At 39.7% G+C, this 51,390-nt stretch overlaps 3 protein-coding genes across 5 annotated transcripts; 2 read left to right on the top strand and 1 right to left on the bottom strand.

The window, feature by feature from the left end:
* Positions 1-354: 354 nt before the first annotated feature.
* Positions 355-20,282, bottom strand: med23 (mediator complex subunit 23). Of its 2 annotated transcripts, XM_003440769.4 has the most exons (31): positions 20,080-20,282; positions 19,809-19,840; positions 17,651-17,738; positions 17,438-17,562; positions 17,155-17,266; positions 16,818-16,916; positions 16,621-16,722; positions 16,452-16,521; positions 16,139-16,251; positions 15,961-16,056; positions 15,061-15,078; positions 10,556-10,762; positions 10,046-10,189; positions 9,739-9,884; positions 9,326-9,571; positions 9,102-9,244; positions 8,256-8,430; positions 7,664-7,827; positions 7,375-7,499; positions 7,048-7,253; positions 6,474-6,654; positions 6,189-6,359; positions 5,851-6,067; positions 5,474-5,583; positions 5,260-5,386; positions 4,731-4,896; positions 4,504-4,576; positions 4,201-4,415; positions 4,002-4,122; positions 3,768-3,899; positions 355-1,150 (listed from the first exon to the last, which is right to left on the bottom strand). In XM_003440769.4, the coding sequence occupies exons 1-31, from the start codon at positions 20,128-20,130 to the stop codon at positions 929-931; spliced, it is 4,197 nt and encodes a 1,398-aa protein (XP_003440817.2). In that variant the 5' UTR covers positions 20,131-20,282; the 3' UTR covers positions 355-928. The 2 variants fall into 2 exon arrangements, with proteins under 2 accessions (XP_003440817.2, XP_005449718.1); XM_005449661.3 differs by lacking the exon at positions 15,061-15,078.
* A 792-nt stretch (positions 20,283-21,074) lies between these two features.
* On the top strand, positions 21,075-26,552 carry il20ra (interleukin 20 receptor, alpha). 2 transcript variants are annotated; one of them, XM_005449662.4, is made up of 7 exons: positions 21,075-21,439; positions 22,129-22,255; positions 22,507-22,715; positions 22,796-22,971; positions 23,352-23,496; positions 23,785-23,921; positions 24,206-26,552. In XM_005449662.4, the coding sequence occupies exons 1-7, from the start codon at positions 21,391-21,393 to the stop codon at positions 25,034-25,036; spliced, it is 1,674 nt and encodes a 557-aa protein (XP_005449719.1). In that variant the 5' UTR covers positions 21,075-21,390; the 3' UTR covers positions 25,037-26,552. The 2 variants fall into 2 exon arrangements, with proteins under 2 accessions (XP_005449719.1, XP_019201819.1); XM_019346274.2 differs by lacking the exon at positions 22,129-22,255.
* A 4,718-nt stretch (positions 26,553-31,270) lies between these two features.
* Positions 31,271-50,142, top strand: ehd3 (EH-domain containing 3). Its single transcript, XM_003440627.5, has 8 exons — positions 31,271-32,544; positions 37,875-38,051; positions 38,589-38,686; positions 43,694-43,835; positions 43,961-44,060; positions 44,781-44,951; positions 46,331-46,495; positions 47,742-50,142. The coding sequence occupies exons 1-8, from the start codon at positions 32,318-32,320 to the stop codon at positions 48,267-48,269; spliced, it is 1,608 nt and encodes a 535-aa protein (XP_003440675.1). The 5' UTR covers positions 31,271-32,317; the 3' UTR covers positions 48,270-50,142.
* The last annotated feature ends 1,248 nt before the right edge of the window (positions 50,143-51,390 follow it).

The raw sequence follows: 51,390 nt of genomic DNA, 5'->3' as shown, positions 1-51,390 counted from the left end.
TGTGCTTTTTTCATATCCTCTGGCATAGAGAAAGGGAACCAATCAAAAGGGGCAAGGTAAGGTAAGGTTCCTAATGTAGGACTCTCTCCATCCTTCATTAATAAGTTCCATCTGTGAGGAAAATGACTGATGTCAGCTGTTAATGCTGGGCTCCCCCTGCTGGTTGTTACGATATTGCATCAGACAGAACCTGTATTAAGTGTTCTGGGTTGTGCAGATGCTCATCTACGTGGGTGTGACTCGCCTACTAAAGAGGTGTTTGTCCACAGTAAGAGTAAGGGGCGAGCTGACCTGTCAGAATCAGTCTGGTATTTCTAGCCTGCCCAGGAGCAAATGAAAAACATGAGAGGAACATCAAGAAACACAATATTTTAGTTTGACTGAATAATTCTTAGAAAAACCTTAATATGCATGGTTATTATATTTACAGTAACATAGTGGATCTATGTGTAGGTGAAGTGGTTGACACATGAACACATGAAAGATCACTGGTTTGAGACCATGAGGATACAGTCTATAAAGAAATACACAGTTGTTTTTTTTGTTTTTTTACAAAGACCCATTATTTTAAAAAAACAACTTGCTTTTAATGAAGTAATAATGTACAACATAAAAAATGTCTACAAAAAATACGTTAAAATAAAGCCACAAAAAATCTTCTGTTTTCTTGTGACCCTTTTTGTCTGTTATGACAAAGCTTAAATATTTTGTCAAACTCAGTCTATGGAGTTTGCTGGACAAAAAAACTTAAGAAGAAAAAAATTCTTTGTCATAAGTTGAGATTTTGAAAATAATTTGCACAAAATTCTTGCAGGAGGCCTTCTTTATAAAGACTGGAGACACAAAACATCCAAATTAAGAAGAAAACAAACAAAATGTAAGTTCACAGTTGTGATCGCTATTGTGCGTTTGTGTTTGGCAAGGCCACCTACAAAGGTGTGTGTGTGTGCTGTGAGGGCGAGGGTGAGGCGGCAGCGGTGGAGGATGAGAGTGTGGACGGAGGGGGCTGAGGGGTGGCCGAGGAGGAAGAGGTGGAGGAAGCGGAGGCAGCGCTGGCAGCTGAGGATGAAGTCTCTATCTTGCTGCTGTGCGTGATGAAGCGCAGACGCAGCTTCATGGCAGGACGCAGAGTCATGATGATTTTCTCCACCTAGACAAAGCACAAAAAAGGTGAATGGATAAAGGATGAGAAGTGAATACACTGATGTAGACAGAGCTAAAAGCAGGAACTAAACAAGAAAGGAAGTTAGTGTGTCAGAGAGGTGCTTTGTAACTACCAGTTAAGCATCACATCGATATTTATCACATTGGCTTCTTTAGAATTACTCCACCAAAAACACACAACATATTGTGTCCTGTGGTGGCTTGGAACAAATCTGCTCTTATAAAGTCGGGAACGCCTCTGGGATTGCACCTAAGATCGAACTAAAACTGCAAAAAAAGTGATGAAAACCAGCCAAGTGATGAAGTCTCTTTGCTTTGCTGGGCTCAGGATCACCTCTCTACTTTTTGAAGATGATGAATTTCTTTAAGCGGTAACCTCCAGGTCACGCTGGGGTGGTTTGCAGCTGAGTGTGAACACTTGAAAATGAAAATTAGTACCACTGAGCCTGAGGCCGGGATTCTCAGTTGGTCAAGAGTGGAGTGCCCACTCCTGATCAGGAATAAGCTGTTGCCCCAAATGGACGTGTTTAAGTATCTCTGGGATCTTGGTGTTTACAGAGAGAAGGTACTGGGTTTGAATCCACAACTTAGCCTTTCTGCACTGAATCTGCAAGGGTTCTCTCGGGGTAGCCTGGCTTAAACGGTGTCTCTAAATTGCCCACAGGTGAATGCGAGTTCAAATGGTTGTCTGTCTGTTAGTCTGGTGATAGACTGACGACCTGTCCAGAGTGTACCCTCTCTTTCCCGCTGACACAGGATAGGCTACAGGTCCCTTGCAACCCCTGGATGGGTCTTGTTCACGAGAAAGGGGAACAGACTCGTGCAGTGTTGACATCAATGCAGAGGCTACCTGTTGTTGTGAAGCTGTACATCTACGGTCCTACCCTCACCTATGTCTGTGAGAAGTGACCAAAAGAATAAGATTGCAGATATAAGCATCAGAAATGAACTCCATCCAAACGGTGTCCAAGCTCAGCCTTAGAGATTGGGTAGGTTGGGTTGGTCTTTCGCGAGGGACTCAAAGTTGAGCCGCTACTCCTCCACATCAAGAGGAGGAAGATTGCGGTTAGGGCATCTGATCAGGTGAGATATTTCTGACATGTCCCACCAGAGGGAGGCTCCGAAGAAGACCCAGGACATGATGGAGAGATTATATCTGACAGGTGGCTTGGAAACATTGCCAAAAGGAGGAGGTCTGGGCATCTGTTTTGAGACTGCTGCCTATGTGACTCAGATCCAGATAAGCAACAAAAAATGAATGAGTGAATAAATGGAGATAAAAAAAACAACAACTGTGTTTTGAGGAGCAGCACACACTCAGAATGTGTGTAAAAACCACAGATTTCTTGTCAGTTGGTTTTCCCTGTTTTACATGATGATGGTTTCATCATCTTCTTACTGCAGATTTTAGGGTATATATTATTCAAAGGGCAGCACACTTTTTAATCTCTGTGCACATAATTACATAGTTCTACTGGAATATGATCATTTCTCCAAACAAAATTAATATTTAGAGACTTTCTGTTTGGATTTATTTGAATGTCAGCAGTAGCTCCGTCTTCTGGAAACTTTCATCTGCAACATAATAGGTCAATTTTGTGCACAATCTAAGCTGCAGTAGTATCCGGTACATAAAAAAAAGCAGAACACAGGGTAACCCTTGCGTCAGTCAGTCCTCTTATTCAAATCTGCAGGGAAATTTCCGTTAGCAAGCGTGATATTTACAGACAAACAACGCTGTATGCACGCCTCTGCAGTGCAATTAAACATGGAAATGCTGATAACTGCACTGTATTTAGAGGGTAACAAAATATTTAGGGCTCATAAATAATATTAATATGGTTCTAGTGCACTGGTGTCAAACATAAGGCCTCGGGGCCAGAATACCCTGATGAAGACGCTAATCCGGCTCACTGGACAACTTTAGAAAATGTGAAGGAGTGCAAAGATTTTTAACTTTCAACTGTATTTTCATAATTTTTACAGCATTTTCTATTGATAAAGACTGTTTACCCACACTGGCAATAACAGATAAACTTTCCTGTTCCTGTATCCACTATTAGTGAGTTCACAATAAATCAAAGCTTCCCTTGCTCGCATGCAGTTGGTCCAAAATGCCACAGCTCGTATTAACCAGTGCTCGCCCATCCTGGCCTCCTTCCGCTGGCTCCGTTTGTTTTAGGATCCATTTTAAGATTTTATTATTTGCTTTTAAAACCTTTCCTGGATGACCACTTGTGTACGTAGCTGAGCTGCTGACAGCATATGTTCGCTCAAGATCGCTGAGGTGCATGGACCATTTTTTCAGTTATCATCTCTAAATTATGGAATGATCTCCCTGCCCATATTTTAGGATGGTCTCCTATTTTTTTAAAAACTCATCTGGCTTTTAACTCACAATGACAGTGGTGTGTTCTTACCTTCAATTTATATTATTTTTATTGTTGTTGTTTTTTTATTGTTTCAATGATTGTGTGTGGTGTTTTGGTGCTTTGTACAGCACTTTTGTCAAATTTGCATGTATAAAAAATGCCCTACAAATAAAACTGGATTGGTTTGTTGTTGTGACACTGGCATGCTCCAAGGAGACGTCAAAAGCTCACCTGCTCCTTCACACTGTCTCCAGTGTACATGTATTTAATGTGATACAGGAAATCGCAGATCGGGTCCATGTAGCTGAGATGCTGACAGTGTTTGTCAACTGCCTGCAGCATCTCATAGAAGGCAACACCAATCTGAAATAGCAACACAGAACAAAATGTACAAAAATCCACCAGGAGAAAGACAAAACTAAATTATATCTTTGATGTAAGATAAAGAGAACATCCGAAGTGTACCTCCAACATGCAACGCGTCCTCTCTTGCTGGAAGCGCTGAAGGAACGGCCCCACCAGGTGATACACGTACAGCAGCTGGAACTCTGTCTTGACGATGGGCTTCAGAGTCTCTGACAAGAATCTACGCACAGATGCATAAAGACATGAGGAGAGCAAAAAGAAACAGTCTTACAGGATAAAAACAAGGAGAGCGCCTCACTTGGGGATCAGAGATAGCTGTCCGATGGATGAGTGATGCCACACGGCGTGTGCTAATGCGAGCACGTAGCTGCAGTTCATTTCACTGTAGCTCTGGTGGCAGGCAGTGAAGTCCAGCAAGGCAAAGGGATAGCCTGTCCACTCCGTCTCCGATGTCAGTGCCGGAGAGCTGATCACAGAAACGATGCGGTCGTGGAGAACGATCCAGTATGGTTCCTGAAGAGGAGATCAAAGGTGGTCTCAGCGGAAAAATCTAAACATCAATTTATCGTGAAAGCTGAAAATCTGAGAGTATTTTTCTTACTGGAAGTGCAGTGATCACAAGTCCAATGGCATTCATCCAGGCAGTGATGTTCTCTCTGGGGACCAGAGGTTGACTAAAAGGTGAAAGGAGAAGATGATAGGTAATTTTAGGGATCATTAAAATATTCTGCATACACTAGAGAACACTATTAATTCCAAAAGGATGGCATTTAAGCTTAATGAGACCCATAAACTTTACAATGATTGCACATGGCTTGCTTACTGCACCTTTTCAACACAACATTAAGCAAAGCGTTTCCCACATCTTTTCCTGGCACGGCCAAAGCCATCAGCTCCACACAGGTGACGTGCAAGGCGTGGGCCGCAGGGTTGGGGAACTCGTTGAACCTCCAGTCACAGTTGGGAAAAGGACCCGGTGACTTTCCCGCCATGGGTGAGGTAAACGCTAAGGAGGATAAACAATCACCAGAGGAGAAAACAGCCTTCATGGAAGCACGGATGTTTTACTTGTACCACTTTTAATTAACCGCATATTGTTTTCGTGCAGCACACGAACCCCATCCAACCGATTTTATCTTGTTTTTAATAACTCTTTTCTACTTTAACAACCCCCGAGGCTGCAATAAAACCAGCTTAGATGGATTAATAAATACAATCCCTCTTTAAAGCTATTAAGGGAGACTAGAACTCACAGCGGTAAGGTAAATATACTTTCCAGCAGCCCAAAAGACCAATGACTTTCCATGACCAGACATCAGTCTTTTGTTGTTAAGAGTGATAGATTAATGAAGGATATTGTCCACCAGGCGTCCAATCAGCTTGCAGTAGTAGGTGTCATCAGGGATCCACACGTTTTCTTCACGGGCGTTCATGCCAAACCTCAGATAGGTTTCACTAAGACACCAGCCTGGAGTACGGTTGTCCTGTAAAATAAAACGTTACACTGATATCAATAATTGCGCATTAGCTATTCAGATACATGAATTACTGCATGAGTCTTCTCTGTTTACCTTCAGTGAAGACATGATGGCATGAACCAGTTTTCTCTTGAGGTTGGTTCTGTCTCTCAGGTGTCTCTCATAGTAGTGAAGGGTGTTGTACAGGTAGGTCACAGGGCGATCTGAAAAAACACAGCGGTAAATACAAATCCCCAAATAATGGCAAAGTTCACCTTCCCCTTTTTCATCCCAAAAAGCTGATTCTGACAAGTGGATGACTGGAGAAGTTACTTAGATGAGTGATGAAACATTTCACACTGAAAACGAGACATCCAGATGAACAGAATCAGCTGTCTGGGATTTCCTGTTTCAGAATGCGTTAAGACGTCCTAGTGAATCCAACTCCCCTCATCTTGGACCCACACAGTCCTCCTCGTAGCCTTACTCACCGTGGAACTTGTACAGCCCTCCCAGATGATCCAGCAGCGTCTCCAGAGACTTGGAGACAGGAAGGAGCTCCAGGAAGCGGTGGATGACAATGTCAAAAACAGGCAGGAAGCGCAGACACACATTCCCAAAGTAGATTGGCAGGTACTGAGGCTGGAGCTGCATGGGAGGGTTGACTTGGTCTGCGAGACCCTCAAAGTACAACTTCTCTGGGTATTTCTGGAAGAAAAACAATCATTTTAAAACAGATTTAAGTTAATTTCTACATTTAACTTGACTTTTCGAGATGTCATCACAGTTGTGGAACTATTAAACGAAACATGTTCTGTCGCACGTGTACCTTGTGGTAGTTCATGTGTTTGCTGTGCCAGTCGTTCTGCAGCCAGTGCTCAGGAGCATTCTCCTTGACAAAATCATTGACTCGGTTTCTGAAGTCATTTGGCTTCAGCAGCAGCAGCTGGATTATGAAGTAGCAAACCTGAGCCTCGTTTCCCTCGTGGCTACGCATCGCCTGGAGGCAGAGACATGGACCCTTATCATATTGTAGCACAGGCAAAGGAAAAGTGTAGAATCTAGGATGTCTTTGTTACAGTATATAATCCTGTATTTCTCTGTCTGTCCTCACCAGGCACAGAATGAGTCTATCCAGCGTGACTATGTTGTATTTCCAGACCATGTCATTGAGTATTTCAATGCACTTGTTAAGCTGCTGCCCACCAGCTGACGTTGAGAACTCATAGACGAGGAAGTCGGCAAATGTGCGCACGTGAGCCACCAGTGCACGAGCTCCAATACGTTCCAACACCCTGAGGGACCAAAAAAGAAATGGAAACCCCCCCACAAAAAACAGCAGTTAGCTCATCATCCCACAATAAGGCAGCTTTCTCCCTCTGGATCAATTAGTCACAGATGCTGTGTAGGACCCAACCACCCAAATCCTTCCTGGTTAATTAATGTAAAATGTTACATTTAAAATGCCTCAACAACAGTGATGAGATGCATCATTAACACAGGGTTCATTAAAATACACTCAGCAGTGTCTTTAATAGTGAGTGTAACCTGGAAATGTAAACAAGTAATATTCTCGCTGTTCACAGCTTTGGATTATTTAATTAAGGATTTCTTTTTTTCCTGCTGCGGTCTACTTTTTATATACGTGTGGAAGGTTAACTCTGAAACATAAAAAAGAAGCTGCAAACCTAAAGCCTATTTGGTTTATATGGTCCATCTCCAGCAGCATCTTCCACAGCAGACAGAGGAACAGTGGAGGTGAGCCCTGCATGGAGAAGTGGGTGATGATGTCATTCTCATTGGCCATCGACTTCCACTTCCTGTACTCCTCCTCGACGTTCTTCTTCAGATTGAAGCGCGACTCCTGAGGAACGTTGTTCTGCTTGAAAAACGCCTGAAGCAAAGACAGAGTCCAGGAGTCACTACAGCAAGATTCAGATGTTTTATTTGACAGAGAAAAACAACAATAAACCACAATTATTACTTGAATATTTTGCATAACATAATATCTGCACCTGTAGTGGTGCAGGGAAGCAGGATAGTGTGTGAGAGGCCCAGTTATGAGGCGTGAAACTCATGATTGTCTGCAGGATGTCCTTACACCAAGTGCCCTGGATGGAGTCAGACCCTGTGAAAAAATCTGCACATACAGAAAGCAGGTGACAAATAACACGAGACGGATTTCAGTCAAACACGATGATTAGAAGTAAAGCAAAAAGCGAAACAATGACTAAAATAAAGCGGGCAGCAAAAAACAAACAAACAACAACACTGCAAATGAGTCTTCAAAAACTGAGTGGGTACCGGTGACGTGTGTGGCTCTGGCCAGAGTGAGGATCAGGGCGCGATTCAGCTCCTCGGATTCGGCTGACAGAACCGTCTTTGGGTCATTGAGGAAGCGGGTGAACTGCGGCTGCACCTCCGAGCTTCCCAAAGCTGTGATCAGGCGCAGAGCTGTGCTCTCAACACTTCAGGACAAAGACAGAAAGAGGAATCATGACTCTTTTTCACTCCATCATAATCCTGATGAACATTTTTTTGTGCTTAATCTGTTTCTCAGTTGAGTTGGACAACATGAGAACATGTTGTGTGGGACTTTTCTGCCTTCCACAGTTAGTTTACCTGAGTAAATAATTAGAATTAACCAAATAACTATTGCAAACAGAAGGACTTAAAATAATAACTTTCAAGTTTAAGATAATTTTAACTTCATGGTAGGAATTTCAAGTTCAAAGGCAATAAAGTACATTAAAAGAGCACACAACACAGAAGCTGCATTTTAATATCTGTTTTGATTTAATCTTTCGACTTCAAAAAGCAACAAAATGTGTAATTTTGCTTTAAATTTCTAATATTAGCAGGTGCTAACTATATGCGACACATGCTTCTACATTACCACAGATGTAGCTGGTTCTGGTTGGTCTGTGGCACAGCAGCCAAGCTGTGCAGGTGACTCAGCAGCTGGACTCTGTAGTGTGGCTGGATGTGATGCATCCTGTAACTGAACATCTCCAGTAACGTGTGAAGGATTCCCCACGCGTGAGACTTGAACACGTTGGGCAACAACTGACCTGGACAGACAGTGTTTCTCATTATTTAAAACGTTTCTGCTGCCCATAAAGAGAATAAATAATTATGTTGTTCAGACTGTGTCCCAGTAAACTGTAACACTTGCAAATTTTACTAGCTCAATATATCGATAGTAATGCAAAACCCCATAATAAAACAGCATCATGTAAATAAACCTGCTTCCTCAGTAAATGTCATTAAAATGTTCATGATACTATAAATATAGAGATTAATAACACTATTCTGAAGCCTGACACATTCAGACGGCTTTATGTCGGCTATTTGCAGAGCTGGGAAGTAATGAAGTACAAATACTTCATACTTTACTTAAGTAGAATTTTCAGGTATCTGTACTTTACCTGAGCATTTATTTTTCAGACAACTTTTTACTTTTACTTGTACAAATATCTGAATATTCTTCTCTTTACATTTTTACAACGGTTCAACTTGGGAGTTGGAAGTTGGCCGGACGGAGTGCAGGTGTCCATACGCTATGTTTGCAGTACTTTAGAATCTAGCATCTAGCTAGCTCTACAGAAGTATGACGTGACAATCACAAACAACTATTAGTCATTAAGAAGCAAAATGATCTCCTCCTGAAATAAGATCATATTTCTTACATCTATAATTCAACATAGTGCAAACTTTAAGCGAGTTTTAAAAATAGACTCACTGATGAATCCTTTGATGCCCAGGGACTCAATTTCCATGTAGACCAACAATCTGCTGTATGTCTCTACTAATGCAGGGGCAAGAGCAATGCTGGACTTGGCATGGGCCAATTTGATGACACGCGTGGCAATACTGTGGATCAGACTGGAGACCGGAGGGCAGGCGATCAGGGATTTGAAGTAGAAGAAATTAATTAAATTCATTCTCTGTGTTTTATTTATTTACCTCATCTTTGCATGCACAGTGAGCGAATCCAGCAGATTCATTGGCAGCGGAGTGACCGATCCCGAAGCCATACAGTTGGTGCCGGGAAGGTTGATCCTCATGGATCCATTTCCATAGATGGTCTCAACCAGGACGCCCATTGGCAGAGTGAAGCACTCCGAGTTGGTGCTGTAGGCGTTACACAGCAGGGCGATCTTATAGTCGGACATGCCCAGCGTCTTGTTACGCAGCGACTGCTGAAGAAATCTAAAGAAAGAAGGGGAAAGGTGGTGGACAGACAGCAGCAGAGGACGTTTATCATTTTATGAATTCTGGAAGACGTTAGCAATTAACCAGGTATGCCAGGTTTAGGGAAAATTCTGACTTTTGAGGTATTTACTATTGCTAAATGCATATCTTTGTGAAAGACATACTCATGGTGCAGCTTCAGAGAGTGCGGTATGGGTATCTGCAGTTTGGAGTTGTCGTTCTGAGCTTTGCGGTTCAAATGGATCCAGATGCAGGTCATAGCGAACGAATGGGTCGACTGGGGTTTGTTAATGTCAGGAACTGGAATGCACTGAAGAGGAACAGAAAGCAATGGTGACACTCATACTACAAGCAATATTAGTTTATTGCCAAATTCAAATACTAGAATGATGAATATTTAAAAAGTAGATCTAATAAAAAAAAGACAAAAATAAGATAAAACGGGACACTACAAGTTGCAATAACTTGTACCTCTTTTTCTGGGTAAAGCAGGTCAAAAAGCTTCATGACAGGCAGGAAGTCAGCTAAGGCGTTCTTCTGAATGCTTCCTGATATAAACTGAAGCAGGACCCACATAAGATGATCTCTCCCTTTAATGAGACCTCTACCTGCAAGCTGATGAGAACAAATAAGGGAAAAGAGAAAAAAATAATGAAAACACATATACACAGAATTTAATCTGCTTCATTTAATTTTTTCCTTGTTAATAACATGTTGTTAAACATGCTCTGTATTTAATAAACGTTATGCTGACACAACTAAATGTATAATTCTTTATTTGGGATCCACTGCATACATTTAAACACGTCTCAAAAGCTTCAAAGAGCTTCTTAAAGTTTGTGAAGATGTTTCACCTCTCATCCAAGAGACTTCCCCAGTTCACTGTAAACACATGTATTACACTCATGCCCTAACTGACTGTAAACATGCTGTAAATGTTTTTCTTTTTCTATCAGCGTGACTGCAGTCAACTCCTCTTACCTTTTGGTGTAGCGACAGCACCATGTGAGGGAAGCTTGCAAACTGAAACAACACAAAGAAGATGAGCTGGGAGGAGAGGTGCTGCCACAGCAGCTGACTAGTTCCTCCGATATCAGCGTCAAAGTGTTCCTCGGTCTCAGAGCGCTCCATGGCGTACACCACCAGGTCCACCAGCTGCTCTTCCAGCACCGGGCAACGCTGCTTATGCTGGGAGGGGAGGAGGGGAAGTGTGTTACAGGATAAAGAAAACAGTGAGAAGAAGGGAGAAGAGGTTAAACAAAGAAAGGAGGAAAAAAGCCAAAGGAGAAAAAAAGAAGAGGGGTTAAGAAGAGAGGAAAGGAAGGTAGGAATGAAGGAAGAAAGACAGAAAGATAGACATAGGAGAGAATAAAAATAACATCTTTAATAAATTACTTCACATTCAAACATTTTATTGACAGTTATTCCAGATATTGTTAAAAAGATCACTGCATGCAGGACAGCATCTCCTTCTTGTGTTGTCACAATGGACTGTAGCCATATTCCAGTATTTACCCAAATCCCTTAATATTCTGGTAATTCTCAGTTTGTGTTACTATACAAAAAAGAAGATGTGTTTTGGTCTTCTGTGAAATCTTTTATAGCTCTAATACATATAAAAGATTTAAAATAAGGGTTTCCATTCCATATATGAACCAGTCACAAGGTTCACAAGCTCAGAAGTAGCTGTTATATCAGAAGATTCAGAAACTGATAGACGCTAACGCTAACTAGTTTGACAAATAAACCCATAATTTTCCTTTTTAATATAATTAGATTATAGTCTGGGCAAACATATAGAAAGAATATTGGCCAGGATATCCATACTAGAATTTTTAACACTTCAAAATCTGTACTGGCTCCAGTGTATCCAGTATAGCCCATGCTCTATCATGAAGAATTAAAAAAAAATGCATCTATATAAAAGACGGGTGGGTAAGAGAAAAAAAAAGGAAAAGAAAACAAGGATTAGTGGTAATGAGAGGGTTTTTTTTTCCCCATCTAATAAGGGCTAATAACAACAACAGTAATGATGATAATAATAATAATAATAATAATAACAATATTAATACAGGCTTCACTTACAATCCACACAGCCCCTGTTCTACTATATGAGGTAGCTGATATTTCATGTCGCTGGGTCTGTTATTTAATTTTAAAAGAACTATGATTCATTAAAAAATGCTGCACACTTTCCTGACATATGGCCTTCGCATTTGTTCCATTTTTTGTTTTTCTACATGTAAAAAGGCAAAATTAGAGCAGAAGGAGTGAGGATCTCTGCACTGCAGGCTTTCACATTCATGTCAGGCCTCTTAACAGAGCCCTTCTTACACTTCTTACACGAGGGACTGAACAGGACAGCACGAACAAGTCAGGTACAGCACTAAAAAGCACAGCATAAAACAGCAAACCAGCCACTGCAACACATTCCCACATGCAGACTAACAGGTCTGGGAAGGGACAAAGGTGTGAGTGGGAGGAAGAAGAGTAGCTGTGAAAATGACCATCAGATTTTTCTTTGCTTTGGCCTTCGGCACAGCTTCTCTTCCACTGCAGCCAAACACACACATGCTCACAGAATGAGAGAGAAGAGGGCAACAAACAGATAGAGGAAAAAGAGTAAGAGAGAGATCCACAGGCATATCTGTTGTCTACAAATAAATCATGTACACAGATCACCCAATGGTATATTTAAAAACCAGCAATATAACCAGCAGCTAGTTTATACTGTAACTGATCAACAGCCTGACTAATGGGAACCTTTTTTTTTTCCTTTTTAAAAATTCTAACCCATCATGCACCAGCACAATGTAATGAACTTGCAATCTATCTGCCACCGGCAGACAGATTGGACTCTTCTTAGAATTGCACAGTGCCACAGTGTACGCATTTTCAGGAAGATAAACTCAGGTAGCACCTCACTTATTAACATGATGGATAACGCCTGGGTGTCCGGAATTAAAATGTTCCACTGACCTGCTGACAGTAACCAAAAACTATGCAAATACAATAAAGCACTGCGGTCCTCACATGCCACCCCCTTATTTAATTATCTTGACCCATAACAAAAATCCAATCCATCTCAAACCTGAAAAGAACTTTTTGGTTTATAAGCCCGGTTTACGGTGGCTGAGAGAGGTCAAACGCATTGCAACTTAAGAAAACACGCCGCAGAAGCACACAAATCATAATGGAAACAGAAAAAACTAAACAAACAAACATAAAAGAAATCACACACACACAAATGTATACAACACAACAGAAGTGTTTTTTGGGGAGACAAAAACCAAAACATGCAAACGACTGCACTGAGCCCCACTTACAAGAAGCTGAGGAAAAAAATATGCAGGTAATTAGTGTTTTAATCACCTGGTTTGTATAATACTGTAGATACGTGTTTGCTATTAGCCATTTACTGTTAGCTTGCCATTTCCACAGCTCTTCCGTCACATTATCGTGTCCCCCAAAGACACTTTCATTGTGTTTCTTCTTTTATTTGCGAGCTGTTGTGCGATTTAGTTCTATTTCCGTTGTGTTTTCTGTGCTTTTACAGTATTTTTCTACTTCATCCATCCGTCCATTTTCTTCCACTTATCCAACTCAGGGTCATGGGGTGAGGGACCCTACACCCAGGACAGGTCACAAACCATTCACACCTGTGGACAGTTTATTTTCAGTAATTGACCTAACCTCACTAAGTGAACGTCTGTGGGAGGAACCCAGACATAACCCACACAAACACGGGGCGAACAAGCAAGGTCCACACAGAACAGCCCCGGCATGATGGGGGTTCAAACCCAGGACCTTCTTGCTTTGAGGCAACAGTGCTAGCCATCGCACTAACCTGTTTTTTTTTTTTTACCATTTCCACTGTGTTTTATTTAACCTAGCTTGTGTTTTGTGTGCTAAACCTGGTGTTTTCCAAAGTTGCAGTTTATTTGACCTTTCACAGTCACCTTACAGCTTTTACTGGAAAGGATTAAGGCGAATGTAAGCAATACAAATTAGAGCCACTTTATCATTTTTGAGTAATGCAACTGGATGAGTGGAAGGGACAAGCTGCATTAAAATTCAGTTTGCTGTCACAGTGCAGTAACATTATTTAAGAGCTACCAACTTAAAATGCAGACTGGACTATAATTAAACAAAACATACCCAGCCTGCCTTTTATTTATGTAAAAAGTAATAAAGTTGGAATGATAAATTAACCTGTGAGGTGCCTAATATTTTGCTTGTCTACTTGTAGGTACAGCACCATGTTTCTGGGCTTGCTGTGGCGCACACTACCCTTTCTGTCTGAGTCTGTAGTCAGCTACAGTCACTGTCTGCCACATGGCTAGCTGTTACTTGACTTGCAAGCTTGCTCTTGGCTAACAAATAGAACAATAACAAATTGCATTAATCACCAAAGACAAGAGCACTGTTTAGTCAAAATAGTTCAGTGTTGCTCCCGGTCAGCACAACAGAAAGCAGCAGCAGGTCCGACACGGGAGGACCTTGCTAACAACAGGCAAGCACCAGACTACATCCATACATGCAGTGCAGCAGGACTTGAAATGTCAACAGCAGGGTTTAAAGTCAGAAATAATTAAGGTCGGCTTGTTAGCTGGGACAAAATTTGCTCTTTTGTGGCTCAGAGGAGCTGCAGCTCTCTCAGTCTGGACTGTAGGTGTCAGTTAGCTCAGCTGACATTAGGATTGCTAACTAAAAATCTTAATCAACAGCGTCTTTTGGGCCACAGTGAGGCAAAGTTGAGGAGTACTCATTAATGAGTAAATAGAAATATGCAGAAACATGCTAAGCACAAATCCAAGTATTAAGCATTACTGAGCAACTTGGAGCTTGAAAGCTTTCAGCTGAGTGACAACCCCCGATGTAAGAGGCTTAGTGGTAATCATGGCTAATCACAGACCGATTTTTCATCTATTTATCAAATGCATTAATTTAACTAAGCCTAAATAATTATAATCAAGGGGAAGTGCTTCTTTTTTTTTTGCCAAGATCATATATACTGAATATTAACAGAAAATATCAAGGAGGATACAAAAAACAAACAAATCATTAATATATTTTATGGCTACTGTTCTTATTCTGTAGCACTGAACGCAGAGATAAGGTGTGAGGCAAAGCAAACAGGCATTATTGAAAAATGTACACAGCGACCTGTTAATTGAACAAGTCATGTGCAGTTAATGATTCAAAGTCTCCCTGGCTTCCCATTAAACTAACTTCTTTTTCTGGTAATCTTTAATATCTCCCTAACAGTACACCTGTCAAATATTTATTTAACCACACCAGTGTACCATTTATGGAGCCCTGCTGTGTCCATCTCAAGCTCTGTAATGTTTCTCTTTTTTTCCCACTTCAAGTTTTCTTCATTTCTCCAGTTTCCCAGTTTTAGGTCGTCAGTGTGCCTAAAAAAAAGCTAAGCGTCCAATGAGCTGGTTAGTTGGGTCGGTCAGGCAACCAGGAAGAGGACATACCTGGGCAATGTTCAGAGTCTAGAGAGCGCATGGCAGAGAGACAGACAAATACAACACACAGCCAGAGGACAAAAGAGAGAGAAAAGGAAGAGAAACAAAGAAAGAGGATGAAACGGAGAGAGGAGGGGGGGCGGGGGAAGGAGAGACAGAAAAGAAAGTGGTGACTAAGGTAGCTAGGTTGTTTACTGTCTGTTCAGCACAGTTAGCGTCAACTCAGCCAATTCAGATATATAAACCAGATTCTGGGTTATTTACTCTGAGTCAAAATATAAAGAAAAATCCATATACAGCATTGATGATAGCTTTGTGTTAACGATCCAAGGAGCTTGGAAGAAAAGCAGCTGGACTTCTTTAAGTTTCTTGAAGAAGCTTCTTCTTCAAGAAACTGAAAGAAGTCCAGCTGCTTTTCTTTTTAAGCTCCTTATATTACCATGACCTGGATAACTGAGAATCTACACAGAAATATTTGTGTTAATGCCAAACTGTCTGGACTCAATGACAGCTTGCCACACTGTGTAGATGGTTGTGCTAAGTGAACTGGGCTGAGCTGAAACTGCATGAACCCAACAGGGCAAACTGACACCAGTGCATTATGGGCCAAGCTCACAGCGTTGCTTTACATTTGTTCTTATATAGGTGTGTTATAAGGACTACAAGGGAAACAAGGTAAAAGAGAGGTGTGAGGGGAGAAGGATTTAAGGAGGGTGGCAAAGAAAAGTGAAGAACCCGTGCCGAATTACAACGCAAAGAAAAGATCATGGAGGATAAGGAAAACAGCAAGAGCAGGAGCAGATAAAAGATGGTAAGATGAAAATAACGGGGGCAGGAAATGTGGGGGCATTTGGAGGGCCTGGTATGGAGGCAAAGGGACAAATACAAAAGAAGATGAGGTTGTTTTACCTGCTTGTTGAGCCCCAACATGTTGCACACCATCTCTCTTGAATAAGGCTGTTCTAGCACGTAGCGTAGCAACCCTGTCTGTGGCTCAAAGAGGTCCTATACGATAACACACAAATCATGATCAAACTTCTGTACGTCTAAAGGTGTGTGTGGTGTATAAGTCCAGCGCGTTGGTTACCTTGTCAAACGGCAGCATGCCTCTCAGAGGGAAGCGGAGAGTGCTGGGGTCTAATTTCCAGGAATTACAGATAGCACCGCTGTTATTCACCACTGGTAACAGACTGCATCGTCCTGTGAGGACACACGGACGCAACAAATGATTGTACATACCAGATTGACTACATGAGAGAAATAACTACAAACTGTCTTTTTAGTTTTCATTCACTTTCTAGTGACTGTCCTAATAACAATATAAATAACACTTCAAATGATAAGCGGCTTATTTAAACCTCCAGGAATCCATAAAAGGGGAAGCAACCAGTTCCTCTTACCACAGATAGAGTTGATCCGGGCTGTGGGTCTAAAACTATCCACAAAGTCTGATATCAAACTGCCCAAAAGCTGAAAATGAGATGCACAGACATGATAAGGAATTCACAAAAAAACCTGAAAGTATATAGTGTTACATATAATGTTACACATAGCTACACAAACACTCACCCAGTGTGAGAGCTGCCCCTCTGGATACAGTTTTCTGATTTCTGTGATAGCAAAGTAGGCTGGAAGGAGACAGGCGTTTCTGTCCAGGATATATTCTACCACCTGCAACATGCGTAAAGATAAGTAAACATAAAAAGTATTCAAATAAACCATCAAAAATGACATATGATTAATTTTAAAGGTTTAAAAATGGGTACCTCTCTGGCAGCCAAAAGCTGCTGGACTATAGCTGAGCTGACAGTGGTAGGAATGGTTTGAATTTTATCCAGCACAGCTTTCAACAAGTCCCGAACACCCTGACACAACAAGTATAAAAGAATTCATGAACAAGTGTCTCACGTGGAAAGCTTAAAAACGACTTTCAAATGTATTACACATTGTAGGATATTCTTCTAAAAGCCAGAGATCCCTGTTTAACAGCAGCCAACAAAAATATAACCATTGAAAATCAAAACAAAAAAGCACAAACACGGCCGCGAGTTTGGAAGAATCAATCCAGATGTGTCTGCGTGCGAGAAGTTTTGTGTCAGAGACCTTGTAGTCCACTCCCCCGATGATCTTGCGGATCAGCTTGAAAGTTAATGCCCACAACTGTGTCCTCTCCCACTCCAAACTGTCTGAGCTTATTAAGGCCACGCACACCATCCTAAAGACACGAAGATTAATGAGATAGACAAATAACAGATTATATTGGGATGTCATAAAACAGATAAATTAAATATAATAAATTAATATATGGAAATATTATAAATCATTCTTTGAACCCATTTTACTTCTTTAGGTGTCAAATAATCTCACACTATATGTCTCTGTGTACCTGGGTGGTAATAGACTGGTCTCCACAGCCATTGCCAGACAGTCGTAGAGGAAGGAGATCCTCTTGGGGCTGTGCTGACTGTGTATAAAGCGCACAATCCATTGCACACACTGTTCATGAGACTCCTGCAGAAAGACGTTGGAGCAACTGAAAAATCTCAGCCATGTAAGTGTGAGCAAGTGGGAGTGCATGTGTGTGTGTGTGTGTAAAAACCTGTGGCAGGGTTCCCCAGTACTGTCTGAAGGCTCCAAGACAACTGATCAGCTTAGTCCTCTCATCCTCTGGAGTGTCCATAAACATCCTAAAAACACACTTCTTAATTTTAGCATTTAATTTTGCTCCGTACATTTTAATATACACACATCGGCCACTCTTGTTAGCCACATCTTTTCAATACAGTTATCTAATCAATCGATCACACGACATCACCTAACTGCCTTTAGGCATGTGGACATGGTCAAGAAGACCTAGTTAAGTTCAAGCTGAGCATCAGAATGGGGAAGAAAGGTGATTTAAGTGACTTTGAACATGGCATGGTTGTTGGTGCTAAACAGGTTGATCTGATTATTTCAGAAACTGATGATCTGCTGGGACTTTCCCCACATATACATCTCTAAGGTTTTCAGAGAATGGTCCAGAAAAGAGAAAAAAAGGCAACAAGCAGCAGTTCTCAGGGGGAAAATGCCTTGTTGAAGTCATAGGACAATGGCCAGATTGCTTCGAGGTGATGGGAGCGAAAAAGCAACTCCAATAAACACAACCCCCCTATTCAGAAGAGCCTCTCTAAACACAACATGTTAAACCCAGAGGCAGATGGACTACAGCGGCTGAGGAACATAATGGATGCCGGCAATGTAAGCTAAGAATAGGCAACTGAGGCAAAGCAGGATAACACAGCATGTCTTAAAATTCAAATTACATCAAACTAGTTTCTTGAACATGACAATGAGTTCAACGTACTCAAATGATCTCCACAGTCACCAGATGTCAATCCAGCAGAACAACTTTGGGGTGTGGTGAAACAGGAGATTGACGACATGGATGGAGCAGCCGACAAATCTGTGTCGCAACTGTGTGATGCTGTCATGTCAATATGGACCAAAATCTCTGAGAAATGTTTCCAGCACCTAACAAAGTGGCCTGTGAGTCTTACTGCTAAAACACTTCTGATAATCAGTTGTCTGCTTGACGTTTATTCAGCTGTGTAAAAACTATAACTATAACTATAACATCCAGCAGCACTACCAGTGTGCAGTAACTTAACATTACACTAGGGCTGCCACGATTAGTCGACTAGTCACGATTATGTCGACTATCAAAATCGTCGACGACTAATTTAATAGTCAACGCGTCGTTTGAAGCTTTGTAAGATCCCAAAAGACGCAGGAATAAGTAGTAGGATTTAAGAGTGTAATAACGGACTGAAACAGAAGATGGCAGCACTGCATGTACAAGGATGCCAGCTGCCGTTAAACCCCGAAGAAGAAGAAGCTGTGTCCCAGAATTCATAGCGCGGCCCTGCTCAGTTTTCAACAATGGCGGCAGCTAGTTAGCTTTAATGTTACTCTTATTATTCTTTCTGGGTCACAAAATAAACGTTTAATATATTTTCAGGCGAGAATGTAGCTGTGTAAACTTCAAATATCTGCTCAGTTTATCAAGACACCACATATTTTCAAAAGCGCTCCGACGTTTTCGGAGACGTCTGTTACCCATTAGCTCGATACCTAGCCGGGGTTCAAGGCTCACTAGAGCCGGTGAGAACACCGGACTCCCGGCAAATCGTTTTCAAACCCACCGCCGTCTTTCGCTACTCAGGTTAAACATGATGTACAAGTCACTTAGATAACTTAAAAATGATATTATTGGGCTTTTTTCAGTATTTTATTTGTTCCTGAGTAAATCGGTTTGGCTGAGATTAAAGTTATAGTTTTTACACAGCTGAATAAACGTCAAGCAGACAACTGATTATCAGAAGTGTGAGATGCTCGAGAATATACTCCGGTGTCCTGTTATATTTTAGATAGCAAGGAGCAGACGGCTGCGTTTATTAAACTCCACCGAAACAATCTGCAAATTTCATTTAAATTTAATAAACTATCCTCTTGTCTTTATTTTTAGTTAGCACCTTAAACACTTCAAGCTGTAAGCTAATGATAGTTATATAAGAGCAGACATGTGCTAGTGCAATAAACTGTACGTTTTACGTTCAATGGATGCATGATCTGATTAGTCGACTAATCGCAAAAATAATCGGTGACTAGTCGACTATCAAAATAATCGTTTGTGGCACCCTACATTACACCTAAGCTAATAACAATGCAATTGCAAAATATCGGGGGTTATTAACATGAATTCAGAGCAGCCTTACCCAGCAAAGGCCTCTTCTATCATCTCAGTTTTCTAAGAAAAAAAAGGAGAAAATAAAAACGCATTAACGTAAGTGAAGACTTGTGATATTAACGGTGCACCCTTAGCTGTTAATTCTTATGTTAGCGAGCTGGAGACATATAGTAAAAACACCATCTGGTTATATTTGCAAACCAAAGTAAGTTCAGTAAATAGAAAATACTACTACAGTTATCTGAAATGCTAACTAATGTTAGCTTGGCTGCCACTCAGTCAACAAAGATGCAAGTTACCACAACATCTTCAAAGATGCTCTGAAGCTGCGTTTCCATCGAAAGCGCCATGTTTGCAACCAAAAGACAATTATTCAACGAACCATCCCAGAATTCAAACCCGTCACTCCTCTACGGGAGCACAGTCGATAACCCCAACAAGCTAAATGCTAAAAGGAAGCAGAATGAAAGCCGCCGCAGGAGAAGCGCGATGGCAAAAACAATCCGGGCATGCAACGGAAACACAAGCGGAACAGTTCCGCTCCATTGTTTCTTTGCTTAATTATTATTATAAATTGTAATTCTCATACCTCAGTAATTTGCAAATAATAAAGTTACACATTAATAATATTATTTTTTTCAAATATTTCTCACAACGCTCGCATTTTTGAGAGTTTAAAATCTGTATTCAAAAGTCTGTCCCTTCACTAAGACAGATCTGTGGCCACCAGATGTCACAATGGACGATGTTTGAGCACCTGCTGTTCTTCTCGATATTTGCTAATTGATTTTTCCATGTTTTGTTTATAGCTTTCGTGAGGTTCGTGGTGGAATAATTGTGGTGTGATGAAGAAGAGTAAGAGTAAATGTTTACGCTTTAAACAAAACAGCTTTCTCTTTGCAAATGGGTTACCCAGGTTTAACTCAGTAGGGTCAATATTAATTTTTAATATCTAATCTCATTTGACAGTGTATTTAGAGAGAGAGAGGATATTAGCTGGGGGGAAAGGGACTAAGGAAATAACATGGTGCACCTTATTACCCAGGCTGCTATCCGGATAAACACCCCAGGAGCATCTTAAGGAAACTGTACCTGTTTCCACTTAACAGCCTCCACACGCCACACCACAGCAAAACTAAACACAGCTCACGGATTTATTTGGAAATGAGTCACGTATAATGTATTTTTCTTCTCACATATTGGAGTGGATCTGATTGTTTACTAAGTACTTATACTTAAGCTTAGATTTTTGTAGCCTATTACCTCAATGGACGCGGACACGCCCACGCCCGCGCGCGCGGCTGACAGGTGAACTGTTCACAAACGAGTAAGGTCACATTCCTTCTCCCATAAGAAACACGGAAACCTGTCAGGTCGCAGGGATTCCTTTAACTGCAGTCCACGGGGTTTCATTGGGTGGCAGTTTCATGTAACTCTTCCGACTTTAGCTACATTCTTTCACTTTAACCTTGAGTGCGTGGTTTTAATTTCCTTTAATCGAGAGAACTGCGAGCAGGTGTACTATGAGGAGGAGCTGGGGGGAACCTGCCGAGAGGACTGGAAGTATTTGCTTTTTTGTTTTTGTGAAAACATGACGACTCCATACAAAGATGTTGGCTATATTCACATTTTTCATTTTTTATAGCTTTCACTCCACAGGTAGGTCTGCATTTAAGTGCTAATATCTGTTTTCTTTGTTGTTACTTTGTGGATGCTGTGTTTCTTTGTTTCCACTGTTTCCATTTTGTGCGGTTAGTTTTATGGCGTTTATTCAATTCAAGCGGACTGACTTTTATGCTACAACAGTAGCCAACGATGAGATCATTAAAGAAATCTGCAATGAAACTGGGAACTTCTAAAAGCATTAACACATTGTAATTTAGTTCGTCCACTTTAAGTACAGAAAGCGGCTGTTCGAGCTATAAACGCATGTGGTTTTGTTAACACACAAAATGTATTAGTGCATGGAGCTCTACTTTAAGTGTAAAGTCACTTTACAGACTCGGGTTTCTCACCCGGGAGATCAAAGCATGAGAGGCATTCTTTGATCAAATTGCAAACAGAAAATGTAGTCTGGATAATCTTCCCATAGAGAATCTTTGATCAAACACTTTTATGGTGTTTGCCTACTTGAAATGATTTATAAGGAGCCGAGTGTACTGTGTGAGGTGGAACAAAGTCTGAAAGGCAGTGAATCATAGTGACAGCTCACACCTTACGGTTATATGTGGACAACTAGTTTAATAGTACCATTAAACACAGGAGAAGTTTAAAGGTCAGTCAGGACAACTAGAAGCTGGTGTATATTCTGATGACAGGCACCTCACCTCTTGTCTCGCTCCCCTCAGTCTCCCAGCCTGTCCCCAGCCCCATCAATGTCACCTTCTCTTCTGTAAATCTGAGGAACGTGCTGCAGTGGTTTCCAGGAAAAGGCAATCATGCAGATGAAACGCTCTACACAGTGCAATATGCCATGTGAGTAAATGTTTTAGAGTTTAAATAAAAATTCATAGTTCCCAAGAACTAGCCTGGATGCAGTCCCAAAGGGATTTATTGGCAAAAAAAAAAAAGTTCCAGCAAGGCTAAAAGAAATAAAATGCAACAAGATCTCAAAATCGGTCTGCTTTGTTTAAGTTCATTTTCTTTACTGACTGTGACTTTAAGCAAACTCTGCTCAACCTGTGCAAAAGTTCACCTCTGAGTGTGTGGGTCTTTGTCTTTGCCAGCTATGGAGACAGAATTCAAGGTAAGAAGGGAAAACGGGTGAACTGGAAGGCAGTGCAGCACTGTACAGAAATAGTGCGGACGTGGTGTGATCTGACCAGTGAAATGTGGGATGCGGATGAGGATTACTATGCCAAAGTTCGTGCTGTGGAGAGGGGAGTGTCTTCCAAATGGGCTTTCATACCCAGAAGATTCAATCCAAAGACAGAAAGTAAGTTAAAGAAACAAAAGCATTACAATATATTTAACATGTTTACACATTAAACAACAAAGGTTTGTCCAACCTTGTAGCTACTTTGGGGCCCCCACTGCTTTCTGTGGAAATTGAAAACACCAGTGCCATCATCACTATAAAGGGACCGATGAGGTATCCATCAAACAACCACACCCCAGCGCTTTCCATGGCGACACTCTACCCCGAAATGATTTACAACCTTTCTGTTCACAACACCCATCTGAACCACACGGTAGGTATAAATCAAGTAGAAATATATATGACTACTATAGATTGACTGCCCATACTAAGAAAAGTTTTAAAATTCTAGGACGTGGTGATATAATCTCTATCTGACGTTGCTGCCCTGAATTGCTTTCATTTAAAAACAGGATTGTCAGGCACAAATAAAAAGATTCATGCTAGACATTACATTGAAAACTTCCTTGTAGAGCACTGAGTCACCTACTACACCTTCATTTTTTTGGTAGTTTTTTTTTAATTGCTTAGCTATGACGACAAACTAACCTACACCCACAAAGCATAAACTTTTTGGTTTTTCTGCAGCAATTTTTTACAAAATTCTTTCCCACTCTCTAGCATTGCCTAATCTGTCCACTTGTTGGTTTTTAGCACCATTTCCCAGTTGTTGGCAGCGTGTACAAATACCGGCTGATGAAGTACAACATGGAATACTGCTTTTCTGCACAGTCGAAATTCCCAACGATGCCAATCCACTGCCAGTCCTCTGCATGGCTCTGCATAACCACATCTCAAGGTACAACTCCATTGCGTGACCGTGTCTGTAAATAAGAATATTCGGATGTAATGTAGAAAGGAATGTCAATAAATGTGTTATCAAAGCTGAAGAGCAATTAGTGTTTGTGCAGCAGGTGTATTGTACTTCCTTGTGTGAGCCAAATATGTCGGTCAAGGAAATGGTTCAGATTTTAGATTTATTTTCTTTTCAAATGACAAGCCCAAAAATGTCATCAGAAGCTGGATGAATAAATATTTTTACTGACTTCACCCTCTTTTTTTGTTTTTTTTTCTTCTTCTTCTATAGACCCTGTGATTGAGCAGCTGCAAAGTGTGATTGTGGGTATTGTTGTTCCAGCTTTGTGCATTGGTATGATCATTGCAGCTGGCTACCTTTTCCATCGCTACCTGTCTGGGAAAGACCAGCGCAGTCCAAATATACTGGTAATTGAAATGCATATAAACATACTGGCAATGCAATACCTAACCTGAACTTAATTTAATTAATGTAGGTTAGATTGGGTGGGTGGTGTGGTGTTTTTGTTTTGTTTTTTTTTGTTTTTTTGTTAAATATGAATTTAACAATTCACTGTAGGGACCCAGTGACATAATTATAGTTGCAAACTGAGACTATTGTTTGAAATTCACATAAATAATATGTTTCAGCAGTGTTTCAAAGGCAGATTATCAAACATTTCATACCTTTTTCCTTCCCCTCCAATTTCCAGAACGCATCTACTTTTTACAAGCTTCCTCTTGTGTTCCCTCCTGAGAATTCCAACCTCCTCTTAGTGAGCCGCCTCAGCCCTGAGCCACCAGGAGACTGCACAATATTAGACCCTAAACACCTCCTCGCCTCTCTAAAAGTTGTGGATCCCCCACCCAGGTACTCCCCCCAAAGGCATGAGCCTCCCTTAGAGCCCGAGGAACCCTTGGATGATTTGTCTGTTGACTACGGGGGTATCAGCATGGCTCCTCAAATCACTGTTGAAGGAGAAGAGGAAGCAAGGGGAGGGAATCAAGATGATGGAGACCGGAGAGTTGAGAGCGTTAACTCTGGTGGAGCTTACGCGCCTCAGGCTAACACTACTTGGACATGCAGACCAACCCCCATGCAGTTGCAGGGCCGGTCGTTTGCAGGTTTACAGTCTTTTCAGAGATCAAAGGAGGATGGAGCGATAAGAAGTTTACTATTAAGCATTCGGTTAAATCCGCAAACAATCAAGGAAGTAGAAAGGGGAGAAGAGCTGTGTGGAGAGGTGATCTGGAGCACAGATAGGGAGGGAGTGGCAAACAGAGGTGTGGAGGAAGGAAATAACTGTGAAAATGAGCCTTTAATGTCTGCTTATGCCCCACAGAACATTCCAAACATGTCTGCCTCCCACTCGGACCAATCTGATATCACGCTAGATGACTTTAGTGTCAATCATGAAAGAGGACTGGATGTACCTCTACTTTCAGGGAGAGGTAGAAGATTGAGTGAAGAGGAGTATGTGGCGAGAGCTAGGTTGAGGCTAGATAATGTTTCTGTCAGCCAAGCAAGTGACGAAGAGGAATAGAAAGAGTTAGAAAACGACAGGTGGAAACAGGGAGTGAGGTGGCGAAGGTTTTCAACAAATGGGACTTTGTTGGGATCCCCATGGATCAGTAGATGATATTCATCAGTAAAAAGCACTAACCCTGTTATTGAAAGATAATCCATGAAACATGGCCAGTATACAGTTTCTCAGCTCTATTAAAATGCATACAGTGTGTGATAAAAGCAGAGTTTTAGGAGCACTTAGTACTCACTTAGTAGGGTTACCGTTATAGCTGAAAATCTACTGATATACACATGAAGAAATCATACTATGATGAACTTTGAAGGAAATGTGTATTTATCTTAATTACAAGATACACTGTATATTTTTTTTAATGTAATTTCTTTTGTTTTTAATCTGTATTTTTCCTAATGTAGCTGTCTAATAGTGAAAGAGGATAATACAACATATGATCATAACAAAGAAACTACACTTCATTCTGGACTGGTGTCTGACATATCTCTCTAAGATAATCAGATGTATTGTTTTTTTTGTTTTTTGTTCTTTAAAATAGAAAGTACAACAAAATCCTATATAGGAAACTTTACACCGGTGTTTTCTTTTAAGTCTATGATCGCAGTGCACGGTAGATGTTGCATGACCGTACGTGTCCGTGTTTACTTATAAAGGTTGAATTACAGGGGGCAGTTTTGGTTTTTTATCAGCTTGTCCATCGTGCTGTTCCGGGTAAAGCATTCAACCTGCTTTTATTTAAACTCTCTCGATTATACACCTTTTGCTGTTGTGTTTGTGGAATCGCAGTGAAACAAATCCCTCGTTTTACCTGCCAGTAACAGCAGTATCTGTTCTGTAACTGGAAATGATGATGTTAAGTGGAATGAGGAGTGTACCTGTGTATCTGTACATGATCATGGCAAGAGTATAGCACTTTACTCTTTATTGCTTTATTTAATGTACAGCATCTCTGATTCATAATGCGTTGTATGATCTGCAGTATGTGCCCACTATCTTTGTGCCCTTGTACTAAAAGACTGGTTCAATCTGAAAAATCTGATTATGCCATCTTTTGTCACTTCTCTTAACCTTGCAAATGTATTCTCATCTGCAGTATTAACAACATTATAGTTTTTTCCTTGTTTTTCTCCAATTTTGGTGTTTCTGTTCTGAGCTGAGACGTCCATAAACATATTTTACACTTTGTCATTTAGAACTTGTCAGACTTGTTTGCTACCATGAGTCCTGCATTCCAACACCAACGACACGCTTAAAATAGCATATAAAATATGTGATCATTACAAAGTACACAAAAGGCTTTCACTGGCACTTCTGAACATTTGTGCACAAATTATACTTTGTTTTGACTTTTATGAAGGAAATCAGTGTGGTCTGTGTTAGCGATGTTCCTCTTTCTGTGCCCGTGCTGTTCCTGCATGAAGTTGTAACTGTCCAAAATATGTTAATTTGTAACGTCTGACTCATACCATCTCTTTGTATCTGGATGGGACTTTCTGAGAATAAATTATTTCTTCCTGTAGAAACTTAACCTTTGTGTTACTAAAACAACACAAAGGGGAAACAGGTACATTTAGTTTCTGACACCCACTTCTAACGTCCATTCAGCAGACTGATAATATCTAAAACAGGTTGTTTCAGGTTCATGCATTTACAGAACTCAGGTTGATGCATGAACTCTGGTTAACCGTTCATTTAAAATTGTGATAGCCATGTTGTTTTTTAGCTTTATACAGTTTGTTGTCCGGTTAAACCCTTGTATATTAAGAAGGCATTAGGACACTGTGTACAATGCAAATGTCATAAACCCATATTTTACTCACAATCGAACACAGTGTGAGCATATCAAATATTTAAACTGAGGCATTTTACTGTTTCATGAAAACTATTGGCTTGTTTTAAATTGGATGTCAGCAACACATCTCAACGTTTGGATGGGGGGATGGGGGATTGGGGGATGGGGGATGGGGGATGGGGGGGGGGCAGCAAAAAGCTGGAAAGGTAAGTGGTACTAAAAAGAAATATTTGGAGGAGCATTCCGTAACTAATTATGTTACTTTATCATGTTACTGACTTGTTGTAGAGTGTGAAAAGAGCATCTTAAAGAGGCAGAGATTCTCAGAAGGTGAGCATGGGTTCGCCCAAAAAACTACATCTAGAAATAGTGGAATACTTTTAGAATGATGTTTCTCAGTATGTAATTATGAAGACTTTATCTATAGTACATAATACAGTACAATATTATCAAGATTTTCTGAGAATCTGGAGAAGCCTCTGTGCACAAGGGACAAGAACAAAAATCAATATTGGATGACTTTGATCTCTGGGCCCTGTGGTAGCGCCACATTTTAAATAAAGGCATGATACTGTCAAAGACTCAGGAACACTTTCAGAAATCAAAGAATGCTGAGATCAGGCACACTGTTCTTCTGTTCTAAGCTGTTGTTCTTAGCTTGTAATCCTCCTGTTAACAGTTTGTTTATACGCAGGAAACAGGTTTGTGCAAGCTTTTAATTCAGCCTGCATCTATGCAAATAGACAGAATTGGCACCAAAGTATTTGTTCTTAAATGCATATAATATAACACAATTTTGATGTATGGTTAGACAAATATTTCTATCTGGCCCACTCAAAGTTTGTGTACGTATGGATGTCTGTTCCCTAAATCCTCCTGGATACGTTAATCAGTCTGCAAGAAACTTAAATGTCTATAGAGCGTTTGGGAACTATTTTTAAACACTCATATCCTTACAGATTATATTCATTATGTAGTAGCTGTTCTCAGAATAAACTGCCATATTACGTGTCACTCACATATACATTGTTGTCAGTAAATTTTGCCAAACAATTTTCAGTGCAGTGGCACTTTGGGGTCACGAGAATGTGTTTTCATATATATATGTGTGAAGAACTGTTCCCCAAAAAGTGATGCTAATAGTACCTGTAATTCATTACTTTGTCCTATGCAAAGTAACTTAGTATCTTGCAAAGAAGGAGAAATGTATGTATTTATTGTTCATTACTTATTATTCTAGGTGTTTATGAAAGCCATTTTTGCTATCTGATTATATATTATATTATATATTATATTATCATTATTATTATTATTATTATTATTATTATATATTAGATTATATAATGATTATATTATGTAAATGTAGATAAAAAGATTGAATTGATAAATTAACATAGATGTCTCTGTTTTAATACATGAGCCAAGTGAACAAGTACTGCAGGCCTCGCAAAAACAGCCTGTGAGATGAGTTTGTGTCATTAAAGTGCTTTAGCAAAATTATATTTATACAGTTTGAATAAAGTACAGTAATTGGTTTCTTTTTTTTAAAAATTTAGCACTGCCATTGTGTTATTTCACAGCATGACTTTCATTGTTTTTAGGAATAAAATAAAATAAAAATAAAAAACAAAAATATGTAATGTATTATTTTGCTGTATAGTGTCATTATATGATTGTTTATTCAGTGTATTCTGATTTTTTCTCTGCGCTTCACTCTGATTACCCAGGTATAATTCCACAACAATATGCTTTTCTTTAGTTCTTTGAATATCTGTTTACCTTCCCTTGTGTGTTCTGTCACTGGATACTTGCTTTGTTCAACAGACTTTGGCACCCAGCCTAAATTAAAGGGTAGTCATTTGATTACTAAGTTTGTTTAAGTTCTTTGGAGTCCTCGTATTCAAGTCATTTTCCTGCACCCACTGTGACAGTTTTTACGTGGTTTAATTTTTATTTAGTTTTTTACAATTCATTTTAACTTTTTGAGATTGCAGAGGTTTAAAGCTTCGTATACTTCACAAAAGACATAAATACAACCTGGCTTATTGTGTATCTCAGTGTTTAGGCTTTGCTGACACCTTTGTGTGCTTTATTTGCAGAAAGAAAATAAATATTCAATTGATGGAAAATGACAAGAATACTGAGGAACAATAACTCAGCAATTTAGACCATTACTATTGACAAAGTAAGACTGAACTATGTAATTACAGGTTTACCCTGAAATCACAATTTTTATATATGGTAATGTGGTTTAGATTTAGGATGCTTATAACGTAAATTTTGTGCCAGGTGTCACAATATGAGATTAATGTGTAAAATATGTAGCTTTGAAGAAGATAAAAGGATGATTGTTAATACAATAAAGCATAAAGGAAGCAAGTGGTGATTGTACCTAGTGCCTTGTCTTTACACTCACCGCCTAAAAACATTTACCACTCTTTGGACCGTTTGTCCTGATTTGAGAAAATTAAGTTCTTTCATTCACTTCTGCACTTAGTTGTTGTTCCTGTATATATAAGTGATAGGAAGATCAGGAAGAAGAAACATGAGACAGTGAAGACAACTGGCAAGGCAAGGAAACTGGACGAGTAGCTTCAGTAGATCCCACGATATCCAAGATCTCTGTGAAAAAGGGCGCATTGAGAAGTAAAGATACTGCGCAGGACCCTCAAACTCCCAGGCCCGTGCTAAACCTATATTTAAAAAAAATTACATATGTATATAAAAATATTAAAAAATCATTAAATATTAAAATATTAAAAAATTATAACAATATTTAAAAAATGCGATATATATATATATCGCATTTCTTTTTAAAGACATCAAATAGTTTTACTTTTGTTTCTATTCCTGACACATGCCTTAGAGCCTCTCCAAAGTGAAAGTAGAGACAATAGCGACATCTTCTGGTCAAACTGTAGATGACATAAGGGTGAGAACAAAAAACTGGGATGAGTATTTATGTAGAGAAGGACCCCTGTGAGACAGATAAATGATGGTCATGCATAATTAATAAAGCATAAATGTAACTATTTTATTGATACTGCAATTGAGATCGTGCTGAAATACTTTCTTATAATTTCTATACAAATATTTTACTCTGCATAATAATGTCTTTACAGCTATACTACTTCTCCATCTTATGTACATTTGGTCCCAGTCTAAAATATATATGAGAAATTTCTTTCTTCACAACTTAAAATAAGTACATTCAAAGGAATAAATACCCTCGTCTCAAAGTTTTCCTGATCCACTGAGTATGCTTAAACAATTAACATATTCAACACCATAAAATCTGACAATAACTATCGGAATACCAGGAGCCACAGATCTAAACCTTGCCAAATAATGCCAAATATATTATTTTAAACCACACAAGTGGGTGAAAGTCTTGCTTAAATATTATATAATGCATACAGACGCTATAATTCAAGATTCAAATTACCAATTTTGCTTTGGGATATCAAATATCCTCATCTCAGCTGATACTTTTATCTACCTTCCATTTACTAGTCGGGTATGTCTCTCCACATGTTAATAAAATCCTGTATGGTGAAATATTTGCTTTACCTTTGCTACCCGCCGTGATTCGAAAACCTTTATGGTGCTAATTCTTCTTCTCTATCTAATTTATAGACTGTGAAAGTTTATTTTTTACACGTTTAATTACTTTAAGAATGGGCCTTGATTAAATGTCTGATTCTGGATTGGAAGAATGAAGGCACGTATTTGAATGTATTCAGGTTAAATACAAACCAGACAATTTAAAATATTTGTAAGTGTATGAGTCAAGGTTATTATAGTTAACTAAAACTGAACTAAACACTAAGTGTAAAAAAGTTGTTAACATCCGCCCCCCCCCCCCCCCCAAAAAACCCTACAGGTTTACTTTACGTGAATTTAGATACCTAAATAAAATAAAATAAAAATATAGTGGAAATATCCTAGACTTTGGATGTCTACAAGAGTTTGCGTCAACCGTTTTAAAAGGATTCTTACGATATCTTACGTCTGACATATGGCCTCCATGCAGTAATAACTAAAAAGACTAGAACTTACTCTGAATAAAAACTAACTAAACTAAAACGAAACATTTTCAAACAATGAAAACTAAACTGAAAATGGGAAATCCAATATGGAAACTATCTGAACTAAATAGTCAAACAAAGTGTCAAAATAATAATAACAATAAAATACCAACTAATTAGAAAATACAAAACTATAATTACTCTGGTACAAGTTACTCTAGTACAATAATTAAAAGAAGTAAAATAAATAAATAAATAATAAAAGATAAAAGGTATACGTGTTCAACTATTTCAAGTTATTTTATTAACCTTTAGGTGGCGCGATGTGTTTGAATTGTAGCTCCCCTGTCTCGTCTCATCCAACATGGCGTCGTCCGGGCCGGCTTCACCTCCAGCTCTCTCATCACTGGGCGGGTCCACGGTGGGTCGGGCTGCCAGCCGTTGGGCACTTCCGGCGGTCTCGGGTTTCCTCCGACTCGGCATTTAAATAGAGCTGCAGGACATCAGCTGCTGCTACTTTCAGCCCGTGCTGTTATAGAAAATAACCAGTAGTGCTAGCAAGACAGTCTGCTCTTAGTTTTAACTCGAAAACGACAGAAATCTTTGTCCCTGAAGATTGTTTGCTCTGGTTGTTGTGTTGTTTTTACCTTTTTGTTTTTGAGCAGAAGAGCGGGAGCGGCGGAACAATAACGGCGCTTGCTCTCCTGACAGCCTGTCGGTGCATCATTTCTGGGATTCCTCTGCTAGCCCTCGGACGAAATTGAATAGCTGTAATGTGATGTTGAGTCAGAGCAGAATGATTTAGGCTTTTCTCGGCAGCGTTTGTTTACTGAGGTAGACTGGGGGTAAACATAAACAGGCTCTGCAGCAGAGGTGGCCTGGACTGGACTGGGAGGACCGATGGACCCGAGATGATGAGAGTGCATTTGAATGATCAGGTTTAAATTCTGATAGATTTACGGAGCGCTTTGTTTTTAGGATTGTTTTTGTTTTGTTTGTTTTTACGTTGTACATATCACCACAGTGTAAAGCCTATAAATAATCAAAATTGGCTTACTATATCATCAAAAACCACAAGTGTCACCACCCATTTAGTGCAGTAGGATAGTGACTAACGTTAACCATTGGACACTAATAGTCCTGTATTGTGTGTTTAAAATATATTTCAGGACAAACAAAATATCTATATATTTATGCAGGCCTTATTAAAACATTTTCTTGAGTGTAAATTTGCTTATTGGTTTAACTTAGGTCCTGTTTTCGTTATAGATCATTTATTTTATATAGATCATTAATTTTGGAATATTTCACTTAAAATACATTGAGGACACATTTAGTAGCCTTTCAGGCCAGTGACAAACAGAGTAAGCTGGCATAGATTTCTAGCTGGTCAATAATTAGCATTTTTGATTATCATTACCTATTTGGAGCATTACTAAGTCTAAATATAAGTAACCAGCAGCGATGTTCAGCTGGCTTGGAACCGATGATAGGAGGAAGAAGGAGCCGGAAGTCTTTCAGACAGTCAGTGAAGGATTGAAGAAACTCTATAAAACCAAGCTCCTGCCACTGGAGGAGAGCTACAAGTTTCATGAGTTCCACTCTCCGGCACTGGAGGATGCTGACTTTGACAACAAGCCCATGGTCTTACTGGTGGGACAGTATTCTACTGGCAAGACCAGCTTCATACGGTATGTTTGCTCACACACATGCAAAGAAAACCTTAGAAACAAGCACAAACAAATGAGGGAGAGGTTACCAAAAAAGAAGGAACGATAGAGAGAGGGAGAGCATGACACACCCAAGCTGACTTTTCCAGCAGTTTGACAGCAAGCGTGAGGAAGAGGTGGTCATAGTTATGCACACAAAGCAACAAAAAAAAAAACACCACAGAACAATGAGAAAAAACATTGTGAGGAGGCACACCTCCTCAAGCTTTGTTGGATCCATAAAGGGTTTATTTGGCATGACTCCTACACAGGCAATGCTTGTTGCATTTGGAGGCATTACTGCATTGTTCTGGAGCTCTCCCTGATGAAGTCAGACTGAAAGATGAGCATTACTTCATGAGTATTGGTCAAATAAAATAAATGTGTTCACTTGAGGCAAAGTTCACGAAATCTAGGTGTAAATTGTTTTTTACTGATTTTAATTATTGTGGAATAACAATAAGCAGCTATTTGTTCCTGATATAGTTTGTGAACTGATGGATGTGGGCAGCAAGGCTTCCATGTAGGAACCCACTGTTAGGACTCATGCAGAGCTCTTTTGCCCTGAGTTTCAGGAAGTTTTGACTCGCTCCTAACTTCTGCTCTTTACAGCATGGACGAAAAAAAACTATACAAACATGTGTTCTGAGTGCTTTTTTTTTTTTTTATTAAACTTTTTGACCTCTCTAATTGACCACATTTTTATAGCATAGTAGACATTTTGTGTTATTATATCCTATGTAACACACGGTCCTATGTGTAGTTGTTGTTGCAACTACACATAGGGAGATTGATACACCAATTTATCAGCCATGTATTGGTATTGGCTCAGTTTTAACCTGTTTCTCCCATCAGTTTCATGCTGGTTTAATGTTTAAAGAGATAAAAGTCTTTAAAAATTAGGAATTCTTTGATTTCCTGGAACCAACGTGGGGAAACAAGAAAAACAAAATGAGAAAAAATGTGCCAAATTGTTGTTTAAACATCGGTATCAGCGCAGAATTTCCTAGTCAGTGCAACCACCACATATGTTGCTATTTGACTGGTATTACTGAACTGGATCATTGCTTTTATGCTACCTCATAATGATGTGTTGCTGTTCTGTCAGAGCACATGACCTGGAGTATCAGTGAAATTACTGTGTGACGGTGAGAAATGTTAGCAGCTGGGTGTTGAGCCTCTTTTGAGCTGCAGTCCTACTGCTAACATCTCACCCCTTTGACATAGACACACAATTGTGCACACACACACTTGTGAAGAGTAGTCGGCAATTAGTGGGTTAAGCCTTTGAAAGCCAGAGAGTGGATGCTGTTAGTGACTTCCTTCTGTAAGACAGGACCATCTCTGCTCCAATCTCTGCCTTCTCTCTCTTCTTCCTCCTCTGTGTCTGATTCCTGCTCTCCTCTCTCCTTCCTCTGTCACTCACGACACCATCCTGGTCAGCAGCCTGACCCCCACGCCACTGACATTGTAGCAGTAGGATGCAGAATGTACAAACTGCTGAGTAACACTTGGATGGAGCTGCTGCTTCTCTTTCATTTCATGCCCCATGGTCCCCCTCTGGGTTTGATGTGCTTGCGTGGTCTGCCAAGCTACAAACTACCGGCAGTGTTATTCTCTACTTTTCTAGAAGTTTATTTTCAGACTTGTGTAGCCAGTGGATTTAAATGAGGCCTTACAGTAAATATGTTTACTAAAATAATATTTGTCTTGACATGAATGAGAAAAGTCGTAAAAGGATATCTGCCTGGCAGAGACAGGAAATGGATTAAAGACAGGAGAAGCTGATGGAGGGTAATACAGTCTGACTGCCTTTGAAGTTATTCAGAGTTAAGCAGTCTGAAGTTTCCCTCCGTTTGGGGCAGAATTTATTGATTTTTTCCTTCTAGGTCTCACATTCTCTGTTTGGGGACTTTTCAGAGAGCAAGCCAATGCCATGATATACAATTTCCTTCAATATAGAATATAATAAACTGTAAATCTGGGCCCTCCTCATGTGCCTAAATCTGTTCATTCACAGGTAAATTTCAATATACTTTGGTCTTTAAAACTCATCATTGAGGTTAAGGATTTTCTTAACTCCATCTTACAGCCAAATGAAACCTGATATGATGGAGCAGATGTATATATCTGGAGTGCACGTACATGGATTATATGTATGATATGACACATATACTAGTGCATATGTATGTAGTTGTGCACATGCATTACACAACCTCTTTTTAGACAGAAGAGCTCACTGTACAGACATGTGTGCACAGAGATGGCTCCACCAGGCACTACTGGCTCCTTTGACAAGCTCTGACAAGGTGGATGTATGTTTGTGGATATCAGGGCACCATCCTTACACCTTATAGCAGTTAAAATGTGCACACATCCCACACCCTTATAGCTATAAATCTCTTGGCCTAAATCTCCTTTTGTGGTCTCACATTGCATTTTTGGGAGTGTGAAACTCAACAGAAACACACCAGCCTTCATTTGAAACGTGTGTTGTCACTGAATCCACAGCTGAGGATTTACCCTTTCACATCTGAAACATATCAAATGGAAGTCAGCTGCAATGCCAACAAGGCCAATTTAGTTGTGCTGTGAGTTAGTTGTGATACTTTTTTGCAGCAGAACACATTCACAAATTTGTGCACACCACTCAGTGCATCAAATTTAATGTTCCTGTTCCCAAGCAGTTTTCACTTCAGCAGTCTGTGATAATCATTGATTAAACAAGCCTGTGGCAAGGCTGTATATTAACTGTTTGACCTCTACAAAGAGGAAGCTCTTAACCAAATTCTTACCCACTGGCAAGAATTAGGCCATAGGAATGTCAATACCACCATATTCAGTGGTTAAAAAGAGTGCAGCAGAAGACTGATTCAACGTTCATTTCTGGTTTTGTCCACTTTCTTCTATTCATTTCCAGTGAACCAGTTCTAAAAAATAATAGCACTGGAGTAGAGATTCAGATTGAAAATGAAAGCTTGGCTTAAATTTTTAATGGAATCTGTTGACGCTCTTGAGAAATATACGTGTTCCAACTGCAGTACCACTAATTTAAACAGTGTGAGGATATACTGTTCAAAAAACATGGAAAAAAGGGAACTCTTTGAAAAGAGATCAGATCTCAATGGGGAAAAAAAATCATGCTGGATTTCTATAATGATATAGACTGGGTAATGTGTTTAAAAACAAAACAATGTCACATTGTTTGATGGAAATGAAAATGATCATCTTATGGATGGCTGAATTCATAGACACCCCGTTAAAGTGTAAAAATGATGTGTCAGTCTTGTTCATTTGGCCAAAATTTCATTGCAGCAACTTAAAATGGCACTCAGTAGTCTGTTTGGCCCCCAAGTGCTTATATGTATGCCTGACAATGTATGCTCTTGATGAGTTGACGGATGGTGTCCTGGGGAATCTTCTGCTAGATCTGGAGCAAAGGATCACTCAGCTCCTGGGCAGTCTGAGGTGATACTTGGCGGTGTTGGGCTGAAACGTAAGGTCCCACAGGTGTTCTATTGCATTTAGGTCAGGTGAACATGGAAGTCAGTCAGTGGTATCAATTCCTTCATCCTCCAGGAACTGCCTGCGTACCCTTTGCACATGAGGCCGATTGTAGTGCACCACAAAGAATCCACTGCATCAGTGTAGAGTCTGTCAGAAGGCCCAGGGATTTCATCCTGATACCTAATGGCAGTCAGGGTGCTGTTGCCTAGGCTGTGGAGGTCTGTGTGTCCCTTCATGGATATGCTTCACCAGACCATCTCTGAGCTTCCACCAAGCAGTCATGCTCAATAATATTAAAGGCAGTATGACATTCTCCATGGCTTCTCCAGACCGTTTCATGTCTGTCACATGTGGTCAGCGTGAAACTGCTCTCATCTATGAAAAAGTGCAGGGTGCCAGTGGTTGACCTGCCAATTCTGGTGTTCTATGGCATCAGGCTCCATTGTCCTGGGCAGTGAGCACAGAGCTCTCGTGAAGTCTGTTGCTGACTGTTTTGTAAGAGGCATTTACACCAGTGTGCATCCTGTTGCTTCCACAAAGGAGCAGATACCATTCCTGCTGATGGGTTAAGGACTTTCTACGGTTCTGTCCAGCTCCCCTAGCGTAACTGCCTGTCTCCTGGAATCTCTTCAGTGCTCCTGAGACCCTGCTGGGAGACACAGCAACCCTTCCGGCAATGACCCACATTGATGTGCCATCCTGGAGGAGTTGGACTACTTGTGTAACCTCAGTAGGGTCCAGATATTGCCTTACTAGTAGTGAAAAAACAGTCAGAAAAGATCAAGAGGGAAAAGTGTTAGTGGCCTTCATCTGAAAACAATTCCTGTTTTGGAGGTTTTCTTATCGATTCCCGTCTTTAGTGCATCAAAGCAGCTGAAACAGATTAACAACCCCCTCTGCAAGCAGATCAAAATCCTAGAAGTTTAACTGACTTGACGCTCTGCTCTAATTAAAAAGTGTTCCTTTAATTTTTTTGATAACTCTTTGAAAAGCCTCAAAACCCGAGTTTGCCTTGTTGGTTTTGGACTGTGTGTCTGTGGTTAAGCCATGATCGTATGGTAACAAGACTGACAGTCAGGCACACCACTTTTTGGTTTTTGGTCACTTAAAACCAGTGAAGGAAAAAACAGAAAAGAAACAGAAATCTGTGCTTTGGAAGTAACTGAAGCTTTAATTTTTTTATACAATGTTAAGGCTTTTAATTCCACTTTATTGACAAAATTCCTCCATCCTTACCTCACCTGATCAGAACACTCCTTTACAAAAGCCCTTTATTATTGGTCCATGTGTTTACCAGTAAACTAAATTTCGCTTGTTTTGGATCTGGTCAGTGGCAGCCATCCAGTCTATGATTATCTAAAATTCCCCTAATCTTGCTTCCAGCAGCATCTAATTCAAGGCAGACATGTTTTCTGGTTATTTCTCAATTGTGTCTTACCATCCAGACCAACTTCATTTCAGCAGAATCAGATTTTTAAAAATCATACAAAATGCAGCAGAACTTTCAAATCAGAGGCTACAGATGCAATATGTATTTGAGGTTTTATCTAAAGATTGATGCTGGATCAATTATTCTAATACAAATGTATATATAACCTTTTTATAATACTTTATAATGCTGATCACAATCTTGTAATATCTTGTTGATTGTTTTTCACTATTGTTCTTTGTTAATCTTCGAGGAATTATTTCAGCATACTTAGAAAGCCTTTTTGCACAGTTGACTTATTCTTACACGGTGGTTGAAAACATCTCCTCTCTCATCTTGTTTTGCTAACTGCCATTTCCTGTCATCTCACCCGCAGCTACCTGTTGGAGCAGGATTTTCCTGGCATGCGGATTGGCCCCGAACCCACCACAGATTCCTTCATCGCAGTGATGCACGGCGACACAGAAGGAGTCATCCCCGGCAATGCTTTGGTGGTTGACCCCAAGAAGCCCTTCAGAAAGCTGAATGCATTTGGAAATGCATTTCTCAACAGGTAGGTGATTAGATGGGCGCACTCACACTTTCAGATGATGGTCTTTATTGGTGTGTACAGTGAGTTAAGTATTCAAGCACAGAGGGAAAGACTGAGGGAGCACAAGTGAGAATCCACACCACAGCTCTACATTCCTTTGTGATTGAATTTCCCTTCGCTCACTGGTCAGGGTTTTCTTTGTTAATGGCTGTGTGAGAGACAGCCAGCAGTCTCTGTAGAGCCATCCTTCTGCTTAAAAGTACACTGGCAGAAGCTCTTATGGTAGTGTCCTCAGTGTGAGGATCAAGCAATGTTGAAAGGAGACAGGAAAAAATGATGTCTGTCAGTGGGGATTTAGAGGGTTCGCATTGAGGACGACCGCTTACCTGTTCATATTTATTCAGCTGGATAAAGCTAGGGAGAGCAGCAGAGACGGAGGAGAGAGGGTAACTGAGATAGGGCCATGCTGATGGATGATTTTAAACTTTTGTCCTGGAACTTTCTCTCTATCTCATGTCTGTTTTGTGTGTGTGTGTGTGTGTGTGTGTGTGTGTGTAGGTTTGTGTGTGCTCAGCTTCCTAACCCTGTGCTGGAAAGCATCAGCGTGATCGACACGCCAGGAATTTTGTCTGGAGAAAAGCAGAGAATCAGTCGAGGTAAGAAAAACATTTGTGATGCTCAAACTTCTATTCTCTTCTGTTTATGGTGTGTGTGTGTGTGCGCGCGTGTGTGTTTATCCTCCGCATCCATTGAGCTGCAGCCCCCCAGTCCCAGTGAACTCTGAACTACAATGTCAGCATTTCCTTTGGACGCGTGTGTTTGTTTTAGCTTTTGCTATCAGGAGGATTATGCTTCATTCATTTCAAAGAACAGGAAGCTGTTACAAAAAGATGAGCTTTGAATTTGTTCTCCAACATGCACACATAAGAGCACACTGCCTGAATTTTAACACTTCCTACTTTTTTTTCTTAAGTTTTACATGGAAATGAATACACGAAAAACAAAATGATATGAGGTTCATTTGGATCAACTTTAATATGGTGTAAACAAAAAGTTGCAGATGTAAGAGGACTCATGGGTAACCAAATGGTTGCACAGTATGCCATAAAATGCACTTCAGGTTAAACTTTTGAAACATTTGATTGGATTTTAAGGATGCTTATGAATATTTATCATCTGTAGGTATTGAACAAGACATGCTAGATTGGGAATTTCAATCTTGAACTGTTTCCTAAGTAGGAAGGGCATGCAGCCAAAGAAGTGTAAAAGCATTTAAGGTACCACTGTATGAGTCTTGCAGTGGTGAGAGTACAATGTGCTTTGATACCTTTTCTCTGGGGACAAGATTGACATAAACAAAACCCCAAATTCCTGACCTCTGTGTCAGATCTAGAGAAAGACATTATTATTTTAATCTAATATGATATACAGTAAAGCAGGTGTGTGTAATTTTGAGTTGTTCCTGGTAAAGGATGACGAGTGTTAAAGACACTAAATATTCATGGCTTTAAAACCATTGTCCTACATTTCATACTTGCAATATTGAGAGCTTCATAACTGGCCCACCAAAGATAGATGGAACAAAATTGTGACATGTCAGAAGTGTGTGATTACCATCTCAGAGTGTGTTCGCTTCTGCGACTTAAGTCTGCTAACCTCGCAATGAAAAGATGCGCCGGTCAATACAATACTGGCGTTTGTGTGTGTATGTGTGTGTGAGTGGAAAGAAAAACATAAACAGAAAACAAAAATATGTGAAAATGAATACAAGGTTTCAACAGCTGTCCTCCAGCTGTTATCAGGATTGCGCCACAAATGACGAAGCATAGGAAGAGATAATGGAGGAATCGGTTTGCACCATAGCCCAGAACTCAAGCGCTGCTGTAACTGTGTAGTCCATAAATGAGAGAAAATACAAACTTTCGTGCTCAGTTCTTGTTTTTTAAAGTCATTAAACATATATACTGCACATTCATTCCACCGTGGAAAAAGGAACAGTTCAAATAAAACATTAAACGCCCCAAATTACCACCTCGTTCACGCCCATAATGTTGCCCTTACAACAAAGAGCGAACTGGTAGTTGTCACAGCTCCATCATGGTGTGTGCTAAAATGCAAAAAGCTGATGATGTGAAGAGAAACTTTGTGTGGAAAGTTTTCAAGAATGTTCCCGAGGTGTCTCACAGGATGATGTGTGTCTGGCATGGCTGACATCCCCAAAGCTAAATGGTGGCATCGCTATACCAACCTCTAACATTAACCATTTCAGTTCTTTTGTTAAAGTAAGTCTTAATTTATTCTGTTCTGCACTCACCCTCTTTGAGTTTCTTTTCAAAGGCGAATGCTTTCTTTTCTTCCATCTTTTGTCTATTTTCCTGTTTCTCCCCCCGTTGGAGGAGAACAGGCACTGTTTTGGTTTGCTATCCCAAGTAAAGCCTGAACTAATTGACTTTTGGCATATCCAGTATTGTCTGTCACCATAGCAAATCACTGAATATATGAATACTTGAAAAATAAAAGTAGTAATGGTGTTAGAAGATTAGTACAAGTTTTTTAGTGATTGTTTTAATATTATAGTTTTCTACGTTCCCGCTCCAGAGAGTATTTATGGTGTTCTTGTGCACGACCAGTACCGTGACATTTGGAGTCCTGTTATAAGACGACGTATCAGGATGCTTATTCAGCTTTTGATTAAAAGCTAAATAGTTCTGGTCACAGAGTTCAGGACATTACTTCATACCAGGGTTGGGTCTGCATGGATATTATTCATAACTTTAATGCTTGTCATGAGAGTTTTTGTTGTCTCCAGCTTTACTGTTGAGAAATGAAGTACATCAGTGTTTCATAAACAATAACGAAATATGAAATTTATGTTTGGAAGTTGTTAAAAGGAACCAGACAAGCACCAGCTCTGTTTCACCTTTTTTTTTTTTCCTTTTGGCCCAAGTGTCCAAAAAACGTGGTGTTAAACCAAATAAACAGCGCAGTGAGGTGAAACAAGGATACTCTGTGTCCAACACGAAAGAACAAATACAAGTTCAACTTAACCTCTGCTGAGTCAGCACAGCTGTGTTTTCTCTGGGGACTCTGTGTGCAATTGTTTTGTTTCTGTGTGTTCATTAACTTTTCCTTTAGTTCCCCATCATCATCATCATCATCATCATCATCATCATCATCATCATCATCATGTTTCATTTACATGTTCTTTCTCTTAGTCACTTTTCTTTTACTGTGTTTTAATGTTTTTAAGAGTGTTTGTGTTTGTGTGTGCTCAACTGTGTGTGCGTGTCTGTCTCCAGAGGAGGAGTTGTCAGGCTATAGCAGCCTCCACAGATGTCTTTATGGAGGTATTGTAGATAATAAATCTTGGCAACAACCAGCTGCAGAAGGCTTCAAATGATACCTTGACTCTGAAGAATTTGTGGGCTTTTACATGTTCTTCACCAGTCTTGTCACGTGGCTTTGAGAAAAGTTCACCTTGTTTCATAAAATTATTATTAATATTATCTGTGCAGTTAGCTGACTTAAAAATTATAATGGCAATTATTTTGGCCACTCATAAACTGTATATAAACGATAGACATAGCCAGCAGGTCTGAAAATAAAGCAAATGTCGAGTTGCCTTGAATCTGCTTTCTCTGTAATGGTCAGCAGGGGGTGACTTCTCTGTTTACAAATAGAACACTTTTAAGTCTTTTGTTAATACAAAATTGTCAAAGGAGCTTAAAAAGAAAGCGACTGGACTTCTTTGACTAACTTTAAGTTCATTTAAAGAAGTCCAGTTGCTTTCTTCTCAAACTCCTTACACTACCATGACCTGGATGACTGAGAACCTACACAGACATATTTTATACGATGATTTTTATTTGTTTAAATTCTGGTCAGACAGTAAAAGTGGTGATAAAGCAAAATATAAATGAGGGTGTGTGGCTATCCAACCGTGGCTGGGTTTCTCAAATCCACAGCTAGTGTGTGAATCTTCAAAACAGGGCTTTTTATGATTTGACACACGCACGCACGCACGCAAAAAAACAAAAAAATCAGTGCTGCTGCCCCATGCCAATAACCAGGGCTCATGCCACACTGGCTACATCCATCCTTTATGTACAGTCTGTCCTTATTATGAATTCCTGTAATTTTGATAATCTCCTGGGCACCTTTGGTCTCCACATTTTAATAGTCCAGGAGCATAAACCTAGCATCACTGTCAGACCTCATGAGCATCTTACCTCTACTGTAGGTAGGTTATTTCACTTTGACTTTTCGCTTAGGAGCACCGTGCCCTTCACAGGTGGATAATGGAGCTTAAAATTGAAGTGTTGCTTTAATCCCATAACACGTGAGAAGTGCACTGGGTGAAGAATATTCCAGTAGCATTTAAAAATATCAAGGTATCCATATCTCTCTTAACACTTCTTGTTGTATTGTCAAGCGTCAATGTGCCTGCTGTCTGCTCTCGGCTCTATTCATACAGATGCAGTCTGAAACAAATGTTTTACATACTTGCTGCTGCTGCTAAAGTTTTTCTCACATCCTACTGGGGAATGCATTTTAGCCAAGTGAGATTAATTTATCCCTTAAAATACCCATTTTTGTTAACAATTGAAGCATCATGTAAACATTAACACAGGAACTCAGATATTTGGACGTTTTGTTAAACACTCAGAGCCACCGTGGAGTGTGAACTGTTCCACTACTGTGCAGCAAGTATGTGAAATGGGGGATTCTTATCACAGCTATGTACTGAAGATCAAATGTTGTTATGTTCAGAGCAAACAGCCTCTAAATGTAGTTTTAAATATGTAAAGGCATATTTTACATGCATAGCTTTACAAAGAAAATCCATCTGATAGTCCCTGAATTAACCTAAAACTATTGCCGGGTGTTATCGCTCATAATTAAATACTGCAGCACTGGACTGACTCTGCGTCTGCTGTGTGTCCTTCAGTGTTGTTTGAACACTAGAGCTTACTAATCCTTCGTTCTACCCTTTGTTCTTTGTTTCCCTCTCATATCCTGTGGAATTCCTTCAGGTAAGCTAGCATTTCGTCCTTGACGGAGGTAGAAAGTTAAAGAAGTCAGTGGTGTACACCTGCTGTTGTACTCATTCATTAATTCATGTTTACATGTTTTACAGAGGAAGCATTATTCATAGCTTTCTTGCAGAATGCCACGAGTACAATGCACTTGTTTAGTGTAAACTATTCATTATTAGTCTTATGACAGACAGAAGTAACAGTCTATAGTTTGAGGGCTCTCCCCCTATTGTTCAACTTTAAAAAGCCACTTTGTTTGAACATTGGCAGCACTGTTTTCATCAGGAAACAGACATTCTTTTCTTTCAACATGTTGCAATATGGGTATAAGTTTTAGTGCCTCCTCTTTGACCTGCAGCCATTGGATTTGTCTTGGGACTATTGTTAGGCCATAATGTTCCTATCATAACTTGGTCTGCTGACTTTTACCTCTAAAGTTGCATGCATGGTCTCAGTTTGTAACTGTAGTTGTGTTGACCACCAGTATAACTAATAACTAAAGTGGTTTTGATGCGGGTACTGGATGTGGGTAAAGGATTGAGATGTAAAAAGATGTGCAATTATCTGCTTCACTCAGTGCCCCATCGAATGATCTAATATCCATATCCGCCCCTCCCCCCCCTCTAGGCTATGACTTTGCAGCTGTCCTGGAGTGGTTTGCAGAGCGAGTGGACAGGATCATTTTACTGTTTGATGCTCACAAACTAGACATCTCTGATGAGTTCTCAGAGGTGATAAAGGCCCTAAAGAACCATGAGGACAAGATCAGGTACTGTGGGATTCTTAAATTCACACCAAATATTTTCCTTTTTTCTTTTTTGGGCATCCATGCAATATTAATGTGAGTAGCTTGTAGTCAGAATCAACACTGCTTTCTTCTGTTGTTTTCTCCAGAGTTGTGCTTAACAAGGCCGACCAGATAGAGACTCAGCAGCTGATGAGAGTGTACGGTGCTCTGATGTGGTCACTGGGGAAAATAGTCAACACGCCTGAGGTACGCTAAACTGTAGAAACAGAGGGACACAGAGGGTTTCTGTGATGGCGTTCATACGGTTTTACTAATGAGTATTAAGCCTATAATTGATCCCTTCACCTATGTCTAAATATTATAATCACAGAATTGTAATGATTCTTTTTTTTAAAGATTGCTTTGAAGAAATAATTTTAGAGTGAAATAATGAAATTAGGCACTTGATTGTTAATATGTGCAACCACATAGATATCTGCACATAAATGTGTGAAATCTGTGGCTAAGGTACAAGATTATAGACTTCCTTTTCTAGTCTGAGTTGAGTTGGTGCAGATCGATACGGAGACTAAAAGAGGGGTTGCTTTAGCCAAAATTCAATTTTTAAAACCACTGGCAATTGTACATGTATTTTTTATTGATCTGGATTCATGAAATAAAGACCATCAGATGCAACTGGGAGCTTTGAACCAGATATTTGTCATCTGATATCTACGTATGCTGGCTCCCACAGACAAAGTTTGCAGACTAGCCTGTGGGCTCGCAGATTGAAGAATTGTTAACTGGTTGTAGGAGTATTTAAAGACTTTATATTTTATGTTTTTTATGTAATATCTGAGGAGCTATGATCCATAATGGTGGCCATTTGAAGGACTGTTAATGGCATATTATGTAAAGGATGGTCCACTTTGATCGGACTGTATTTACTTATTAAGTTTTTTTTTGCTCTGTCTCCCTCACTCATAGGTGATTCGCGTCTATATCGGTTCATTTTGGTCCCACCCGCTGTTGATTCCTGACAACAGGAAGCTGTTCGAGGCCGAGGAACAGGACTTATTTAAGGACATCCAGTCCTTACCGAGAAATGCAGCACTTAGAAAACTCAATGATCTGATAAAAAGGGCAAGACTAGCCAAGGTAAGGAACACCTGCGACACAGGATGTTCGAAACAGTTGACGTCAAATAACATCGATGTTACGCAACATTTCCTACATTTAGTGCTGAGCTGTTACACCATGCTGACATGTTTAAGTTGTCAGTATCACCGATTTATCTGTGTACTTCCTATTTATTGTGCTCAGCTGTGTTGTTCAGCTGTTAACCTTGACAGAAAGAGATGTTTCGCAGAACTAATAGAGTTAGACAAATGACAACGAATTGTTTCCCATTTCCTCTCTGGAAGGGAAGTTAGGTAGGCGACAGTCTGCTGCCTGTTGTATTTCGAGGAAACGCAGCAGAGGAAACGCACAAGTGCACACAGTCAAACACACGCAGGTTTATCACACTGAGAGTCGAGCACAGTTTTCCTGTTAGACAGCTGATGGGTGTTGGTGTGTTTTGTGATGAGTTTCAAGGACATGAGGTAGACCCGGGAATGCGTGTATCGCCACAGTGACTGAACAAATTTGTGGATTTCCCTTTTTTTTTTTCTTTTTTTTTGCACGTTTAGTTTCTGCTGAATATTGTTTAAACACTTTTTCCAGGAAAAAACTTTATCATAATGAGAAGTGGACTCCAAATGTGAATTAGAATTTTTATTATTAAAAGAAATGCCTACAAAGGTAACAGTAAAGTGGATGACTAATCTGGTTTATGGAATATTAAGTGTCCTCAGGCTTAATGTTGTCACAGTGGCTTGTGTTACATTTTACCCACTTGTAAGAAGCTCAAAAGTAATGCAATCATTACAAGGAGAACCGGAGACAATAAAACACATAATCTTTATTTCAAAGTAATCTGATTATCTACTTTATATGAGCTCATAGATTTAGATGAGTTTGCTTCAGTTGTGTGTCTGGTTAAATATCACAGATAGAGATGTTTTTTTCTTTTCCTTGCACACATTTTTGCATCTGTTTTTCTTTGTGTCTCTTGTGGGTCTTGGAAGAACAAACAAAAAGAACAAGTCAATCTCATGACATTGAATAGGTGACTTTTTTCCCACTCACAAAAAGTTAACAATTAACTAGCTCTGCTGCACTTGATCCTGTTTTTACCTACTCCAAGCTCAGTTTTGCTACAGTTTCCTGTTTTTATATGGCTCTTTACTTCTTCATACTTGGATGTTGCTTTATAGCCAAATGTGGAATATTATAACAGTCAAGATTTTGAAGTGGAACCATTTGAATCATTTTAACAGAAGTTTATAAAGAATTTAGTCTCCTAGTACCTGCTCATCAATTAATAAACATCAATTAGCACCTATAACAAGAATAACAAATAAAAGCTTAATGAATTCAAACACAGTTGCTTTTACTTTCCATGTGAAGTCATTGATAACTCTCTTAATCTGCAGGTCCACGCTTATATCATCAGTTCACTTAAAAAGGAAATGCCTGCTGTGTTTGGGAAGGAGAACAAGAAGAAAGAGCTCATCGGCAGCCTTGGAGATATCTACAAACGCATCGAAAGAGAACATCAGATATCACCTGGAGATTTTCCTAATCTGAAAAAGATGCAGGTAGGCAGTGAAGTAAAGGATTAAGGTTTAGTAAATGAGGTTTTTGACATGATTGGCGTGAATGCAGGGGCTTCACTGATTTTAAGTTACATGAGTACTGTTAGTTAATTGCAATTTTAGCTGATGTATTTTTTTTAAATCTCTCAAGGGAGTGAAATAGAGAGAGTAGTAAGAGTCAGTCTAATTACATTCCAAAGAGAAAAAGACTTTTACCGTTTCCTGAGCTAACCACTGAAGTACAACACACTCAGCAGAGACTTTAACTGATGAGGGAAATGTTGATAATTGGTCTTTATTAACTTATTATTGTTATTATTATTGTCATATAAGATTGATCTTAATCCTTACTGCACAGAGAACTGTCAGCCTCTGGTGTTGTGGGCCATGCTGTACATTTCAATAAGCTTCTCATAACGTTGTATACCACTCTGTATTTTGTGTTTCTCTATTTTCTTTTTTTGATCTTTGGAACAATACTTGTTTTCCTTTATGTACTTTAAGATATTTTGTGGCTACAAATGGGATGAAACAGAGTTCCATTGAAAGTAGAGTGCTAACTGAGTACTTTCACTCATGTGCATCACTTGTGCAGCTATCAAGCAGTATGTCGGTAGATTGATAACCGGCTCCTCCTGTTCTTGTGTTGAAGTATAATTGGGCAAAATATTGCATCCATCAGACTATTTTTGAATGTAATCAATCAGTTCATCAATCAAATCTTTATTTCGAACCCATAACTAACAAGTGTTAATGCAATAAAAACAAATAAACACAAAACATTAAAATCCATCACATTCACATGGAAAAAAACCCAAACACAAAATGTTGACCATTTTATGTTTGAAAAGCAGAAGGAGGAAGTAAATGCTTATTACATTCTTCCCATTATGTTAGATAAAAGTGTAGAAAACAAAGAAGGTATAGATTAATCTGTGTGAGTGAGGCTTGTAGTAGAAAGCACTTTGAGTGCTATAGTGATGTAAGTACCAGGCTATTTACTTGAATTGTGTAATGCTTGCCTAATTGTACTTGTATATATTACTAAAGTGACACTTTTATTGCAGCATATTTTATTGTTACTTCAGTGACTTAAGTAATTTTATAGAATACTTCTGGAACATTTGATTGACTACATCAGGATTCTTTACAGATGTGTATTTTAAAATAATCTGTATCTGTGCTGAGGGTATAGTTCTGCATCTTTAGATTATAACCTAACTTGAAACAAACTTGTGTTTTTTTCCAGGACCAACTCCAAGCTCAGGATCTCAACAAATTCCAGCCTCTGAAACCTAAACTCTTGGAGGCGGTCGATGACATGTTAGCCAATGACATCGCCAGCTTAATGGTCCTGGTCCGACAAGAGGAAACCCAGCGGCCCAACGCAGTAGTGAAGGGTGGTGCGTTCGACGGCACGTTGGACGGCCCATTCGGTCACGGGTACGGCGAAGGAGCCGGCGAAGGCATCGACGAAGCGGAGTGGGTCGTCGCTCGCGACAAACCTGCTTACGACGAGATTTTCTACACGTTATCTCCCGTCAACGGGAAGGTGACCGGAGCCAATGCCAAGAAGGAGATGGTCAAGTCAAAACTGCCCAATACAGTGCTGGGCAAGATCTGGAAGCTGGCAGATATCGATAAGGACGGCATGCTTGACGATGAGGAGTTTGCTTTAGCCAATCATCTGATAAAGGTGAAACTTGAGGGACATGAACTACCATCAGAGCTGCCTGCACACCTGGTGCCTCCTTCCAAGAGGAAAATACCTGAATAAATGTAATTCAGATTACCCGTAATGACCTACTCAGCCCTAGAACCCATAGGTAGCCCCCTCCCACTTCCCCAGAGAAAATGTTCTTTAATAGAAAAGGAGTCATCCTGTAGCAACAACAAGAACAAAAACAAAACAATTTAACACAAGTAGAGCTCATTTCAAGTCTTCTTCCGGTTCTGTTGCTGTCATCGTCTGATCTGTAGTCTTAATTTCTTAATTTAAGCGGCCAATGCATTCAAATGTATCTTCACGCGACTGAGACTGTTAGCATACTGGCTGCAAGCTTTGAGTAACAAAGAAAAATAAAATACAAAGTGAGTTTACCTCTTCTTTAGGATTAAACCTGTTAATTTTATAAAATTAAATAGCTTTTATTAGCGTTTCAAGAATGCAAACCATGGCTTTCAGCTTTACAAAAGTAAAGCAGAATACTTGTTGGAGTAGGACAGATGTTAGACATGTGCAAAAGAAGAAACACTGGAATATAAAGACATATATGTACATTCAACTAAACTACTGGAAAAAGGAGAAATATTGCAACAATGTGAATACAAAAAAGAAAAAAAGTCTTTTTCTGCTAAATCTTTACTTTTGGTCAGACCGATTTATTATTATGATGATTATCACTATTCAGTGTACTCTAAGAAGTAAACCCAAATTAAATTGTTATGTGTTTTTAAATGTAAACCAGAAGATTTTACATTCCTTGTACTTTGAGATAATGCACACATACAGACAACAGAATGAAAACGACATCCTAAAGAGGAACAGGCCTGCGTTTCGTATTAAATGTGACGTGCTGCTCGACCTTTTGCTTTGGACGAAGGAACCTGTATGATTCTCATTAACACGTGCTGATACTGAGATTATAATAACAGACCATATTATGGGTGTTGTTTGGAAACTAGCGCGCCAGCATGCTCTGAATAACCGCTTTGGTCGGACATTGAATTTTGAATAGACACGCATCTATTGTTCTGTGTGGACACATCCTGGTTATTGTATGTATGTACAATGGTATCTGACCACATGTTATCAGTGTTATTATTTGTAGTATATACAGTATATATTCATAAGACAAACATTAAAACTACTGAGGGTGGAATATGTCAGTGGGTTATCAGCTGAAAACTGATCAGTTATTCTTCACCTTCTAAAATAATGTAGTATAACCAAAAGTAATAGTCTGAAAGCACCGTTTCTTTTTATTGTGATGACACTAATTGACACATTTAACATTGTTCTTTGTGTTTTTGCTGGAAACTTCCCATGCCACACATTGAAATTGTATACATGTAATAAATGTAATTCTTTGCCATGTTTCCGATCCATCACTCTATTGACACACCAGTACCTGTGTGTGTGAGTGTGTGTGTATGAATATAGCATGTTAGGACCATGTTCATGTTTGTTAACAGAGGTTTTATTGGGTTTATCATTAGATAACTCAACTCAAATAAGTAAAACTGGATTCCCACATGGCAACAAAAATCTTAAGCATGTCTTCATCGAAATATTTCCAGCTCACGGCCGTTTTCTGACCCTCGTGCTTTACTGTGAATCAGATGCACATAAGAAGACTTCCTGCATTCCATTAACTCGAGTTGGGAAATCGCACAGGCATTACCCCGTTACGGCTCAAGTTTCGGAGGTGTGCAAGATCGGACTGTGGGGAAAAAAAAAAAGACTTGGATGTGGATTTTCGTCAAATTGTTGTTTTCGGACCCTGTGTAAACACATTAAGTGGAAACACTAGCGTTACGGTATTTTGGCTGTTTTTCGGCTGGTGATCCATTACTTAAGTCTGTCCTTCACTGCTTTTCTGTCAATGTAAACAGGCCGACAGTGTAATAAAACTCATGTGTAACAACTATCTAAGTGTTGACTCTGTTTTCAGAAAGGAAATTATGTGCAGTATATATGTTGCACGAAACTGAGGAAAAGATTTGGAAAAATGGCTATAAATTATTTTAGTGCCATTATAGCTGCAACACTGGACTCTGACATCATTTCTCGAATTTTCAAGTCCTCAGATTAATTCTAGTAAACTGAACTGTAACCAATAACTAGATTTTTAGAGGAATTTTCATTTCAGAAGAAAAGTAGATCCTTTTCAGGTCTAAGCTTCTGTGTATCAGGACATATAGAAATAAAAATCATCTGGTCCTTATCAGGTATGAAAATGAATTAAATACAACTCAGAGGAACATCAACGCATTAGACTGTCGAAATGCAGAATGAGTGTGTGACCAACAATGATTCATTAGCTCGTAGAACCACCTTTATCTTAAAGTCATCATTTTCTGTATGACTTCATCTGTCTCTCACATTGCTGTCGGGGAATTTTTTTCCCTCTTCACGAACAAGTCTGACCTTTTTTCCTTTTTTACATTACCTCAGGTTGTTACAGTTTGCAGGCATTTATTTATGCAGAGCTTTCTTATAGTTGATGACTGGATCATAATTGCAACGCCTTGATTCATTTCTTCTTCGGTCCTTCTAATGTAGATTTGATGCCGTGCTTGGAATAACTGTTCTGTTGTATGATCCAGTTTGGACCAGTAACATGTGATCTGTTAACTGGCCAACAGGTGACATGTGACTCTAGCATACTTTGGTCTACAGAGGAGTTCATGGCTGACTCGGTAACTGCAAGGCACCCAGATCCTGTTGCTGCAAAAAAGGCCCCAAATCATCACACTTCCACCACCGTGGTTGACAGGTGGTGTGAGGTGTTTGCGCTGACATGCTGTGTTTGGTTATCTCCAAACGTGGCGCTGTTCATTATAGCAAAACAACGTCACTGGTGTGGTTTGTTCAGACGTAGCTTAGCAAAGCTACACCGTGCTGCCACGATGTTTTTAGAAAGAAGAAGCCTTCTCCTGCTAACTCTTCCAAATAAGTCCTACTTATTCAGTGTGTTTCTAATTGTACTGTCATGAACTTTAACATGTAACATGCTAACCGAGGCCTGTAGAGTCTGAGAAGAAGCTCTTGGGTTTTTTGCAGTTTATTTGAGTGTTTCACAATCACTCCTTGGGGTGAATTGGGTGGGACCTCCACTCCTAGGACTATTAGCATCTGTCTTGAATATTCTCGACGTGTAAATAATCTTCCTCAC

Source organism: Oreochromis niloticus, linkage group LG15, assembly GCF_001858045.2.
Source record: "Oreochromis niloticus isolate F11D_XX linkage group LG15, O_niloticus_UMD_NMBU, whole genome shotgun sequence".
In the NCBI taxonomy this organism is placed as follows: Eukaryota; Metazoa; Chordata; class Actinopteri; order Cichliformes; family Cichlidae; genus Oreochromis; species Oreochromis niloticus.
Note: the sequence above shows the minus strand (reverse complement) of the source record. Positions and strands in the feature narration are given on the sequence as shown.

Coding starts and splice junctions, on each gene's coding strand:
- il20ra (XM_005449662.4), top strand. CDS start 21,391: ATGTTGGCTATATTCACATTTTTCATTTTTTATAGCTTTCACTCCACA. Junction 22,256..22,506: donor TACACAGTGCAATATGCCAT/GTGAGTAAATGT, acceptor TGTCTTTGCCAG/CTATGGAGACAGAATTCAAG. Junction 22,716..22,795: donor ATTCAATCCAAAGACAGAAA/GTAAGTTAAAGA, acceptor CCAACCTTGTAG/CTACTTTGGGGCCCCCACTG.
- ehd3 (XM_003440627.5), top strand. CDS start 32,318: ATGTTCAGCTGGCTTGGAACCGATGATAGGAGGAAGAAGGAGCCGGAA. Junction 38,687..43,693: donor AAAGCAGAGAATCAGTCGAG/GTAAGAAAAACA, acceptor CCCCCCCTCTAG/GCTATGACTTTGCAGCTGTC. Junction 44,061..44,780: donor AAATAGTCAACACGCCTGAG/GTACGCTAAACT, acceptor CCTCACTCATAG/GTGATTCGCGTCTATATCGG.
- med23 (XM_003440769.4), bottom strand. CDS start 20,130: ATGGCGCTTTCGATGGAAACGCAGCTTCAGAGCATCTTTGAAGATGTT. Junction 5,387..5,473: donor CCATCATGTCTTCACTGAAG/GTAAACAGAGAA, acceptor TTTATTTTACAG/GACAACCGTACTCCAGGCTG. Junction 4,897..5,259: donor GATTGGACGCCTGGTGGACA/ATATCCTTCATT, acceptor CGTTTACCTCAC/CCATGGCGGGAAAGTCACCG.